This window comes from Portunus trituberculatus, chromosome 21 (assembly GCF_017591435.1).
Source record: "Portunus trituberculatus isolate SZX2019 chromosome 21, ASM1759143v1, whole genome shotgun sequence".
Classification (NCBI taxonomy): Eukaryota; Metazoa; Arthropoda; class Malacostraca; order Decapoda; family Portunidae; genus Portunus; species Portunus trituberculatus.
The window spans coordinates 13192034-13259533 of NC_059275.1; the positions used below are offsets into that span (position 1 = coordinate 13192034).

Here is a 67500-nt window from a genome sequence, read left to right on the forward strand (position 1 = left end):
TGAATTACGTAACATTGTCATTCCCTTCTTCTCTATTTCTCTCACAACGTGTCAACAGAGTTGTGTGTGACTAGAAAAAACATAAGACCTTGGCATACGTTCACACAATTTGTTGTATGCATCGTGAAAGGTCAGCCGGTGTGTACAGTGCATGATGAACAGTAGAGCAAGGCCAGGAAGATTGAGGAAGGACAGATAGAAGGAAGAGGAACAGTAATCTATATGTAGAAGAAAGAAGGAAAGACAAGAGAGGACAACGATAGGCGGGAGATGGAGAAAAGAGGGAAGAAAGGAAACCGTTTGGGTATATGAGCGAGAGGTAAGAAGGAAGGAAAGAAGGAAGGAGAACATGGTGGATGGAGAAAGTAAGGAAGAAGAGATAGAAGGGTGCAGTAGGGATAGACAGAGGAGGGGGACTTGAATGGGTGGAGCACAGAAAGGGGAGGGAACAGTAGGGATGAATGTAGCTCACACAATGCGCTTTGCCGTGTCAACAACTCAAGCCTTAAGGACAATGGACACTTTTTGACTGAACTGTTTACCCGGATGTCACAAGTATGTCCCTGTCCTGAGAATCTAAGACCACTTAATTCTTCTCATGCAAGGCCTCTAGACCACTAGCTACATTATTGCCACACTGCACCTCCATCACCACCACCACCACCACAAGTACATCACCATGTTAACAAACTTATGAATTTCTCACAAGCAACATTGTTGTTTTATCAGTATTATAGTAAGTGCAATGTAATTCAACAAAGAGATTAGTCAAGCATGTCCACTTTGATTTGCCTCTTCAAGGATTAAAAGTTAGAATACGATACATTATGATTATGTTACTGAATATAACTCAACCTAATAATCCAGCAATATTTCTCTCCTTTTTCTCCCCGCAAAACATGAGAGATGGGATGGTTAATCTTCACAACACTAACTTGGATCACCACATGGCTGTGAGCTGAAGGAACGAGAGGAGCAGAGTGCAAAGAGTATGTTAGCTCGGGTGGGGCTGAGTCACCTCCCTAACCTTGACTCCCCGCCAGCCTACATGGGAAGCCTCAGCACATTGGCAAGGGAAAGCGAGAGGGAAGCCAATACTAAGAATGCCAAAAACGGGCAGGCATTGACCACCACTGCCAACCTTCCTCACTTATGCGGCAAAAAACTCGTGCTAAGCTAGACGGTAATGGCTGGGTGGCTGCACGAGCATATTACTATTGCAGTAGTGACTAGAACCTGCTACTAGTGATGATGGGAATGCAGAGAATGTATATATAAATAGGGAAGCGAGTGTATCAAAGTGAAGGATTGCAAGCCAGGCATAACGAGCAAAATCAAATACCAAAACTGATATTGAAGAAGTTACAGTAGAAGGAGGGAACAAAGTGATTAAGATAAGAAGAAGAAGAAGAAGAAGAAGAAGAAGAAGAAGAAGAAGAAGAAGAAGAAGAAGAAGAACGTAAATAGAAATATCATGATTTTGAGTCTACGAAGAAATTTATATGATTTAATACTTTTCGGTTCCGTAAATATTTGTTCTCTCTCTCTCTCTCTCTCTTAGCACTGAATGGACTGCAGCAAACCAAGAGTCACGTTCCTGTCCCTGGCATGATATCGGGTTGATCCCCTCGCCTGGCTGCCACTCACGTCACGCAGACAAAGCTAGACGCACTTCTCCCGCCGCACAGCCCAGTCAATCCGTATTTCTTGGGTGTACGGCAATTGAGTCCCATTCTGCCGCGCTTAGCTGTTACGGTAATCTGACACAGGAGCAGATCGTGGATGTATCGAAAAAAGCCCCTCAAATTGAGATAGCACTCATTCAGTCTCGGGATGTTCAGTGCGCAGTTCAAGTTTTGTGCGCTCTCTCTCTCTCTCTCTCTCTCTCTCTCTCTCTCTCTCTGCATCACGATCACAGGGGCGTTGGGGGACAGTGTAAATAAAAGATACGAATAGGTTATTTTGAAACGCCTTTTGCCTCGTTAGGGCTAATTTCAAAGGTTATGGTTGGTTGGTCAGGTTCTCATGTGACCCTTTCCCCTAATTATTGTTACTGTATACGTAGCTACTATTGTTAAACCACCATTTGAATCATGAAAGCCCTACTGATATCCATTCATTAATCACCACTAGAGATGGTTAAAAGCAATCGAAGTAAGACGGATACTGTACAAAGAGGTAAAACTAAGAACAGTGATAGTGTTGAGTGAAGGAGATGAATAACATATGGACAGGAAGAAAAATAGACAATGGTATGTATGTAGGTACTTACATCCATTCATTCCCGACACTTCCTCTCGCCCCGCCACTTCAGCGCTGCAGCTGACTCATGCCTTGAATTTTATATAGTTACTCCGAACATTTTTGTCATTGATAAAACTTAGTCAGACTTACCAGGAAGACTTGTAAACTTATACTAAAGCACTTAGGGAAGATCTGATAGCCTTGACTATCTTTAGCGGGCCCTAATAGAAACTACATTTGGTTTTCAAATGCTTTCATGATTTTGATAATTTTGGCAAGTGCTTATCAACAGTGGAGAAAATACCCATTAGAACTCTAATACTCATCTCTGTCGTCTTGAAAAGATTAATCCTAATAGAATAAAAACGTTTATAAGTGAAGACCGAAGAATGTAAATCAAGCTTTTTTTTATTGTAACAATTGGTACTGAGTGAAATGGTAAATACGTAAGTACGTATACATATATACATACAAGGATACCTCATTTACGTATGTGTCCTCTCCTCACCGCCCAGCGTCCTCAGTGTCTTAAAAAGAATAATAATTATGAGAAAGACGGAAGAGTGTATATTGGACTATATCCATCGGTGTTGGTCTGGGTATATTGAAGGCTTGTGCGATCATGCAACTGGTGGCATGCAGGAAAAATCGAAATATTATGTTGGTCATGATCTTTTAAATTATACACACACACACACACACACACACACACACACACACACACACACACACACACACACACACACACACACACACACACACACACACACACACGCGGCCCGGTAGCTCATATCACAAGCAAGAGGATATTCCCCGGCCGGGTGGAGATATTTGGGTGTGTCTCCTTTCATAGCCCCTGTTCACCAAGCATATATATATATATATATATATATATATATATATATATATACACACACACACACACACACACACACACACACACGTTTTTGTAGCAAACTCAATCCTCAAATCATGGCACACGCAACCACCATCAGTGGCTGAAGTGTAGTAGTAGTGGTGGTAGTAGTAGTAGTAGTAGTAGTAGTAGTAGTAGTAGTAGTAGTGGCGGTTGTGGTGGTAGCAACAATAATATTATAGTGGTGGTGGTGGTGACATATTACACACACACACACACACACACACACACACACACACACACACACACACACACACACACACACACACACACATGAAAAACTTCCAAATTAACACACTCACACATACGCCACATTTACCAAACCTTCATCACACCTGCACACATTATGTAAATGCCTAAAGACCCTAAACATATTACTTATAATGCTGTTAGTTGTTGCATATCACAGAATTGAAGGGGACACTAAACTAGATATTTTTCTGTTCTGACGCCTGGTAAATATTGCATAACCACTCGTTCTTTGAAGTTTGTTGTATTTAAAAATGACAGCTAATTTTCGAAGTCTTAGGTACCGCCGTGGTACAGTGGAACCATGCGTACTTTGGGATCCGAGGGGTCTCCAAGCGCACGGGTTCGAATCCTGTCCACGGTCCGGGTGTAGGTTGGGCTTCCTCACTAGGAGCAACGGTTTCCTAACCGGTGAGCTTTGAAATAGAGGTACCCCAAAAAGTATCCCCTTTAGCCCAGAAATTCCCGTGAAAAGCCCACATGGTATAAATAAAAAAAAAAAAAAAAAAAAGTCTTGTGATGTCGTCAGTTGAATAAAAACAATTCTATAGGGCCGATTCGTTGCTTCTTATTTTTTTTCTGATGGAAGGAAAGATACAGGCATGGTGACACATTGATTACGTTTGCTTGTTTGTTGTTACATGAAGAAGAAACAAGCGTAGAGTAGCAAGCCATAGCCTGGTTAAGGTATTCCTGATCAAAATGTTATATTATAATAATGAGGAACCAGCAGGATTCACATTAATTAATTAATACCTAATTATATAATTCTTATTAGTATGGATATAAGTATAGGACAAGTTGTACTACCTATGCAGCCACTCTGATAGCAAACTTTCTTTTTCAAATAATATGCTTGTTAATACGACAACTGTGGCTACGCGGCGCCACGGTGCTACCCACCCTCCCACTTCCACTCCTACTCCTAGTGCTCATCAGTCTTTCGTGACGGCAATAGTTCTGCGATCTAGCAAGTAAATATACCACATTTGAAAAGCCTCTGGTTGATTTGACACGGAATTTTAAGAGTGTTTTTACGATTCTAGTGACATATTAACAAGATTTCTACACTCAAACGGTTCTGATTGAAGTGACTCATACGGGATTTCACAAATGTTTAAAAGGTTCTGTGACAATAACAAGACTGCGTTGGTGTTTCCACGTCCCCAATTCACCTTATTACTGGACTAAGCCAATCTCTTTAAACAAATGAAAATGAATATATTTATCTTATACTTTATTGAAATTAAACTTTATTTATTCTAATGAAACGTAATATTTAAGTCAATATCCATTTTTATCTTCTTGGTAGCTAGTGCCAGACCACTCAAGATGGAAACTTTGGAAGTCAACGTAGGTACGGGAATATTAGTGAAAGGGAGCAGGAACCACCCAGCGACCATTTACCGTAACTTCCCTCACATTCCCACGCACTCACCCTCGCCGCCCCATCATCTTCCCGAATTTTTCCTGGACTTCAAGCAACATCCACGCCCCCAATCAACGGCATTCAAATACCCCCTCCTACGATCTTTCAGTCCCTTTCTCCCCAACGATCTATTCCCTCCGCCGATCACGCTGATCTCTTTTAACGAAAGCTCTTCCAACTTCACAAACAGGGTTGCCAGATGTTTGATATGAGTTGATGGCCAAATCTCACCCAAATTCGGTGCCAGATCGGCCAAATTTTTGTCAATTTGGCCAAATTTCGAAAAAAACGGCCAAATGCAAAAATATTATATGAAGTAAAACGCTGCTTTGTAAAACGTGTAAAATAAAGCCATTTACCGAATATATGACTCAACATTGTTTTATATAAGTTACCTATAGCCCCAAAGACAACATTTGAATAAGAAAATAAATCGTAATGAATGACTTACTAAATGTAGTACTGAAGTTTTTAGTTACCTAAAGTATGCGAGTACATCATCCGTTTCTTCATGACGGTCTGTTTTAGAATAGTAGTAGTAGTAGTAGTAGTAGTAGTAGTAGTAGTAGTAGTAGTTTATTGACAAAATAAAGACATTACATAGTATCATTTTACAGTTATAAGTTTATATATTTTATCCAATAGTTTTACAGTATACGACCTTAGGTTTGTTGCTTGAGCTAAGCATAAACACATAGTACGTCACGCACATATTGACATAATTCTTGTATATGATTCTGTTCATTTAAAAGTTCGTTTATATTACTAAAATTAAGCATTGTGTACCTATTTCTACAATGTTCAGACAAGGGACGAGATCAGTACATGTTGTTCTGTCTGTATTGAGGTGTTATTGCAGGGACATGTTCTGAGGTCGGCTGGTGTTCGACTCCACCTGCCTGTCTCAACCCTTAAGTTGTGAGACATCAATCTCAGTCGTGTAAAACTAGTTCGGTGAAAATCTGGCACATACTTCTCACTGCAGTAAACCCCATGTACAGACAGAAACGGGTTAAGTATAGATAAGTATGTATTCAATTTTGTTGCATTATTAGATTTTTTTCGTATATAATTTGAGATAGTTTCCAAAGGATTTCGGTGCACATTCTATCGTAATACACTTGAAAGTATTTTATAGCCAGGGGTACTCTGATTCCTGCACATATTGTATACGTAATGAAAGGGTTGTTCAAGGTCTACATCTTCTAGCTTGGACTGTAAATATGATTTCCTTTGTTTATCTATTATATCTTTGACTGGAGGAATGCCTACTTCTACCATGCACAAGTTGATACTGGTATTTTTCCTCACACCCAATAGACACTTGATAAGTTTGTTATACTGCCTCTCAATTCCTTTAATGGTATTGGTAATCCATGATTCACAACTGTATAACAAAGCTGAAGTTACGGCCGCATCAAACACTTTCTTTTTTACACTGTAAGGCATTTGTGAATTAGCTGCACAAAATATGGAGAATTTATTCACAATAGTTTCACTATATGATTCATGTAGGGAAATCACACTGTCCATTTTACCAGTATCAGTAAACCAGGGCCCGAGGTACAAGTACTGTTACATCACCAACCTTCAGAGTTTCTTTATCATGTCTCTCCGTTAATTACAAAAAATTTGGTTTTCTTCTCATTAATTATCATTCCATACTCATCACAATACTTCACCAATACTCCAAATTTATGTATACACAACTCCCTGCTGGTTGCTAAAATTACTGCATCATCCATCAGTAGGAGTACATTTATACCACCTAAAAAAACATCTGTTACCACAGCATCACTAATCATTTTAACCAATCTGTTTATATACATAATAAAAAGAATACAACTAGATGGCGCACCTTGCCGAACACCTACTGAAACACAAACAGTAGCAGATTTTAATATATGTTTCGTTCCTTCATACATTGCTTGGATAGTTCTTAACATTCGTTTACCACAACCCATTGATTTTAACACCTCAATCATTTTCTTCCTTGGTAACATTCTTATAGATAAGCACTATATACGGTAGTATACTATTTGTGATTTAAAACGCATGCGTATCTACCATCTGTATTTATGTGGAACCATCAAAGCGGAATCGGTTCCAAGAATTGCGATCGGTTTCCAATGGTTCTTGGTGGAGCCGTTGGAACCGGTTCCGGAACTGGTTCCCGCCCAGCTCTACTATCCCGCCCTTCATATTTCTTTCCCTGGCACGTAAAGAGCCTTTGAATACAAACCTGATCGAAATGGATGGATTGCTGCCGAACCAAGTGGGAGCATTTTGATAAAACTCTGAAGGTGTTTTATCTCTCTCTCTCTCTCTCTCTCTCTCTCTCTCTCTCTCTCTCTCTCTCTCTCTCTCTCTCTCTCTCTCTCTCATTACACAGTCTAGTGGTGGGCAAGTACCGCTAATTTCAGTACCGGTACGTACCGGTACAAAAGACACCGTTACCGATACTACCGGTACTGTACCGGTACACACACACACACACGCACACCCGTCCCGGTGTGTGGTGTGTGCCTGGTCTCAGGTCTATCCCAAGATCGGAAATAATGAGCTCTGAGCTCGTTCCGTAGGGTAACGTCTGGCTGTCTCGTCAGAGACTGCAGCAGATCAAACAGTGAATTACACACACACACACACACACACACACACACACACACACACACACACACACACACACACATATATATATATATATATATATATATATATATATATATATATATATATATATATATATATATATATATATATATATATATATATATATATATATATATATATATATATATATATATATATATATATATATATATATATATACACACACACGCGAGTGTGTGTTTGTGTGTTGGAAATTGCCAATTTAAATATCTAGCATTTATCATTTCTATCTACATAAAGCAAATCACACAGCTCTTTCATAAATATTTTTGTAAAAAAAACATAAATAAAATTATAAATAAAAGACACACGGCCGTCTTCATAATATATTGTGGTTCCCTTTTAAAACTGATGGGAAATACCTAAATTATAGCAAACTAACATGAAAAAAATAATTCGTAATGGTATGAATTGAGTGGTATGCAGCAGCAGCAGCAGTAGTAGTAGAAGTAGAAATGCAATGGTAAAATGCCGGCCAACTGCAGTGTTACTGCACCACCAGACGCCAGTCCGCCAGACCGCCACCCGTCCCGGCCACCGATCCGCCGAGTGGTGCCGACACATTATTCATTCTTAGCGTTACGAAGCAGCAGAGTCCGAGCACAGAGGCTAGACGGTACAAGCGTCAAGCGGTACCGGAAATGATGCCGGCACATTCAGTCGTACCAGTACAGATGCGTCTCGCCGAGCTACCGCAGCTCGGCCAGCGGAATGAGGCAGCGGGTCAGTGGCAGGCGCTGCTGGTACCGCGGTACGGACTACCGAGTGCAATACTTGTACTGAGTGTGCCGCGCGGCCAGCGCGGCACACTCAGTACCAGTACCAGTAGGAGCGTACCTAGACTACCTAGACGTTAATGGTACTAACACCTTACCGGGACGGGAGTCCCTCGCGGGGCGTGAGCCACATGGCCGGAAACTGAAGAAAGAGTGGTATTACTGAGTCAGTTATCAATGAGTTTTGACCATTGACCACAATTATTTTGTTTTTATTATCATGAGTATATGCATGCATATACTCATGATAATACATACATACATACATACTACATACACAAGAAGATAATCAATATGATGAAAATTTGGTAATACATTATATATATCAGAGACAGACAGACATAAAATGATGCAGCACTATGCCACGGTTGATGAAAAATAACGGCACTAACTACCCCTAACGGCCTCAGCCGTCAAGGACGAATGACCAAATGTATAGGGATGCTGACAGTTGACTTGACACCATCCTCACACAACTGAGAGGCCCCTCGTTCGATTCGTATACTTAATCCTATGTGTAGTAGTAGTAGTAGTAGTAGTAGTAGTAGTAGTAGTAGTAGTAGTAGTAGTAGTAGTAGTAGTAGTAGTAGTAGTAGTAGTAGTAGTAGTAGTAGTAGTAGCAGTAGTAGTAGCAGTAGCAGCAGCAGCAGCAGCAGCAGCAGCAGCAGCAGCAGCAGCAGCAGCAGCAGTAGCAGCAGCAGCAGCAGTAGTAGTAACAGAAGTAGCAGTAATAGAAGTAGAAGTAGAAATGCAATGGTAAAATGCCGGCCAACTGCAGTGTTACTGCACCGCCAGACCCCAGTCCGCCAGACCGCCACCCGTCTCGGCCAACGATCCGCCGAGTGGTGCCGACACATTATTCATTCTTAGCGGTAGGAACAGCAGAGTCCCGGCACAGACGCTAGACGGTACAAGCGTCAAGCGGTAGCGGAAATAATGCCGGCACATTCAGACGTACCAATACAGATGCGTCTCGCCGAGCTACCAAGACCGCGCCGACGCGCCAGGGCAGCCAGTCGGTACCAGTGTGGAGCGGTACCGAGAGTGAGAATGACTCAATGTTACCGTCTTACCCATCACCGCTCGCCTTGAGCCACCTCCACGCTGTATACAATTTGCTCAGTACCGTTTCGGCTATTTACCGGTACGGAAAATTTTACCGGTACAGTACCGTTAAGGCTGGTACCGCTATTACCGGTACTGGTACCAGAACTTGCCCACCAGTCCGTGAGCCGCGCTGCACTTGGCAGGACAAGGCGCTGGCCGTGAGGGACAGTGAGTGGTGGAGATGAAGATACCGATAACAGTGATATCTATAGTAGCGAAGAGAATATTGTGTGTGTAGCCTCTCAGTAATCAGAGGTTAACTATTTAAACATGGTTGAGGACACAAAGTGGACTGTGGAGTGTGGGTGCCTGCTAGTGACACGGACAGCCTCCGCCGAGCAGTCTTTGGCTAACGTAAGTAATATATTTTTGTAACTCATCATTTCACGGTGGTGCCATTTTATAACCTAATGTTGGTAACCTCCAGGACAACATATCAGTGAACTAACACCTGCACATACTTATAAAACCAAATAATTCAAATCTTGAAAACGTAAACAAACCGATCCCCTGACCCGCCGCCTCTCTCTCAGCCATTATCTGCCTCATCTCTCACTCATTACAGGCCAGACAGGTCACAAAGTGGAGCCATAGGCCTAATCTTTCATGTCAGTTGTTGAGATATATCCGCAATTACCTGATTTGTGTGCTATGGAGGCTCAGTGAGAAGAAGCGGGCCTACCCATGACGTCACGAGCCCCAGGCTGTGACGTCATCACCAGCTCCCGCCCAAAATGCCGGTCCCAGATGCTCGACTTCCACTATTATTTATATTTGTCTCAGTTCATTTATTTCGAGTCACAAGTGCCTTTTAAGGGTTTCTAATGATAGTTCGCAGTGTTTTACGTGTCTTCCATGCTTGAGTTGAGTGAAGTACGGTGATGTAGAGGGTGTTTATGACTTGAATGGGAGGGCCAAAATACGCTAAAATTTTTACCTCCGCTATCTGTGATTTTTTATTTGAGGTTGTAGCGAAGTGTTTGTGTTTTCAAAAGATGGTTTATCATGAGAAAAGTGTGCAAGGCTCCTGAGAAGTTAAAGATGTGGACTTTAAGAATGATATGTAGTCCTGTTAATATTGTAAACAACGTCATTTTTAAATATTATTTTTTCTAATAGGGCGAGTTGCCAGGTTTTGATATATCGAAATGATAGTCATAATTTTTGAAAAACGTTATCGATTCAGTTGAATGAAATTGGTGGGCTTTGAAATTGTGTTTAAGCAAGTCGAAGTTCTAATACTTTATTTAGTATATTTTTGAGCTATTTTATTATTCCTTTTCTCGGCAATGTTTTTGTATTTTAGAAGTTAGTTTCGATTGATAACGAGTCAGAATTTTTATAACATTCGTGTCCAGCTGCCTTTTTGGGAATCCTCATTTTCAAAATGATTTGCGTAACGAATATATGTGACGTCATCAAGGAGGGTTGACCCCCACCCCGGCTGGACCCAGGCCGATACCTGGCTCCAGGCCCGAGGGGTGTGGGTGTGTGTGTGTGTGTGTGTGTGTGTGTGTGTGTGTGTGTGTGTGTGTGTGTGTGTGTGTGTGTGTGTGTGTGTGTTGCCTTATCTTTCGTTATGAGGAGCCCACCAGCTGGAACCACTGACACCCAGCTCCCAGCTGGAGGGTGTTGGAGGAAGTGGCTGTGTGTGTGTGTGTGTGTGTCATTTTCTTTCATGGTACTTAGCGTGTGTGTGTGTATGTGTGTAATTCACTATGGCCGCCCGGTAGTCATCCAGCCAGCCTTCCCCATTACGAAGCAAGCTCAGAGCTCAAAGAGCGAACTTCGGATAGGACTGAGACTGCCTTATCTTTCGTTATAGGGGAGCCCACCAGCAGGAACCACTGACACCCAGGGGGAGGTGGCTGTGTGTGTGTGTGTGTGTGTGTGTGTGTGTGTGTGTGTGTTTTCATCTGCTGCAGTCTCTGACGAGACAGCCAGACGTTACCCTACGGAACGAGCTCAGAGCTCATTATTTCCGATCTTCGGATAGGCCTGAGACCAGGCACACACCACACACCGGGACAACAAGGTCACAACTCCTCGATTTACATCCCGTACCTACTCACTGCTAGGTGAACAGGGGCTACACGTGAAAGGAGACACACCCAAATATCTCCACCCGGCCGGGGAATCAATCCCCGGTCCTCTGGCTTGTGATAATAAAGAGGGACGCCAGAGATGAAACGTATACAGACTGTGTGTGTGTGTGTGTGTGTGTGTGTGTGTGTGTGTGTGTGTGTGTGTGTGTCCTTTTCTTTCATGGTACTTAGTGTGTGTGTGTGTGTGTGATTCACTATGGTCGCCCGGTAGTCACCCAGCCAGCCTTCCCCATTACGGAACAAGCTCAGAGCACATAGACAGATCTTCGGATAGGACTCACTGTGTGTGTGTGTGTGTGTGTGTGTGTGTGTGTGTGTGTGTGTGTGTGTGTGTCGTTATTTGTGTGTGTGTGTGTGTGTCGTTATTTCACCGTTCTGTATACGTTTCATCTCTGGCGTCCCTCTTTATTATCCTAGTCTGTCAACACAAACTGCAAGTAATAGCGTATAGCGAAATGTGTCCTATTCTTAGCGCTTATTGAGCAAGGGGAAGCTATGATATGTAGGAAACACATAGCCCGGAGCAAAGCAAGGTGCCTCTATCGCCTCGCCTCGCCCCGCCGTGTTAACCCCTGCAGTAACATGACGTGTTTTCATATTTATTCTGGCTATTACTCAATGATTTTATACAGCTTCACAAACTTATGTGGGGATTAAAATAGTGAAAACTGGCCATTAATCTCTGACACCGTAGACCCTTCTTATTGTAAGCAAAATCATCTAATCACACACAAACTATCGTAAAATGCCACTTAAGGGATTAGACTCGACTCACTCAGACGCCCATAACTGAGTGCATGGCGGTAATTCAGTGCTGGAGATCTTAATGACAACAGTGCCCACAGAGATAGATTGAGAGTTTATGGACGACAACAGTAACAACACAGCGCCTTGTTTTCACCCGACATGTTTCCACTTTCCATCGTCGTTCGTGGAGTGGCTGGCGAGAACAAATCAAGGTTCCTCGCAATTCTTTTACCTTGATTTTTGGGTTTGATTAGGCGATTTTATTGACATTAGGAAGGGTCTATGGAGGTCAGAAGATTAATGGCTGGAGTCTTCACTATTTTAATCCCCCACATAAGTTTCTGAAGCTGTATAAAATCACCAAATAGCAGAATGCATAGGGAAACGCGTCCTGGTACTGAAGGGGTTACGGCAACGCACACCCTAAATAGCTTTGATACTAGTTAACCCCAATGAATAAGTGTATGCAAGTCACTGTGTGTGCTTGAGATCTTACTGAAAACAATGCCTACACATCAAATTGTTTTCACCTATTACATATTTCCACTTGTATCGCTGCACGTGAATGGAATAGCTCTCTCTCTCTCTCTCTCTCTCTCTCTCTCTCTCTCTCTCTCTCTCTCTCTCTCTCTCTCTCTCTCTCTCATAATCCTAATTCAACATTCCTCTTAGCTCTTCACAACAGACAGATGAGTAAGTCGGAGTAATGAGTGGAGAGATTTGGTAAAGCTTCCAGATAGTAAGTGTGTGTGTGTGTGTGTGTGTGTGTGTGTGTGTGTGTGTGTGTGTTGGTTACCTGGGCAACGCTCCCCAGGTGAACCAAGCTACAGTGGTCGCCTCACTACCCACTCCACTAGTTTAGCTCTCCCGTCTCGTCTCTACCTCACTCATAGTTCACTGGGGTCTCCGTGTCTCCCTGGCTGGCTGGCTGACGTGTTGCGTTCTTGCCTTGCCTCTCCTCCCTCGCTCCAAGTGCCAAGTGAAGGTAATGTAATATCCCAAACTGTCTTAATCCCTTCTGTACCATGACGCGTTTCCATATCCATTGTGCCTAACTATTTGACGACTTTATACAGCTTCAGAAACTCATGTGGGGGATTAAAATAGTGAAAACTGTGGCCATTAAAATTCTGAACGCCTTAGACCTTTCCTAATCTCTCTCTCTCTCTCTCTCTCTCTCTCTCTCTCTCTCTCTCTCTCTCTCCACACACACACACACACACACACACACACACACCACAGTTAACTATCGTTGTGTAATAATCAATATGATGAAAATTTGGTAATGCATTATATATATCAGAGACAGACAGACATAAAATGATGCAGCACTATGCCACGGTTGATGAAAAATAACGGCACTAACTACCCCTAACGGCCTCAGCCGTCAAGGACGAATGGCCAAATCTATAGGGGTGCTGACAGTTGACTTGACACCTTCCTCACACAACTGAGAGACCCCGCGTTCGATTCCTAAGCGGGATGAGATAATTTGGGCTTGTCTGTAACATTCGCACACTTAATCCTATGTGTAGTAGTAGTAGTAGTAGTAGTAGTAATAGCAGTAGTAGTAGTAGTAGCAGCAGTAGTAGTAGTAATAAGTAGTAATAGTAGTAGTAGTAGTAGTAGTAGTAGTAGTAGTAGTAGTAGTAGTAGTAGTAGCAGTAGTAGTAGTAGTAGTAGTAGTAGTAGTAGTAGTAGTAGTAGTAGTAGTAGTAGTAGTAGTAGTAGTAGTAGTAGTAGTAGCAGCAGCAGCAGCAGCAGCAGCAGCAGCAGCAGCAGCAGCAGCAGCAGCAGCAGCAGCAGCAGTAGTAGAAGTAGAAATGCAATGGTAAAATGCCGGCCAACTGCAGTGTTACTCGTACTGCACCGCCAGACGCCAGTCCGCCAGACCGCCACCCGTCCCGGCCACCGATCCGCCGAGTGGTGCCGACAGTCCCGACACATTATTCATTCTTAGCGGTAGGAAGCAGCAGAGTCCCGGCACAGACGCTAGACGGTACAAGCGTCAAGCGGTACCGGAAATGATGCCGGCACATTCAGTCGTACCAGTACAGACGCGTCTCGCCGAGCAACCGAGACCGTGCCGTCGCGCCAGGGCAGCCAGTCGGTACCAGTGTGGAGCGGTACTGAGAGTGAGAATGACTCAATGTTACCGTCTTACCCATCACCGCTCGCCTTGAGCCACCTCCACGCTGTATACAATGCGCTCAGTACCGTTTCGGCTATTTACCGGTACGGAAAATTTTACCGGTACAGTACCGTTAAGGCTGGTACCGGAACTTGCATACCACTATTACACACACACACACGCACGCACACACACACACACACACACACACACCGCGTAGTGTAGTGGTTAGCACGCTCGACTCACAATCGAGAGGCCCGGGTTCGAATCCCGGTAAGCGGCGAGGCAAATGGGCAAGCCTCTTAATGTGTGGAACCTGTTCACCTAGCAGTAAATAGGTATGGGATGTAACTCGAGGGGTTGTGGCCTCGCTTTCCCAGTGTGTGTTGTGTGTTGATGTGGTCTCAGTCCTACTCGAAGATCGGTCTATGAGCTCTGAGCTCGCTCCGTAATGGGGAAGACTGGCTGGGTGACCAGCAGACGACCGAGGTGAATTACACATGAGAACATAAAATTATGGTTAGTGATAGATCGATGCATGGATCTACAGCAAGATCAATAAATGAAAATTGATAAGTAGGTGGATAGATAACTTATCAAATCAAATCAAATTGTTTCTCTCTCTCTCTCTCTCTCTCTCTCTCTCTCTCAACTGTAGCGCCTCGCCGTCTTTCAATCGTTCTTTATGCGGGGATCCTTTAGGACCATGGGTGGATCAGTTATATTTTACCTGCAGATTAGAAATTGGTTTTTCCCTTACAAAGAAGACTTCAAAATTTTTCCCACGTTTATTTATTTATTCATCTATTTTTCGCATAAAATCTGTAGGTAGGTAGTCGCTATATATACGCTCTTTCTTCCATACCACCTTATCTCTTCGTTACTATTATGCCTATGAGAAGATCAAATATTATCACCAATACGCCTCCATAAAGCCCGTTTTTTTTTTTTTCTAATACACCTCTCCGAGGATCAGTTTTCCCTAATACAGGTAACTAATTTTACGCGAGTTTGTTTTACGCGTTTTTTTTTTTTTTTTTTAAATGTTATTACACAGGGTCCAATATCCAAAAAAATATTTGATTTATATTTTCTTTCTTTTTCTAGGTACACTTATACATGATACCTATATTATTAAGAGGCTGTGGCAGCCCGCGAGTTAAGCATTTGCTTCCCGCACTTCGCGCGCAAACAACAGTTTGTGAGTTATTCATACAGACGCAGTGTTTAGTCTACCTCACCCACGCTGGTCAGTTGTACAGTATCATAATTTATTTACATTTTTACCATGGCTCCCAAGCGTGTTCTACCATCTCTAGGTGTAAGAAGTGCTGCCAAGAAATCCAGGAAAACCTTAACTCTGGAAAAGAAGATGGAAGTGCTAGACATGTATAAAAAGGGCCTCAAGACGTCAGCGATTGTTAAAACTATGGGCTTAAATGAGAGCACCCTTCGTTGCATTCGGAATAATGAAACGAAGATTCGGGCCAGTGTGAAAGCAGGGTCCACACTAAGGTCTTCGCATTCAAGACCTCCAATTATGGGAAAAATGGAGAAATTGCTCTCGACTTGGATAGACCATCGAAATCGGTGTAATGTTCCGGTAAGCATGAAGCTCGTTCAAGCTAAGGCGAAGTGCATCTACGACGACCTTAAAAAGGATGACAAGAAACCCTTCACTGCAAGCTCAGGGTGGTTTGCCAACTTCCGAAAAAGATATGGCTATCACAACATCAACGGGACTCGTGAAGTAGCTGCTTCTGCCAAGAAACCTGGTAGTGAATACTCTGCCATCCTTAAAACCATCATTGAAGAAGGAGACTATTCATCTAAACAAGTGTTCAACATAGATGAGACTGGTTTATATTGGAAAAAACTACCAGAGACATACATGCCTGTAGAAGAAACCACAGCAGCAGGATTTAAATCCTCTAAGGACCGCTTGACTGTGATGTTTGGATGCAATGCAGAGGGTGACTGCAAGCTGAAACCAGTGCTCATCTACCATTCAGAGAATCCCAGAGCTCAAGGTAAGAAAAAATAAATGTCAAATTTGTACTGTAAAAGGGCATTGTCCTAATAAAGTCGTCCCTGTAGCTTTTCTTGTTTCCCAGCTCCCCTTCGCAGCTCTTTGATTTGGCAGACATGACATGGGAATTAGAATATGATACGAGGAGGCAGTGGACACCTGCCATAATGATAATTACGGTAAATTTGCAGTTTCAACCATCTTGTATTTCTTTTCCCCTATGTCTAACAAACTTGGGAGCCTCCTGGGAAAGTGGGATGTTAGGGTGGGAAACCAAATCTAACCTAACCTAAATTCTGTCCTGAAGTTATTATTAATTTCCGATAGGGTAAAATGGGGTTACAAATGCTTGTAGAAGTGTGATCTAGAGCGTGAGAATGTGTATAGTTATGTGTGGTGTATTGGTTGAAATTACAGTAATTACATAATTACTTCCAGTGAGATCTAATAACACTGGTTGAGGGGATGCTGTGAACTTAATAAAGCCAGCTGTGACCTCACTGAATGTTTCCCTTTGTGTCTCACAACACAAGGGGGCAGTCACAGCCTGTCCTCTAAAGACAACTCACTTCCTTCACACCAAACTACATTCACCAAGCTGCACGTACATTCTTCATTCAAGATTTAGAATTGGAAATGAAAATATGGTGACTTACACCAGCCAAGGAACTACATTCACCAAGCTTTTCACGGAATTTATGGGCTAAATTCTTCATTCAAAGCCCATTTAGAATTGGAAATGAAAATATGGTGACTTACACCAGCCAAGGAGTCCCTATTCTTTTTCACTTCTATGGGACTGGCACCTCAGTGGGCCTTTTTTTTTTTTTTTCATCACAGGTTTTGTTGCCCTTGGCTAGTTGTCTCTTACATAAAAAAAAAAAAAAAAAAAAAAAACTAACCTAACCTAACCATGCTATTGGTCAAAAGGGTTCTGAGGAAGACTTATCAGCAGTGCTTGTCATATCAACGAGGTTATGTTAGCTAGGTTAGGGTAGAATTAAGTTAGGGTCAGTTTAGGTTAAAGTTAAGTTTAGATTAGTTTTGGTTAGCATTTTCATTCCCAAATCATGTCACCCAAGTGAAAAAGCTGCAAAAGCGAGAGCCAGGAAATGAAGAGAGCTGGAGGGACAACCTTATCATGACAGTACCTGTAAAAGTAATATAGAATGGAAATAATAGAAGGGAGAGAGGTTCACACCCACCCACCCACCATGAGGAATCCACCATCTTCCTCCTCTAATCACTTATTCCACTCTTCTATAATTACTGTGGCATAGTGGATAAGGTGGTGAGCGTGGGATCGGGCAGGCGTCCACGCGTAGGTTCGAATCCCACCATGTGCAGCCTTAAAACACTTTGCCATTTGTCGAGTGGTTTAAAGTTACCTACATATCACCATGATACCCAGGTTCTAGGTGGTTACACTCAAGATGAGCTTGGGCGGTGATATGGGCCCTAATATGGGCACCACTATAAATAAAATTGCCTGCGCCACTAATGGGTGGAAGCTGAACAGCGCTTCCAATACACTCTTCAAGTATGCCTACAGGCGCTATAGGCCTTACCGTAAAAAAAAAAAAAAAAAAAAAAATAAAAAAAAATAAAAATAAAAAATAAATAAATCTCTCTCTTTTTCATATTTAACACACTTCACCAGGATATGCTCTACATTCTCCCTCTCCCCTCTGTAACTGTTATATCACTGGTTCAGCTCGTCCCTGTTCCTGGCTTTCATTTCTAGTTTCCCTGTTCTTACCTTCACTAACAGATTGCTATTCCAGTCTCCTACATGCCAATATGGTGCCTCAGGTCTTTCCTTCCTCTTGTACCACTTTAATGTGGACTTTGTTTCCATCCTTGCCTGCCATCTAACTAAACCACTCTTTTAAACCTTTTCTTCACCTGTCCTATCCTCCTCCATTCCTCAAGATTTTCCTCCTTTTCCATCTATCCATTTTTCTCATCCATGAAGATTTTTCCCTCATTACATGTTTTACCCTTCTATCTTCATCAAGTCCTTCTACCTTTTTCAGAAAGCTCAGCTTCCCTTTGATTATCCTATCTCTGAAGGTGCTCCAGCCCATCTCTACCTAATAGCTTCTGCTGTGCTGTGTGGAACACCTAACCTCCATCTACCTATTATGTTCTGTGTCTTTTCTAATCTTGCTAAATCTCCCTCCCAGTAATAAGTGCTTTCAAGCCCATACAGAAAGTATGGCACTGCCATACTTTCCATAGTTGTTGACTGTCCTGCTCCCTGCATTCATTATCATGATACCTGTCATCTTTCTGGCTTTCCGTTCATTTATTTTCATTTGTTTTTTCTCTTCCAATTCCTTACCTATATGCCTACCTCTAGCACCAGGTCAATGTATCTATCCTGTATATCTAGTATACTGTTCCCTAATACTCACTGTCCTTGTATTTCGCTGTTGAACTCCTTCACCTTGCATTTTCTGTCACTGTACCTAACACTCCACTCTCGTACATATATGCTGGCTACCTTCAACAACTCCATGTCCAGCTTCCTCTGTCATTAGTTCTATGTCATTAGCATAGAATAGACATCCTAATCTCCTATCCCCAGCTTTTACACCTTTCTTGACACTAATTCTTGTTAGTAACTCCTCTATGGACCTTTGGACTTAGAATATAGTTCGTTCCAGGAGGCTGTTAGTGTCCGAATTGTTCAAAGTTCAAAACCGTTAAGGATTGCAGCTTATTTTCCCATCCACTTCCAATCTTAACTCTGATGATTGCCTAAGCTTCTATCTTTGCATCAATACCATGTCTCTGCTCATTCTATTTTTACTTTCCTCCAAATCTCTTCATCAGTCTTGCTAAGTTTCTTCATTTTCTATTTTTGCTCTTCCTGTCTGATAGTGCCTTAGCTACCTCCTCATGACACCATACTTTAGTCTCGTTTTCCCTATTTTAAACTTCTTTGCACCCACAAACTTCTTTGCCTGGCACATTATGTTCTGCTTGATGTCACACTTCCATTTGCTTACTGTCTTTTCTACTCTCTCTCTCTCTCTCTCTCTCTCTCTCTCTCTCTCTCTCTCTCTCTCTCTCTCTCTCTCTCTCTCTCTCTCTCTCTCTCTCTCTCTCACTTTGCATGATTTCTTCCATATCTCTGCAGTACTTCACCCAGTCAGCTTTCTTAAAGTTCCACTTCTCTTTTCACACTTTCTTCCTGCCTTCTGTATTTCTCCTGGTCTTCCCCACAGGTAATGCCTATTAAGAAGTGGTCTGAAATATTTATTCCTTCACATTTCCTTCCTTCATATTTGGTTTCAGAAGTGCATGATCTTGTGTCACAAACTTATTGAGTTTCTACAGTAGAAGCAATAGATATAATTCAGGAGGGGGATGGATGGGCAGACTGCCTCTCTCTGGATCTAATAAAAGCTTTTAATGAAGTATCACATCAAGGATTGCTATGGAAAATTAGAAATATAGGTGGTTTACAAGGAAAAGTACTGGATTGGATAACAGACTTCTTAAAGGACAGAGAAAAGAGAACAGTGATGAAAGGTGAGGAATCAAAATAGTGCAGAGTTATAAGTGGAGTTCCACAGGGAATGGTTCTGGCCCCTGTAATGTTCATAGTGTATATCAATGATAATGGTTCATGAGGTGGACAGTAATATAAGCTTATTTGCAAATGATGTAAAGTTACTGAAACAAATGGAAAATGACATGGATTGTGAAACACTACAGAAAGACTTGAATAAGATCCATGAGTGGAGCAAGAAATGGGAAATGGAACTTAATGCAAGAAAGTGTAAAGTAATGGAACTAGGGAAAAAGCAATAGAAGACAGAAGAGATCTTACACCATGGGAGGGATAGAAATTCAGAAAACAAAAGAGGAGAAAGACCTGGGTATTACAATAAATGACAATTTATCACTGAAAAAACATGTAAACAACTTAGTTGGGGAAACATATGAGTTACTAAGAAAAATTAAATGGGCATTTACCTATATAGATGAAGAGATGATGGAAGAAATAAATAGAATACATGATTTGACCTAACCTAGAATATGCTGCACACATATGGTCACCACATGATAAGAAAGATGTAAGGAAGATAGAAAGGATTCAAAGAGCTGCAACCAAAATGGTTCCAAGTTTGAGAGACATAACAAGAAGGACAGATTTAAGATATTAAAATTTCCAGCATTATTATTATTATTATTATTATTAATTTTTTTAATGCAGGAGAGAAGCCAGTTAAGGGCAACAAAATCGTAAAAAAGAAAAAAAAAAAAGGCCTACTTGAGTGCTGGATTCATAAAAGAAAAGTAAAGAGTTAGCCAAAATTAAGGAACAATAGAGGAGAGAGAGGAGACCTAATTGTTAAGTACAGGGCATGGAAGGGGATAGACACAGTTGACAAAGGAGACCTATTACTGTGGGACTCAAGAAATACAAGGGGACACAGCATGAAATTGAAAGAAGACCGCTTTTAGAAGAGACATTAAGAAATGTAGCTTTCCAAACAGAAGCATATGGAACAAGTTGGATGAAACAGTAGTTTAAGAAAGAAATATTCGTGATTTTAAGGCTAAACTGGATAACTATACGTATGGAGAATGGGCAGCAAGAATATAGCTCTTTTCCTGTAAAGCACAACTAGGTAAACTAGATAAATACACACATACATGCATACATGCACAGTCCTTGAGATTCCCATTTCCTGTTTCTACAGTCTTTTCTTTTTACATTTCAGGGTTATGACAAGGCCTTCCTGCCAGTTCACTGGTATGCAAACAAGAACGGTTTGATGACGTCGTCTGTGTTCAGTGACTACTTCAAGAATAAACTGCATAGCGAATTGGAGGTCTACTGCAAACAAGAATGCATCCCTTTCAAGATTTTGTTATTGTTAGATAATGCTGCCAGCCACCCACATACACTTTGTGATCTCAGTGAGAACATCAAACTTGTATTTTTACCACCCAGTACAACATCCTTACATCAGCCTTTACACCAGGGTGTAATACAAACATTTCATTTGTATTATCTGCGATCAACCTTGGCTGACTTGGTGACAGTAATCAACGAGAAAGGCATCAGCGTGAGGGATTACTGGCGCAACTTTAACATAAAGAATGCTCTCAATTTCTTGAAGATGGCTTGGGACGAAGTGCCATCTAAGTGCATAAATGGTGTATGGAAACATCTCTGCCCACAGTTTGTCTACAATATCAAAGGATTCTCAATTGAGGGTAACATTACAACTGCTAAAGAAAAGACTGTGGTACTGGCCAAGAAGCTTGGATTTTATGATGTAGAGGAAGATGAAATTGAAGAGTTGCTACAGTCTCATCATGTTGAATTAAGCAATGAAGATCTACTGGAGTTGGAAAGAATACGAGTGAAGGAAGAAGAAACAGAAGCATCACAAACTCAACAACATGTTCTCTCACTCAAGGTGCTATCGGACGCTATGGGTAAATTAAGAAAGCTCTTGATATGATTGAGGAAAATGACCCAAATGTACAAAGAAGCTCCTCAGTCTCTTGCAAAGTGTTGGCAGATTTTAGGTGTTATCAAGAGATGTTGCTAGAAAAACAACAGAAGTCTGTCCAGATGACATTCTTGAAGAGGAAAGGAGAAGAGGAAGAAGAACAGTCAGAAGATGAACCACAAAGGGAAGGGCAGTCAGAAGAGGAATCACTAGAGGGAGAGGAGTTTGAATCAGAGTGACAAGCAATCAAGGTACAAACCAACATATGTCTTGTTTGATTTTATTGTTTTTGTTTTACACAACCTCGTCAAGGACACAATACTTGCTTAAATTGAGTTGCTTGTACACCTTCACAAAGGCCAATTTTCCCTAATATATCACCAAGGTCAGTTTTACCCACTACGTCTCCCCAAAGATTGATTTTCCTCTTGAGAGACCAGGATGCTTCCCCAACACTCCCCAAAGACTTGCTAGCTTCTCCATACCTCCAAATCAAGGCTCTGACTATATCCATCCTACAAGTTCTCAGGGTTTCCGATTCCTTCCTCCCCAACCACCCAGAAGCCGCGTGTGTAGCTACAGGAATCACACCACTAACATAAATCAGTCACACCAACTTTTCTACTTATGGCTTTCTTTTCACTGTCTCCTGTGCTATTCTTCCCCACCATTGCTCTGCTTTTCCCAGCTACTCCCTCCACAGCAGTTTCTTACACCTGCAGCTGAAGCCTTGTCTCCATGTCTCCATTTATCCAATTTTTCTTTAAAGTTATGCACATCATGTGCTGTAACAACATCACTCAGTGCATTCCACTTTTCCACCATTCTATGTGGAAAACTGTATTTATCCTTCACATGCTGCCTCATCCTGATCTTTACATGTCCTCTTGTCCTAGCTTCTGTCACCAGCACCAGGTCTTCCTTGTCTATTTTTTCTATGCCATTTATTATTTTATACATTGTTATTAGACCTCATTTTCTTCTATCTTGTAAGGTTGGCAGTCCCATTTCCTTCAGCCTTTCTTTATATGTTAGGCCCTTTAGTTCCGGCACCATCTTTGTAGCTTCTGGATCCATTCTAATCTTCTTGTATCTTTTTTTAGAGCTCAGTGACCACACCACTGCTGTATATTCCAGCTTAGTACGTATCATGCTCGTGATAATTTTTTTCATCATATCTTTGTCCATGAATTGAAATGCCGCTCCAATATTAGTCAGCATTTTATGTGCTAATCCAAATCTCATACTTATATGTTTTTCGTGGTTCAGATTTTCCTGTATAATCATTCCCAGATCTTTTTCCTCTTTAGTCTTCATTATTTGTTCTTCTATCAGATAGTTCCGTACTGATCTTCTCTTACTCTTTCCTAGTTCCATTACTTGACATTTCTTGGCAAAGAACACTAATTTCAACTTCTTACTCCACTCGTAGATTTTGTTTATATCTTCCTGCAGCAGCAAACAGTCCTCTCTCAGGTTTTGATTATTTTTAGCAGCTTTGCATCAGCAAACAAATTAATATAACTGTTTACTCCATTTTGTGCTTGCATGTGTGTGTGAGCATGTGTGTTAGGTTAGGTTAGCATGCCCATGTGCGTGTAGTTTGCTTGCTATTTTAGTGTTTGCGTGTCTGTGTATGGTTTAGTTTATTCAGGTCAAGTCAAGATATGATCAATTATATTAAATTAATTTACACTTCATATAACAAAGTTTACACATCAATTGACTTGTTACATCTCAAACTCTTAATATTTTTTCAGCTCATTTTTCATATTTCACTTCTTCCACACGACAAACAAAACTGGCATTTCTCCCACAGGAAAGGTGAACACATAGACACGACCAGTGAGTGTGTGCTCCACCAGCCCTTCCAAGCCCCATCAGTACTGCCTCTCCACTTGCTGTACTTCCATCTCAGCAGGGATGGGGTCAGCAGGAGAACTGTGGTGCCTGACTTGTCCCTGCTGCAGCTCCTCTTCACTGGCTGCCTGCTGCTGTGCTACTGGTCAGTGGGAATTGTCTGGAGAAGAGGTTGTTTACACTGGGTAAGAGGTTAGGGGTTAGTTATATTTGTCACTATTGTTGTAACTTTTTTCTCAATTTTTTCATCTTTTATTATATTTGTTATAATTTTTCATCTTTTAATATATGTTATAATTTTTCTAACTTTTATTAGACTATCATTTTTTGTCAGTCACCTTAGTTTTTATTCTTCTTCACTTTCTTTATCATTCTTTTCTCTCTGTCTTTGTTTTCTGTTTTTTTTTCATAACTTGTCTCACCTTTATCACATTTTTTAAATTTGATTATTATTACTTTTACTATCAACTTTACATTAATACCACAATTGTTATCACCATTTTCCTTTTACTTACTATGATGTTTTCACTCTCCATCACTTTTTTTTTTTTTTTTTTTTTTATTTATTTATTTTTTTTATTATTATCTATCACCTTATTTATCACTTGACACCACCACTACCCTTATAAACCATTTTGTCTGTAACCTCTGCTATAACCCTCAAATCACCTCAGTAATTAATAACACCTTCCATTCTACACCATATCATACACTAATACTCCTGCAGTTTCTTTCCAGAACAGGACAGTTTCTCTTGGAGCTGTAGGAGGCGATGCAGGAGGTGATAGAATACCTGAGGATATGGGATGGGGTCTGCATGCAACACCTCCGCAGGCTGACACCTGTGATGACCTTCTGATGTTTGTTAGCAAGCTTGTGGAGTATTGAAAGTATAAATGTGTATGTGTAATAAGTGGGAATTGTTGTGAAAATTAAGACTATTCATGCTTGTTTACCAATGAAAATATGTGGAGTAAGAGGTGGATGGTTAGAGAAATGTTGTTTGATGAAGGGCATTGAAAGTGTAAGTGTGTATGTAAGTGGGCATTATAGCAAAAATTAAGACCAAATGGTGTTTGTGAACTTAGAACAAATTTTTGGATTAAAAGGTGGATGGTTTGGGAAATGTATTATTGAAAGTATAAGTTTGTTTGTGTAGTAAATTGATATTGTTGTGAAAATTAAGTCCAGTTATGCTTGTGTACTTATGAAATTTTTTTGAGTAAGAGGTGGAAGGTTAGAGAAATGTAGTTTGATGAAGGACATTGAAAGTAAGTTTTTTTTTTTGTAGTAAGTGGGAATTATAGTGGAAATAAGACTTTTTATGCTTGTATATCTATAAAGGAAAATAAAAAGAAAAGGAGAAATAGGGGTCAGTTGTAAAGAAATAGAGATGAAAACAATGTAATCAACAAGTCTAGTATTAAAATCTAGGTGGAAAAGAAAGATAATATGAATGGGTTTTGCTAATCACATCAAACTGAATCATTATGTTATGTTTATGGTGAGAGGAATTATCTATTCATATATCAGCCTTGGAATTCCACACTGGTTGATATATAGATAGATCTAGATAGATGGTTTCTCCATATGAATAGGATATAATGATGACTGGATAAAAGGACTGAACAATGATGAATGTGTTAAGTAAATGTCATTATTATTGTCACAGGAAAATAAAGTAGTGAGACAGAAAGAGTTTATTAAGATACTCAAAGTTTATTCATATTAGGAATTGTGTTACTGTGATTTTTTTTTTTTTTTTTTTTTTTTTTTTTACGTAGGGAAGAGGGCCAGCCAAGGGCAAATAAAAGAAAGTTAGAAAAAGGCCCACTTGAGCACTGGCTCTCCAAAGAGTTCAAAAAGTGCCAAAACCGTCAGCCAGAATTAGAGGAGCAAATGCCTCGATACCTCCCTCTTAAAAGAAGACAAGTTGTAGGAATTTGGAAATACAGATGCAGGGAGGGAGTTCCAGAGTTTACCAGTGAAAGGGATGAATGATTGAGCGTACTGGTTAACTCTTGCATTAGAGAGTTGGACAGAATAGGGATGAGAGGAAGAAGAAAGCCTTGTGCAGCGTGGCCGCAGGAGGAGGGAGGGGAGGCATGCAGTTAGCAAGATCAGTAGAACAGTTACCATGAAAATAGCGATAAAATATAGAAAGGGATGCAACATTTCGGCGGTGAGAAAGAGACTGAAGACAGTTAGTCAGAGGAGGGAGTTGATGAGACGAAGAGCTTTCGATTCCACCCTATCAAGCAAAGCTGTGTGACTGGAACCCCCAAACATGCGAAGAGTACTCCATACAGGGACGGATAAGGCCCTTATACAGAGTAAGCAGTTGGAGGGCGAGAAAAACTGTCGGAGACGCCTCAGAACACCTAATTTCATAGAAGCTGTTTTAGCAAGAGATGAGATGTGAAGTTTCCAGTTAAGATTATGAGCAAAGGACAGACCGAGGATATTCATTGTGGAAGAGGGAGACAGTTGAGTGTCATTGAAGAAGAGGGATAGTTGTCTGGAAGGTTGTGTCGAGTTGATAGATGGAGGAATTGAGTTTTGAGGCATTGAAAACTACTAGATTTTCTCTGCCCCAATCGGAAATCTTAGAAAGATCGGAAGTCAGGCGTTCCGTGGCGTCCCGCGTGATCTGTTGATTTCCTGAAGGGTTGGACGTCTCTGAAAGAACGTGGAAAGATGTAGGGTGGTATCATCAGCGTAGGAGTGGATAGGGCAAGAAGTTTGGTTAAGAAGGTCATTAATGAATAATAGAAAGAGAGTGGGTGACAGGACAGAACCCTGAGGAACACCACTATTAATAGGTTTAGGAGAAGAACAGTAGCCGTCTACCACAGCAGCAATAGAGCGGTCGGAAAGGAAACTTGAGATAAAGTTGCAGAGAGAAGGATAGAAGCCGTAGGAGGCAGTTTTGAAATCAAAGCTTTATGCCAGACTCTATCAAAAGCTTTTGATATGTCTAACGCAACAGCAAAAGTTTCACCGAAATCTCTAAAAGAGGATGACCAAGACTCAGTAAGGAAAGCCAGAAGATCACCAGTAGAGCGACCTTGACGGAAGCCATACTGGCGATCAGACAGAAGATTGTGAAGTGACAGATGTTTGAGAATCTTCCTATTCAGGATAGATTCAAAAACTTTAGACAAGCAAGAGATTAAAGCTATAGGACGGTAGTTTGAGGGGTTAGAACGGTCACCCTTTTTAGGAACAGGCTGAATGTAGGCGAACTTCCAGCAGGAAGGAAAGGTAGAAGTCGATAGACAAAGTTGGAAGAGTTTGGCCAGGCAAGGTGCAAGCACAGAAGCACAGTTTTTGAGAACAATAGGAGGGACCCCATCAGGTCCATAAGCCTTCCGAGGGTTTAGGCCAGCAAGGGCATGGAAAACATCATTACGAAGAATTTTGATTGTAGACATGAAATAGTCAGAGGGAGGGACAAGCCCAGAATCGTCCAAGGTGGAGTTGTGAGCAAAGGTTTGAGAAAAGAGTTCAGCTTTAGAGACAGAAGAGATGGCAGTGGTGCCATCAGGATGAAATAAAGGAGGAAAGATGAAGAAGTGAAGTTATTTGAGATGTTTTGGCTAGATGCCAGAAGTCACGAGGAGAGTTTGAGTTTGAAAGATTTTGACATTTCCTATTTATGAAAGAGTGTTTGGCAAGTTGAAGAACAGACTTGGCATGATTCCGGGCAGAGATATAAAGTGCATGAGATTCAGGAGATGGAAGGCTCAAGTACCTTTTGTGGGCAACCTCTCTATCATGTATAGCACGAGAACAGGTTGAGTTAAACCAAGGTTTAGAAGGTTTAGGTTGAGAAAAGAATGAGGAATGTACGCCTCCATGCCAGATACTAACACCTCTGTTATGCGTTCAGCACAAAGAGATGGGTCTCTGACACGGAAGCAATAATCATTCCAGGGAAAATCAGCATAATACCTCCTCAGGTCCCCCCAACTGGCAGAGGCAAAACGCCAGAGGCACCTTCGCTTTGGGGGATCCTGCGGAGGGATTGGAAAAATAGGACAAGATACAGAAATGAGATTGTGATCGGAGGAGCCCAACGTAGATGAAAAGGTGACAGCATAAGCAGAAGGGTTAGAGTTGATGTATTAACATTGTTATGATGATTTATGCATTTATACAGTACATAATTCTTATTAATTATGATGTAATGTTCATTGATTTGTGTGTGTTTCTGTCTCCTGCTTAGTACCATTGTTTTTGTTACAGGAAGGTATTGCATGTTGTAGTGTCTTGCTGTGTAGAGAGGTGACTGTAAATACCTGTAAATATATGTGTACATGCATGTGTATCACATGTTTTATAATGAAGGTTTGCTCTGACAAGCTTCTTTTATTTACTGGAAGAAAGCTTTATCTATGTATATTTGAAACCAAGAAAGGAATACAGTTATGAAGTACAAGTATCATTCTCTCTCTCTCTCTCTCTCTCTCTCTCTCTCTCTCTCTCTCTCTCTCTCTCTCTCTCTCTCTCTCTCTCTCTCTCTCTCTCTTTCACACACACACACACACACACACATTGGGATAAACAGTTATATGAATTTATTCACTGATGATGCAAAGCTGCTAAGAGTTATCAAAACCAAAGAGGACTGTCTACTGTTGTAGGAAGATATAAACAAGATCTATGAGTGGAGCAGGAAGTGAAAATTGGAATTTAATGCCAAGAAATGTCACATAATGGAACTAGGAAAGAGTAAGAGAAGATCGGTATGGAACTATTTGACGGGAGAGGAACAAATAATGAATACTAAAGAGAAAAAAGATCTGGGAGTGATCATACAGGAAATCTGAGCCCCAAAAAACACATAAGCAAGATATTTGGACTATCATATAAAACGTTGACTAATATAAGAGTGGCATTTCATTACATGGACAAAGATATGATGAAAAAAATTATCACGAGCCTGATATGTCCAAGGCTGGAATATGCAGCAGTGGTATGGTCTCCATGCTCTAAAAATGATATAAGAAAATTGGAAAGGATACAAAAGATTGCTGCAAAGATGTAAAAATAGGATACAAAAGATTGCTACAAAGACGTAAAAAAATTCAGCTTTCCACAAAGAAGTATAGCGGCATGGAATAGCTTGAGTGAAGATGTATCAGCAAGGAGTGTGCATAGCTTTAAAGAAAAGTTGGTCAAATGTAATGCCCAGGCCCTGTAAAACTACAACTAGGTAAATACACACACACACACACCTGTGTACTTTTAGCCATCTTATCCTATCTTCCACCTTTTTTTATTACTATCTATCTCTACTTACTACTACTACTACTACTACTACTACTTAGCAACTACAGAACTATATTTTAACTTAGAAGTACATGATTATTTCCCTTCATATGAATGGTTTTAAGGTAATATTATGAGAGACTTGAAACTTCCATCATCCCCTTGAGTACCAATATGACGCGTTTCCATGTTCATTCTAGTTACTGCTTGTTGATTTAAAAAAAAAAAAATGACAGCTTCAGATATTTATGTGGGGGTTAATATAGTGAAAACTGTGGCCATTAATCATCTGATCTCCATAGACTCTTCTCAATTTTAAAAAAAAAAAAAAATTCTAATCGTATACAGATCTCAAGGTATAAATGTGTCCCAGTACTGAAGGGGTTAAAAAGTGTTTGTCCTCTCCATGATGCATAAATGTGGTTCTGTATGATAATTATAACCATAAAACACTATTAAAATATCTTTGTTACTTCAACTAGAACCTTTAATTTTTTTTCTCCTACCAGTGAAGCTAGAATGCTATCACTCTGTCACAAAAAATAAGAAAAAAAAAAACTAAAAACTCATTCTTAGCTATCTTTTAAAATGTATTATCTTGTATGCCATTCCGCCTTGTAAATACTGTAAAAAATACACCTTACAATGCTTAAATTGCTGTTAATTATTGCAAATCACAGTACTGAAAGGGAAACGAAATAATATTGTCCTCTGTTGTGCTGTAAAGCATGTACTGTACATAGAAAACAAGCATGTAAAGGGTAGACTAAACTAAATATTGTCTCTCATGTTAATCGGGAGAGACCATTATGTTGAAAGTTCTTATCCTTGTTGTAACATAAAGACTTGTTAACAATTGACAACTAGGAAGTGTACATAATTCTATTCACATTTCAGCAAGTTTAGCGCCGAACTTGCCCGTGTCGCCGAACACTCACAGAGCCATCCGGGGTTTGTTGGGTGGCGCTCAGCTGGCCGTCACCGAGCCACTGATTCTCTGAGGTCCTGCAGGCACTCATCACGCTGACATGGCACTCTCCGCGGCTTTCATCCTCCGCCAGGTATGCCTTTATTCAGTGGATGTGAGATATTGCAGACTCACCGTACATTTTGTTAAGGTAAAAATTGGTGTCATGAACTCAATCTGTTTCCAGAAGGACAGCGTCTGTTTTAGAGGGTTTATTTGTAGGGAATGATTAGATTACCGGTTATATTAGGTGTTCATATCATTGACTATTACGTCTCTCTCTCTCTCTCTCTCTCTCTCTCTCTCTCTCTCTCTCTCTCTCTCTCTCTCTCTCTCTCTGATAACTACAGCTTCATACATTTCTACTTTTTTTTTTTTTTAGTTTTCCCAGTGGGAAAGTGGGATTGTATGGTGAAGTATACAAATAAGGATGATATTGAAATAACATTACATGACTTGGTCAATACTGTGGATTATGGGCACTGTGTGGATGTAAATTACCTTAACTGTGAGAAAGTCTTTGATAGAGTTCCCCAGGAGAGATTACAAGTCAAACTGAGCACCTTAGAAGTGGAAGGAAACATTCTGGATTGGATTGGGAGATTTCTTGCAGACAGGTGTCACAGGATATGGATTGGGAAGGAATGCTCAGACTGGCTGTCATTGTTAAGTGGAGTGCCACAGGATTCAGTTGGACTGGTTTTTTTTCCTGGTGTACATCAATGACTTAGTTAATGACCTAGAGTCTACCTAGTTTGTTTGTGGATGATACAAAGATTTACAGAATCCTGGAGTCTGAAGAGGATTCAGAGGCCCTCCAATGTAACCTGGAATGCCTAGAAAAGTGGAACAGTAAGTGGTTGCTGATGTTTATCACAACTATATAAGTGCAAAACCATGATCATAGGTGACAGCTACCAGCAAACAGACTATCAGGTGAATGGCAATAGACTAGACAAGTCAACACAAGAAAAGGACCTTGGCATAATTGTTTCCTATGACCTCAAGTCCTCAGCCCATGTAACAGTGATAACAGCCAAGGTAAACAGCAGACTGGGCATTATCAAGAGGATATTTAGTGTGTTCACCAAGGACAAATTGTGTTACTACTTTACTTATCTCTGGTCTGGCCCATTGTAGACTATGGAGCCCAGTCATGTTTCCTTTACTTGCCACAAGACATCCTGGACCTAGAGAGAGTACAGGGAAGGGTAACAAAAGTGTTATGAGACCTTTGCCAACATTCCTATGACTCATGCTGTCACTCCCATGGTCTACTGTCACTGGAGGAGAGGAAAGTGAGAGGAGATATGATAGAGCCCTTCAAGATCTTACAAGGCTATGAGGATATCCTCCACACAAAGTTCTTCCAGTTGAACACATCTCAGAGGCCACTCCAAGAAGCTGAGCAAACCTGACCATTGGCGCACCACGATTAACGGGAAATGGTTTGCCCTTAGGGTTATTGACCCTTGGAATGCACTTCCAGAGAGTGTAGTAACTGCTCCATCAATAGCCACAGTCAAGGCTAGGTACAATTGGCACACCAGTCTGGGTATAGATGGGTGACAGGTTATAGAGGTGGGATCACCACAAGAAGAGCACTTCTTACCTCCCCACTGTCTTTTTGGTCTCATTCATAGTGTCAGTGTTCTTATTTGAGGGTTATGTTAGGTTATATTATATTAGGTTTACATTGAGTCTGTTTATTTCAGTGGTGATTCATTTACTGTGTAAATAACAAAATAAAAAAAACTATTTTGAACAAGTTGATAGTTGGATTAAATGCAGTCCTCAAAATCCACAGTAGAAGATTACATGCAGTAAAAGACTGGAATATATTAGATATGAAATACTGTACAGAGATATAGCTCCTCCTGCTTCTGCATTTCCATCTTTCTATGGCCTGAACTCATTTAAGAGGGAGGTTTCAAAACATTTATTCCATTATTTTGTCTATCTCTTTGACCTGCTCAAGAACTGGCATCTAAGTGGGCATTTTCGTTTGATAATTTTTGTTGCCCTCGACCAGATTTCCTTACATAGAAAAGTCCTCTCTCTCATGGCTTACAAGGCTGGGGGTGAGATCAGGTACAGTGAAGACTCAATACTCGAACTTAATTAGTTCCAAATGGCCGTTCGAGTATTAAAAAGTTCGACTATTGATACCTATAAATTAGGTAATTTGTTCCAGCCATTGCCAAACCCAAGTTTAGAAAAAAACAGTGGTTTAATTTTGTAGTTGCCAGTAGCACTGATGCACAGAAGCAGGGTTAGCCTGTCTTTGATGAGCTTGTGTCCTGGCAAATATTTCTCTTCCTTTGTTATATAGATCATGTTTGGTAGTTTTTTTTTCCAAAACAGGGCACTTTCATCATAATTAAAGATCTGTTGTGGACTTAAGTGCTCCTTATCCACAAATTTCTTAAATTCAGGCACAAATTACTCAGCGGCCACTTTGTTAGCACTTGCGCCCTTGCCGTACCTCACAACAGAGTGAATTCCAGTTCTTTTCTTGAAATTCACAAACCACCCTTTACTTGCTTTAAAATCATCATTGGAGTCAGATGTAGTATCAGAAATAAGATCACGATGCAGCAGCCTAGCTTTTGCACAAATTATGCTCTCTGACAAAGAATGGTTTATCCAATCAACAATTTTTCCATTTCTTCCATTGCTGCAGGTCGCTTAAATTGCCTTTTCACACCAATCGCCACATCAGCTCTTTTAATGAGCTCTGTCTTCTTCAGTATTGTCACTACTATAGATTTAGCCATACAGTACTCAGCTGCAAGATCGGTTATTCTTCCTCTTTTCTCGTATTTATCAATAATCTCCTTTTTCCTTTCGATGGTCATCACTACATTCTTTCTTGTAAGCTTATTCTCACCACTAACAAGCCTCTTCGGTGCCATTGTAAGCTTCTAAATGCAAAAGAAAAAACTCCGGAGAGAAAGCGCAGGGCAATGTTATTCTTACGACAGCGAAGGATCAACCAGCTGCAGTGGACTGGTGGGGCGCGTGGGGCGGCGGGAAGGGAGAGACCCTTTGTTTACAGCCATGTGGACAGATGTTTGACTAATAGGTATTTTTTCGAGTATTATGTCAAACTTTTGCGTTCAACTATTTAGACGCGTTGAGTATTAAGTCTCCACTGTATTAGATAATTAGATCACAGCAGTGTCAGATACTGAGCATGAGGTGAGAGTGGACACTACAGCTTTTGAACCACAGTAGTATTTAGCTGTGAAATAAATAGTCGGTCTATGGAAATCAGAAGGCTAAGATTATTTCTGTAATCCCTGCAAATAGTATTACTTTCCCCAATATTTCCAGTGTCATGTCAACTGCCTTGCATTAATGAAAAGCTTTTATGAACTCATCCTAACGTCATAAGCTCTTGCATATAGCTTAGGAGTGGTTTTGATCTTACTTAATCTTGCATGTTGTAACCTCTTGAATGTAGCTTAGGAGTAATTTTGGTTTTATAACTTAAGCCAAATGCTATAACATCTTAAATGTAACTTGGCAGTGGTTTTGCTTTTGGGTCCCATCAAATTGTGATGTAGTTCATTCATTCCTAGCCTGCAAGTGCATCTTAAGCTGCTTTATAACCATTGTCTCTAATAACATGTCTCGTTGGACACTGAGTTGTATAATTTTGTCTAATTGTTCCATGGGTGAGTAAAGAATTCTCCCAATTAGCTCAGATGTTGGCTCTTCCATGCTACAGAGTTTAACTTCTCTTGTTTTTTCTGTCTCCTTTATTTTTGTGTGACACATCATTCCTTTGTTAAGTAGAAATAGAAATTAAGGAAGATATAGTCACTGAGCTTCAGACCAATCATTTATGAGGTTACTTGACACACTGACCAATCAATGAAAAATTGCAAAGGTATGTAACTTCATGCTCCAGTTGCAAGTCAGAACTGAATGGACTATAACTGCCTTGTGTCATTACACAATTATGAAAATATTTGATGCTTCTCATTGTCTACTTCTTGTGTGCCAATTGACAAATTTGAACCAAGTGGACAAAAAGCAAATAAAATATTATCTTTCTTGACCATCCCTAAGGAGCAAGTAGTATAATAGATAAGATTAGATTATTTAGATTATGACTCAAGTCAGCTTACAGAGGTTGAAATGTCAGTCCACTATCAGTTTCTTATCTTTACAGAACTGTTACAGCCATCAGTCCATAATGGTTATGTAGTGTAAGAAGAGGAACTGTAAGTGGCTTATTTTTTCTCATTTCTTGAAGAGTGTGTATGTCAATGAAGGCTTCTAATGCTAGGGGGAATGGTAGGTAACATGGAAGATCTCACTTTGTGGTCAAAAGAATGTTGAATGTAAAGGAATGTAGATGATGATTGCAAAGCCTAAATTACTGGAGAAGAATATGCCTTCCATTGCCATGTTTGTTGAGTAGACAGCATAAACTTTTCTAATATTTTCTTTTCATTAAACTTTCTGAGCACCAGAAAACAAAATTCATGTAGGTAATAAATTTATATAGTTAATATAACACACACACACACACACACACACACACACACACACACACACACACACACACACACACACACACACACACACACACACACACACACACACACACACGAGAAACTATCAGGAAGTAATTATAGATAGAAACAACTAATTATTTCAGATAGCTACTTTCCATGTGGTATAAATATTGATGTAAGTGCAGCTATTCCAGATATCATTCTATGAATATTGATTTGTGTCACTGATGTTTCAGAGACTTTTTTTTTCTTTTATTATTGATTAAATAATCTCTTGGTTTATGAAAAACCAAATCCAGCCTCAGACATAGTCCTGTACGTGAAACTAGATCATGTTGAAAAGTTTTTAAATGTTGTGTGATTGACATCATTGTGTATTATGACACAAAGTTTCCTGTAGTTTTCTGTAGGGGCTAGACTTTATGCATATATCCAAGTATACCACTTGCATATTTCTTGTGGAACAAAGAAATTTTTTGGTGTTTGCGAGGGGAGTTCAGAGATTAAGAGATTAATATAGGCAGATACCAAGTTGAGAATGACAGGTGAAATTATTTTAAAAGACTAGATCAGGGATTCTCAACCTTTTTCTTGTTAAGATTCCCCTGAATTATAAGACTATCTACCCAACCCCCAGTAATCTGACATGGAACAGAATGTTAATTTAGTGATTGACACTAACTTAATATGCAATGGTACTGTAAAGGATATTATAAGATCAGGCATCTAATTACCCCTGAATATCTTCTTATGAACCCCTAGGGATTTGCAAACACCAGGTTGAGAACTCCTGAAAATTCTTGGGAAAATAATCAGATAGGGACTTTTGATTTTTTGTTACAAAAATTTTTATGTAAAACTATTAAGCCAGGTTTTTTACCATCCTTTCCTAACATTAGGGGCTGAGGTGCAGCAGGGTGGTGCGATCAGGGAGCATCTTCATCAGCCACACGATGCCTTCCCGGTTGCTGCACCAGGGTGACCCACCAGCCCTTCCCCAGCTGCCGGTGCCACACCTGCAGGACACACTCACAAAGTACCTCAAGTGCGTCACCACCACAGGGATTGTCTTCCTTCTTGTATTATTAGTATTATTTTGTGTTTTTATTCATGTCATATTTTGTATTGATTAGGAGCACAATGTATGACTTGTTAAGAGAGAGAGAGGGGGGAGAGAGGAGAATTATGCAAGGAAAAGGTTTGATACTAGACTGAAATGGAAAGTTTACTATATCATGCACATGTATTCATTTATTTATATGTTTCTAGAATTTGTGATTTTAAAAAAGGAATATGTATATTTCAGAACAGTTAAGCCACTTGTTACAGAGGAGGAATATATGGTTACAGAAGAAATTGTGAAAAAATTTGGAAATAGTACTGGAATTGGTACCAAGCTGCAACAAAAACTAGAGGAGAAAAAGAAGGCAACAGACAATTGGGTGAGCTTGGAATTTTATGGCTTAATAGTGCAAGATTCAATTGAATAATTTGGATGTTTCTGCATCTTGTTTCAACATTATAGTCCATTCATAGTGAAAGTAGTCCCAGTAAGAATCCAAAGCATTAAAGAAGTGAGACTAGTACTTACAGGTGGTACATTTCCCAGCTGGCTGACTGGTGGATCAATGCAGCATACCTGGACTGTCGAGGACCTCTGGTGGTGTGGTCTTCACCTGGACTTGTGTTCCCTCTTTTGGAATTCAAGACCCTAGATGACCAACTTAATTATGCTGCTAAAGTCATTGCAGGGACTCTTGACTACAAAATTATGGTTGATGAGTGAGTGGTGATAGTATAAATACTTGTCATCTTTATAGTTATAAATATGTGATCAAGTTTAGTACATTGTGTAAATGCTCATTATTAAAGCTGTCTGAAGTTTTAGGAATATATAGACATTCATAGAGAAGTTCCCTTTCTCATCTTTAGGGGAATCAAACTCATGGTGCTTTTTTGTCTTAAGTTTTTATTTCTTATTTATTTATTTATTTATTTTTATATAAATCAACTTCTTATCCTGAAACTTTTTAGAAAAGGTATATTGGTGATGTGTATTTTTATGTCTTCTTTAGGAAAACAGTTCCAGTGGACCGCATGGGAAAGGACGTTTTAGATATGTCTCAGTACTTCAAGATCTTGGGTACCTGTCGCATTCCTGGAGTAACGAGAGATACAATACGATTTTATGGACAAGAGCCAGACCCTCCAAAGCACATAGTGGTGGCACATAATAACCATGTGAGTTTGAAGTCACTATTACACATCACGTCAGGTGACATAACAGTGACACTGACTCAATTCTGTACAAAACAAGGGACTGGCTGACTTAATTTTTACTCATTTTTACGTTTTGATACTACATGTTGTGTCAAAATTCATGTTTGTGGGAAGCATGAAAATAAACTACATTGTAATTTGAAATTTATGTGATTTCTTACTAGAAAAGGAGTGACTTTGATTTCTGCAGTATTCTTCACATGTTCATGTTCTTTTATAGTTTTTCAAGATTGATGTTTATGGAAGCATGGCAAGCCACTGAATGTGCGGCAGTTGGTACATCAGTTACGCAATGTGGTAGAGCGTTCCACTCACCCCACAGTGCCTGTTGGTATCCTCACCACACAGAACAGAAATGTGTGGGGCAAGGCTTACAAGATGCTCAGGAAAGGTAGGCAATTTGATTGTTCTATTGTGGTCAGGAATCAAATGGCATTCTGTAAATGCTTCCATTATGTTTTGCATTGCCCTCTTTATGTTCTCTGATCTGCTGACAATCACCTTAGAGAATCTGACATTTGTTAGATTTTTTATTTAAAAATTTTTTTTATTTATTTATTTTTTTATATGGCCTATAGTGCCTGTAGGCATACTTGAAGAGTATATGTGGGAAGCACTGTTCCACCCATTAGTGGTGCAGGCAATTTTATTTATAGTGGTACCCATATTAGGGCCCATATCACCACCCAAGTGCATCTTTGGTGTAACCACCTAGAACCTGGGTATCATGGTGACATGTAGGTAACTTTAAACCACTTGACAAATGGCATAGCTTCAAAGCGGTATGTGGTGGGATTCGAACTTACGTGTGTACGTCTGCCTGATCCCACACTCACCATCTTATCCACTACGCCACCGCCTCCCCAAAGACTTCTCAGCAGATAAGAAGTGTTGAAGTTGAGGGAAAGCATTAATCACAGTAGAAGTGAATGCAGAGGGTTGCTGAATTGTTTTTCATTACAATTTGTCCAGGATCCCTTGAGGTGGCTGAGACAGAGGAAAATATATTAGTCTTATTCTCAATGCAAATATTATATTTGTGTCGATATTTCTTATAGTTCATAAATAAGATATGACAGATGTGCATAACTGAAGTTCATTCCTTCTTTGATGCTAAAACTTGAAGGATGTTGACTCCAATAATTTTTCCTTATATCTAAAGTTCTAAACAATACTGTTGTACAGGGGATCCTTGCAATTCGACCATTCGTAGTTCGAATTATCGCCAATTCAAACTCAGTTAATTAATACCCAATCCTCAAGGTTTGACCGACTGACTCGCCAATTCAACATTCATATCTCGTGCGCCACCCACCCGGTCAAATACGCCGCCACCCCAAATTCGCTGCAAACCTGCCAGGCGAAAGTATAAACCGATGCTACCCTGTGTGTTGTAGGTGGCGTCACACTAACACTTTTCCGTGAACTTTTTCTGTCAAACTTCTGAAGACTGTCAACTTTTGTGAACGCTGGTAGTCACACACAAGCTCGCTTCTGCCTTTGTCGCATTTGTCAACTATAAACAAACATGGCAGCCCCTTCACCCCCAGCAAACCATTGCTATTTTTTTTTGTTATTTTTGGCCTTTAATGCTCTTTAATACTCTTCAGACAGCTTTGTCCACTTATAAACAACAGAGCTGCTCATCTTGGCCAGTTGTTCCTTGGAAGAGAAGCCTTGGAATGTCGCAGTGCCAGAGAAATGTAAACAAACAACTGAACTACTTTTCACTGCTAGGCTAGGACAAAAATATATATACACAAATATATTTACATCTAATTATCAAGATTCTATTGATTTGAGATTATAGCATCATTCCAATTAACAAGAAAATTTATTTTATTATAAAAGTGTTAATTAGAATCCATTGATCTTAATTGGACTAAAATTTTTATTTCGTCTGACTCAAGACGACGGAAAGCCACTTCCAGCCCCATCCCTAAGAAGCACAATTTTCTGCCTTTCAAAGATAAGCTTGAGTTTATAAGAAAGTGTGAGGCAGGTATAACTCACAGTGTCGTTGCAACGCAAATACGTGTCCCTAGATCAACAGTATTAACAATTTGGAAGAACGGGGACAAGTACCGCGAGACCGCAGCAAGTGTTTTTATTTCCAAAAATGTACTGTACAGCACCCTAATGTGTCTAATAAAAAAAGTTAGATATAAATGAAGCCTTTAATAGTACTGATTTAGTCTAAGTTAGTGTTTTCTAGAGATTATAGTGATGTTTTCAGGGGTCTAGGCTGGAGGTTGGTCCCTATCCCCCCTAATTCTTAAGTATCTTATGGGAAAAATTGCTTCATGATTCGAATAAATGCTGATTCGACCGACATCGAATTGCGAGGATCTCCTGTATATTTATTCATGTACCCAAGTATATAATTGATATTGTCCTTTCTCACAGACAAGGTAAACAAAGCCTCTCTGGAAGAGATTCAGCGGTGTATATTTTTGGTGGCTCTGGATGGGCCTGTTGTCAATCCAACCAGCAACATTATGACAGATGCCGCCCTTGAGTGTGTCCATGGCAATGGTCCTCAGGGCTATGCTGGCAACAGGTGGTACGACAAGACCATCCAGGTGAGTCACATTGTAATAGTGTTCCTGTGGTCAATGAATAACGTATGATATATGCTGCTAATGTACAATATAGTGACACAAACTGAGATATACAAGTACCACTGTATGAGAGTGTATGGACAGCCAGAATATTAAAAAGTTGGTTGAATATGAAAATCATGTTTGTCGCTGTTTTATTGAAGAAAAGAAACATTTTTGGTGGATTTTAGAGATTTTTGTAGGATATAATGTTTTGGAAGATGAACAGATTGTTTATACCTGTAAAGGTATATTAGCATTCATATATACATTGTTTTTAAAGAAGGCTTTTCATTGATATAGTCGGTCTCTTAGCAGAGAAGTATTATTTTTGATACCAATGTATATGTATCTGTTCCACAAACATTTAGACTATGAACATGGGTTTAAGACCAAGGAAATATATTTAACACTATATTTACTGAACTGTGGTGGTTGTATTGCCTGCTAGTTCATCATTGGGAAGAAGGGCATTGTGGGCCTCACTTACGAACACACTCCTGCTGAGGGCCCTCCTATTGCCAACCTTATGGACCACATCATGGACTATATGTGAGTGGCCTATGCACTGCCTCTAGACTGTAACTATTCCTTACTTGTCTTTGATGTTATCATTCCTTCTTGGATGGATTTTCCTATTGCACTTTTTTCATAGTTACTGTTCATTGATTTCAAAGTTACAAAAATTTTGCAGCATTCATTTATTGTTGCATGATCCATAGTTTCCATTATCATTGTAGCACTGCATGTCTTCCTTTTGTGTATGCATCAATGTTGATATATGTAAGTAGTATTCAGGTATAACAACAGTATTGCTATTATATGGAGGAGTGAGAAACAAATGAACAAAACTTTTAACTTTTACCTTCCAGTTCTTACCTTCCAACTCTTAGCTTCACTTTCATCCCTAATTCCTACGTCTCATTTCTCACCTATTTCTTAATTCCTAAACTTTCACATAATTCTTAATGAACCCTCTACTACAGAAGCTGGGATGGGAGGTTTGTAGTGCTGCAGAATTTCTAGTATCATAAAAGTAGCACTTAGAAAATATTAAGTTGTGTGTTACTTTTTATTACTTACATGATTTGTTGCATAGCTTTTGTTAGCTGAGCTTTCCTTTCTGCTTTTTATTTACCTGATTTCTCTGTACTGTGATCCAGTTTTATTTATTTATTTTTTTTTGTTTTATATTTTTTATTTTGTTTTATTTCAGAAACAACTCACCAAAGGATGATGTACAGTAAGTCTGTAGTGAATCACCATCTTTGTATGTGTAGTGAGTAGTGATGTTGAATTTTACTTTTATTTATGGGAATATTACATTAATTAATTAAAGTTATTTTACTGATCTGTTTATCTTTCATTATAGTTTATATTCGGATTAATCAATTATTGTCCGTATCAAAGTTTGAAAGATTGTTAAGAAATTAAAACTAGATATCATACTTCCCACAGACTAGAGATCTCATTCAATATTTTCTTTCTGGCAGTTTGGTGTGAACCTGATGTCGAATGCTTAAAGTGTCCAATGTTTTGTTCTGGTCCTTAAACACAACCGTTTTGCAGGGCTGAGCACGCAGACCCTCGGCCGCCAGCAGTGGAGCTGACCAGACCACAGCGTCTCATGTTCAATGTGGGGCAGGAAGTCAAGCAGGAAATAGAAGATGCCAAGATTGCTTTGGAAAGGTAATGATTTAAAAAAAAAAAATCAAGCATTTTGACATATATTGCCATTATATGTCTGTGGACTTGTCTCATTTTGTATATTGTTACTCCTAGTTATTGTAGTTATGTGTGCTACTGTGTAGTGTATATAAACTTCTCTTCTATTTGTATTTAGGATTTTCATACCTTAAGAGCATGTACTGTACAGATGATTTTTCAAAAGTTAGACCTCATTATTTTTGTCATTCCAGCTTAGTTGGCGACTTGGAGATGACTTGTTTCAAGTTCACTGGTTTTGGTAAGAATTTTATCAAGTCTCAGAAAATGAGTCCTGACAGCTTCATCCAGATGGCCATTCAGCTTGCCTTTTACAGGTGGGGGTTCATTGTGCTACCAAGGTAGCAGGACATAGGTCATGTATGTTTCCTCATTATTGAGATTAGTTTGATCATTATTAAAAAAAGTGATCAGAAAGAAGATCCTTCTTTTTTTATTTTAACAATTATAATCATAAGAAAATGAAGGTTCCTTATATTCATGATGAAATCCCTGCATTTAGCATGCAAGCGTGAGCCTGCACACACACACACACACACACACACACACACACACACACACACACACACACACACACACACACACACACACACACACACACACACACACACACACACACACACACGGGACATCGTCGATGGCGGATGTGGTCGCTGAGCTCCAGAGCAATCATCTCTAATTCTACAGTTACCATTGCCTAAGAGTAACCAAGGTGGGAAAGGAGCTGGTAATGTTTGTCCCGTCTCCATATAGTCATGTTAACTGTTGATTAGCAAAATAATGTCCAGGAAGGTAAATATAAACTGTAGCCTGCGTTTGAGCCATCAGCTGGTTTGTTTACATCTGCGCAACATGGCGGCCGTGAACTCGAAAGATGAATCAGACTTCACAGGATTTCAAGGAATAATGGAGAAGAGCGCTTATGTGAAGAAAATTCTGGAGTTGGAAGGTAAAATTGAAAAACTGTTTGAAAAGTATGGGGGCCTGGAAACGAGTTATGACAATGTAATGAAAGAGTGTGCCGATATGAAGAAGGAAAATGAAGCACTGAAAGAGGAAGTTAAGCTAATTAAAGTGAATTGCGAAAAATGTGGAGAATCTCTAGGAAAAGTGATGGAGAAGCAGGCTGAATGGAAAAAAGTCAGGAAGTGGAAAGAAAGGAGGTAAATTACAAAGTTGCAAGTCTGGAAAAGGAAATCAAAGAGTCTGGGAGAAAACTTTGGGCCTTGCTGAAATTATAGATCAACAGATCATAGAAGAGAAGATTGCTGAGAAAGTGGTGAAGGTTATTAAGTCAAATGAGACATTGGTGAGGAAACTGTAGACAAAAAGAGATGTGTGGTGATATTTGGTGTGGAGGAGGATAAGACACCGAGTAAAATGGAGAGAGAAAAACATAAAAAGGTGATAAATAATATCATTAATGTGGTGCAGGAGGAGGAAAAGACCTAGTACAAGAAATAGAGGACTTCCATAGAATTGGAAAGTTCACAAGAGAAGGTATGAGGCCAATAAGAATCAAACTTAAGTCACAAAAGGATGTAGATGAATTGGTGGAGAAGTCATGGAGGCTAGCCCAGCAGGAAACAACAAGGAAGATTTGGTTGAGAAGAGATCTCGGTGAAAAGGAAAGAGAAATGTTAAATGAGTTGAGAAAGGAGGCTTTGAAAAAAATGAAGAGAGGACAGAAGAGGAGAAGAAAGAGTTTTCTGGAGAATCTTGGATATGAGACTGAGGAAGTGGTTCATAACCCAGAAAAGTACAGCAAGAAAGGACTAAAGAAACTTACATATGAGCGGAATGTAATGTATTCCAACATAAATGGAGTGATATCGGGATTTTAGAACTCAACGATTACTTGAGGGACAAGAACCCAGATATTGTGGGTCTTACTGAAACAAAACTGAGAGAGGAGAAGACCTGATGATGGTTGGAGAAGGAAATATAATGTTTGGAAAAGAAATAGAGTAGGTAAGATGGGAGGAGGAGTGATGTTGCTGGTTAAAAAGATATAAAGGTGGATCAAGTGAAAGAAGGTATGGGAAAGGCAGAAGTGCTAAAGATCAGAGCAGAAACTAATGAAGGAAAAAGAGGCACTACATAGTGGTGTACGTACCACCTAAGACAAATGCATGGTCAGTACAGGAATATGAAGAAATGATAAGTGATACAGGAACATGTCTGGAAGAAATGTTGGGTGGCTGTGAACGAACTATAATGATGGGAGATTTTAATTGTAAAGAGGTGTGTTGGGAGGACTGGTCAATGGAAGGATCAGAGACAACATGGGAAATACACTATTGACACTGGCAATGGAAAATGTGTTAACTCAGTGGGTCAAAGAAGATACTAGGTTTGGAGGAGAGGGAGCATCGTCAAGACTGGACTTGGTCTTTAGTACAGAGCCAATGGTCATTGAGGAGATGAGGGTGGAGTGCCCTTTAGCAAAGAGTGATCATGCAGTTTTGGAGTTCAAGGTGATAGATGAAGAGAAATCTAGAAGAAATGAAGAATATAAAGTGGGAAGATGGAATTATGCCAAGACAGATTTTGGAAACCTAAAGAAATTCTTTCAAGAGACAAATTGGATGAAATTCAAGAGTGCTAAGGAGCAAATGAAAAGTGGAAGGAATTTATAAAAATATACAAAGAAGGTGAGAAAAATTTGTACCAATAAGACAACATAGAGAAGTTGGAAAGCAGGACTGGTTTAACGATAGATGTGAAAAGGCTAGAACAAGAAAAGAGGATGCATGGAAGAGGTGGAGAAGGAAAAGACGGATTAAGCAGTGGGAAAGTTACAAAAGAGCAAGAAATGAATATGTGTTGATTAGAAGAGAAGAAAGAAAGAAACAAGAAAAGGATATAATTGATAAATGTAAAGACCAACCAAGGCTTTTTACAGACATGTGAACAACAACATCAAAAATAGAGAAAGTATTGAAAGTTTAGAAGTAAATGGAGTATGCAGTGAAGATCCCAGGAAATGGCAGAGGCTATGAATGGATGCTTTCGGAAGGTATTCACAAAGGAGACTGCTTTTGACAAACCACTGGTAATGGAACAGAAAGGGATTATGAAGGAGTTTCAAGTAACTGTGGAGGAGATCAAGAATATGATGGGGAGTTTAGAAGTGAGAAAAGCTGTGGGACCTGATGGGGTATCAGGATGGATTTTAAGAGAATGCAGGAGCAACTGGCAGAAAAAGTTTGTGAAGTAATTGATGCCTCATTAAGGGAAGGTGTAGTGCCCCAAGACTGGAAAAGAGCTAACATTGTCCCAATCTATAAATCAGGTAACAAGAGAGACCCATTGAACTATAGACCAGTGTCACTTACAAGTGTGGTAGCTAAGATGTGTGAGAGGGTGGTGAAGAATAGATGGACAGACTTCTTGGAGAAAAATGACATACTTTGTGAGTGTCAATTTGGTTTTAGAAAAGGGCGTTCATGCACGACAAACCTGATATGTTACTATTCGAGGGTGATAGATGTAATACAGGAAAGAGATGGTTGGGCTGATGGAATATATCTGGATTTAAAAAAGGCCTTTGATAAGGTACCACACCGGAGACTGATCTGGAAACTTGAAATGGTAGGAGGAGTGCATGGCAGTTTACTAAAATGGATGGAAGACTTTTGGTAGGAAGAGAAATGAGAACAATAATTAAGGACAGACCATCAGAATGGGGCTTGGTGGAGAGTGGAGTTCCACAGGGATCAGTGTTGGCACCAGTAATGTTCGCGGTCTACATAAATGACATGGTGGATGGGGTGTCCAGTTATGTGAGCCTATTTGCAGACGATGCAAAATTGTTAAGAAAAGTGAGATGTGACAAAGATTGCGAACTACTCCAGGAAGACTTGGACAGAATATGGAAATGGAGCTGTACATGGCAAATGGAGTTCAACACGACAAAATGCAAGAAAATAGAGTTTGGCAAGAGTGAAAGAAGAATCAGGAGTATGTACAAGATAGGAAATGAAGACATAAAACCAGTCATGAAGAAAAAGACCTTGGGGTGACAATTACCAATGACCTATCGCCAGAGAGACATATAAACAAAATAATTGGAGAAGTATTGAACTTATTGAGGAACATAAGAGTGGCGTTCGTATATTTAGATGAAGAAATGATGAAGAAAATAATTACTGCAATGATAAGACCGAGGCTTGAATATGCAACAATACAGTGGGCTCGAACTTAAAGAAACACATAAGGAAACTAGAGAAAGTACAGAGGGCTGCAACAAAATGGTGCCTGACTTAAGAGATTTGACTTATGAAGACAGACTGAAAAGAATGCAACTTCCGACCCTGGAAAACAGAAGAAAGGGAGACCTGATAGCAATATACAGAGTGATGATTGGCATGGAAAAATGGATAGGGAAGATCTGTGTATGTGGAATGAAAGAATGTCGAGAGGGCATGGGAAAAAACTAAAATGGCCACTTATAGGAGAGATGTGAAAAATATAGCTTCCCTCATAGAAGGGTGGAAGCATGGAATAGTTTAGACGTGGAAGTGGTCAACGCAAGGAATATTCATGATTTTAAGAAAAAGCTGGACATTAATAGATATGGAGACGGGACAACACGAGCATAGCTCTTTTCCCGTATGTTACAATTAGGTAAATACAATTAGGTAAAATACACACACACATACACGGCCCGATAGCTCAGTGGTTAGAGCGCTGGCTTCACAAGCCGGAAGACCGGGGTTCGATTCCCCGGCCGGGTGGAGATATTTGGGTGTGTCTCCTTTCACGTGTAGCCCGTTCACCTAGCAGTGAGTAGGTACAGGATGTAAATCGAAGAGTTGTGACGTTGTTGTCCCGGTGTGTGGTGTGTGCCTGGTCTCAGGCCTATCCGAAGATCGGAAACAATGAGCTCTGAGCTCGTTCCGTAGGGTAACGTCTGGCTGTCTCGTCAGAGACTGCAGCAGATCAAACAGTGAATTACACACACACACACACACACACACACACACACACACACACACACACACACACACACACACACACACACACACACACACACACGCGTAGTGTAGTGGTTAGCATGCTCGACTCACAATCGAGAGGCCTGGGTTCGAGTCCCGGTAAGCGGCGAGACAAATGGGCAAGCCTCTTAATGTGTGGCCCCTGTTCACCTAGCAGTAAATAGGTACAGGATGTAACTTTAGGGGTTGTGGCCTCGCTTTCCTGGTGTGTGTTGTGTGTTGATGTGGTCTCAGTCCTACCCGAAGATCGGTCTATGAGCTCTGAGCTCGCTCCGTAATGGGGAAGACTGGCTGGGTGACCAGCAGGCGTCTGAGGTGAGGTGAATTTTACACACACACACACACACACACACACACACACACACACACACACACACACACACACACACACACACACACACACACACACACACACACACACACACACACTTTAATTAAGAGACGTATTTTGTGTTCAGGATTCATGGGGAGCCTGGTGCCCACTATGAGTCTGCCTCCACAAGGAAGTTTGTCCAAGGCCGCACTGAGACGATACGTTCCTGCTCTGAGGAGTCAGTGGCTTTTGCCAAGGCCATGCTGAACCCTGAACTTGACAATGCTGAAAAGGCCCAGGCACTACGCAGTGCTATTGATGCACATAAAAACTATGCAAAAAATGTTAGTTTCATAAGTATATTTATTCTTCCAAATTGTTGCTCATAAGGAAATTTATTGCTCAGCTTTATTGATATATGAGGAGGGTCATTCAATCAATGCTAGTTTGTTGCTGTTATCTCAAAAAGTAAACAGCTTCTTGTTCATGACAAGTATCTTTCATGTTCATCACTTTGTAAATAGTAAATAGTAAACAGCTTCTTGTTCATGACAAGTATCTTTCATGTTCATCACTTTGTGAATATTTGAAGTGGAATTTTTTAAAATTACCAAGTTTGCTTTCTTGACTTGTACCCAAAAATCTACACAATTGTATATACCTTTCTGAGTTTTTGCATACTATTTCAAAATGTTTCACCATAATAAGGTGATATTCTCAAGAAGTGCAGTAAGGTCTCGCATCTGCATCACTACCATCAGGCTGTGAATGGTTTGGGGGTTGACCGCCACCTTCTTGGACTCAAATTGGCTGCTATTGAGGCTGGGATGGACGTACCAAAACTCTTCATGGACGTTGGATATCTGCGCAGCTCTCACATGCGTCTCTCCACCAGCCAGGTACTAACACTGAACATTTACCACAGATCAGGTGCAGCATTTCCCAATTTAGGTGTTAGAGTTCAGAGAAGAAAACTGGATGTATGTCATAGTAAGATTGCTGAGTGAAATGAGCCACACTGCCATTCTTATATCATGAATTACTATGACTTGTACCATTAAGGAAGTAATTTGGTAGTGGTCATTATATTTACTGTATAAATGTCTTGGTCATTGCAGTGGCTTTCATGTGTGAGAGGAGTGTTACCTTGATTTTTTTTTTCTTTTTTCACTTCTACATATTTCACATATAGTTTTATCATTCTTCATCATTTATTATCTTTTCCCATATACAGTTTTCATGTATAGATCATATCATGCAGCTTTCATGTATATATTATATCATGCATTACAAAATTGTTTATGTTTATCAGTCTTTTAGTGTAAGTAACAAAGGTGTACATAAATTTATATAGCTTTTTTTCTTTCTGCTGCAGGTTCCAGCCAGGTGTGAGGCCTTCATGTGTTTTGGTCCCCTGGTCCCAGATGGATATGGGTGCTGCTATAACCCTAGAGGAGATGCTGTGTTCTTTGGTTTATCTGCCTTTAACTCCTCCCCAGAGACAGACTCAGCCACTTTTCGAAATGCCCTAGAGGAAAGTTTAATGGATATGCATGATGTGGCACTGAAAGAAGGACTCAAGGCCAAACTATAAACTGTATATGAGTATGTTAATAGTTGTTTTATGATAACAGGTATGCATTTCAGATAATTAGGTTAAAATCTGGAGCCTTAAGGAGATACAGAGATAAACTTGTTGAAATAGATAGATTGTGTGAAATCTTCTCTTTATTGGTTTAACTACTTTTGTGTATCTCTGGATGGGATCTCATGTTTGCTGGAAGAGACAAGTGATGCACAAGAACCATATGAAAAGAGAATGTCTTAAGTTTATTGCATTAATTAACATAATTTGTAATTCTGACATATCTTGCCTTCCATTGCTCCTGTTTGCTTGCTTACCCAAGCTTGATATATTTCATAACTTTACTTGCTTAAGTAAGTTTATGAGGATATTTATAGATAATTAGAATTGTTTAAGAACCTCGTGAGCACTATCATAAACACATTAGAAGTCTTGTAATTAGTTAGATTCATATACATAATTCCAAAGGTTGTCTCCAAAAGAAGTGACAATGCTACTTGTGACCCAGACATGAATAAATGCTTCTTATGACTGTGATGTGTAGAAATGAACATTTTAAGGTTGCATTTACACAGGCAGAGTTAAAATTTTCCTTACCTAAGAAATGCTATGCTTTTGTGGGAATAACCTAGATTATTAATTTCTTGATGAGGAGGTGCTTTTGTTTCAGATATTAGATAGGTTCTTGTACAATAAATTTATGGTTCTTTTCTGCCAGTTACATAAGAGTTTGGTTTTTATTTTATTTCTATGATAGGAATCTACTAAATGTGTTTGATGTGAAATATAGAGACCACACATGATGAAAACTTGTTATTAGTGCAGAATGCCTTTGTCCCCACACTGGTTATGGTCTCAATGTGTAATCTTGCATGGACTGGTTGTGTGTGTGTAGTAACAATGGTGAATATTAGTCTTTTGTTCAGAAATTGAATATAAATTGTATGGAACCTGCTATTGAAGGTACAAAACTATCTTGGATTATTCAAGTTTCCTGTCATTAAGATGTGTGTAGGTACTGTTATGATATGCTAATAGGCCATGTTTTTCCATATGGTATTAGGATGTGTGAGATCACCAGTAAGTTTATAGACAAATGTATAATCTGTTGACCAGACTGAAATGTTTGTCTATATAATTATTTTTATGAAAAATGTAGTTTATCTTATTTTCCCCAACGTTTCATAAATGAATGAGATAAAGGACACAGGATGTCACTGTGAAGTAACAAATAATATGTATCAATTTAGATAGCAAAATGGTGCTGTTACATTAGAAAAGCAATAACCATGCATTTCTGTAAGGTTTGTTAGGTATAGAAAACTGATAAAGATAAGTTAGTGTGATGAAAGGGAAGTGCGTGGAGAACAGCCCAGTCTTCAAGGCAGTAGGTTGAGAAGTCAATAGGATTATTAGTATATTTATAGGAACTACACTTGTAGGGATACTTTAAACTCTGTAAGTACACTCACCAACCAAAGGAACATATTTTGACTGCTTATAAAAACTACTTATTTAGTGGATCAATCTCCAACGTAACTTGAATCCTCTGTTTACTCCCCCCTCCTCTCCCTTGGGTCTTTCTACATGGGTGCCACAAAACACTGCGGTTTTTAAAAAGTTCTCCAAACTTACTTTATTCCTCTCATCATTGTCTCTTGTACTCGCGACCTTCAAAACATCTCTTGTATATGCTCCCTTAAGTTCATCTTATTTATTATTAAGTTTACGATTTACCCCGTTCCTTGCAATACGTACGTATCATTTACTTCACTCATGACAGTGCAGTATCCTGTAGACCCGTTTGTCGATTATCAGTAACATATCTATTCCAGTCTTTGTATTTGAAAGCACCGAATTCATCAGTTATCCCATTAAAAAAAAAAAAAAAGATTATCAAGAGTAGCAAGCTTTGATGACTAAGTTTGAGGAAAGAAACCGGCTGGGTAGTAGGGACAAAACCATTTACTTCATTCCATCAGCCACACGGATATTGTACAAATTATATAACAGCTTTGCTAGAACTAAAATAGTGCTAGTCAATTAATACATCAGACCAGAGGACAAATTACGCTACAGTTTGACAAGAATGGTGATACCTTGGAATCGGTCACTGTCCGTGTAATGTGGAATTTTTTCAATTTATGGGTAAACGGTTGTTCTGTGTGCGGCCAAGAAGTTTAAACCAGTGGATGCGGGCAAACCTTGACCCCGCCCTCCTCTGCCCGCTCCCATGACTCTCTCGCCCAGTTTAGTGGCATATTAGCCTCGCGGCTCAGTGCCTCTCCCAACCCGCAGTCAGTGCCGGTCGGTGCCGCCCGACCATCCCGCTTCTTGGTAGAGGGCAGCTGCCTACACGGAGTGAGCCTGCCAGTTGTTTTCGTAAGGGGACACCTTGACACGAGCCTAAACCGTTATTACGAGTGTTTTATAATTACTAACTGAGGCATTGTCTCTTCTCCCTCTGGTTTAGTTTCACACAGAAGCGTGCGTGGGACGCGCCTTCAATTACGCCAGTGATCTGCACCCAGGATTATTGACAAGGAACTGCTGCATTAGCATTTGTCATAATTTATTCGTCAATCGATTCTTGAAAAGTGTTCGTTTACTTCGAAAAAAATGTAAGTAACAAAAAAAAAAAGTATAATAGTGAAGATGCGCGTGACGGGTAGTGTGGCGGGAGGCTCCGAGGCTGTGGCGGCGGCAGGCGTTGGGGAGCAGCAGTGATGTAAATGAGGCGGCCAACGGCAGGCCTATAGTGGGCACTTTGTTGCGGGGACTCATCAACATCACCTTGTGTTTAACGGCTGCTCCTTAAGGTAAGCTACTTGTTTGATTCATTCTCGATGCAATGTGCTAGGTAAGAAATTTCCTTGTGATTTACTTATTTGAAGGCTTCCCCGTTTAATACTTGACAGCTTGACTTGAGATGCATGTGTCAACACAGAACTGTATATTATTGTGATCAGCTAATCAGTTAACGCATCAGAAAGCAAACATTATGAGCCAGCGGAGCAGTGTGTGTGTGTGTCGCCTTGCGCAGGTCTTTGACACGGGTTCGACCGTTCGACATGGGTATCACTTCGCTATCACTTGTTAGCGAATCATGATCGCGGAAGTCAGCAGCAAATGTAGCTATAATGGGTGTTTGAACTTGAGCTCGCGTCGTGACCGCTGCAAGGCTTTTCCATTCCGGCTCCGCCCAGGGCCAGGCAGCGTAAGCCATATCACCATCAGTTGAAGAAAAACAAACAGAGCGGGATGCAGTTGGCCATTGGAAGCGGTGCTTGTTGATTTTTCAGTGAAGTGGGGAGAGCCTTGTTGATGTGCTGTCTGTCTTGCTCCTCGCCGTGGCTCCTGGCAACACCAGGCACGACTCGTCATCAGCTATATGACAAGTAACCCTACCATTATTATTATTATTATTATTTTTTTTTTTTTGGTTCCTGCAGGACTCCACAGCTGACTCGTATTCACTGTGTGCTCACCGTGAGTTCATGCTCCTCCTTAGGCACTCCATATGATTGATGGTGACTCCGTTCTTCGTTGGGGGAAGATGGGAGATCAGACACTTAAGTTTATTTACATTTTGGCTTTTCTCGCTGGAGTACAGACGAGTGATATGAAGCGTAGATGGTATATGATTAAAATAGAGTGCCATGCCTGTAATTCGCTATTTATCACTATAATTTTCTTGCAGTAAATTTAGAGATTAAAAAATAATACTAGAACACACCAGAATATTTTAGCTAGGCAAATATGAGGATGAATAGGCTAGGCAAGAAGTAGGATGCGGAGAGGATTTGAGATGGACATTGTAAAATAAGATGTAGAGGAGCAGCAATAGGTTCTATAGAGTATGGTTAGGGACGCATGTAAGGCTGGTAAAAGGATGAACTATACAGTACAAGAGTGGCAGATGAGTTAGGGTTAGTAAGGACGGCTGTCGGCCGAGTGTGGTGAGGGCGGAGTATGGATTTGGTGCTTAGTGTGTAGGACGCTGTGTAGGAATGTTGCGGCTTGATACTGCAGGGTACATCGTGATATGGTATCCTGTGCGTTGTTAAAATGTTACATAAGTAAGTACGACGTAAAATTCCTGCTGGGATGGTGGAGGCGAGGCAGGAAGCTCGAGTGACAGCAGGGCCGGGGCATCGTGTGTCTTAATGGAGAGTCTCACCATTATAACTTTCAACATGACACCGAATGAAGTTATCTGGGCCGAGTGCGCGACCGTCAAGCTGCGCGACCCATCATACCTTCCGTCACATGCAGGCGATCCTCACTAGAGCCTTGTCCCTAACCAAACATGCATCTGTTTACATTTAGACAAATAATGGAGAATGTAACGCTCGTAGTGTACGAATAAGTCAAGGTAATTTGATATCCACGCACGCTTCAGCGATGATACATTAATTAAACAAAAATGACTAGTTCTCAGTTGCAAGCTGCTGCCGCCAGCAATACGGGAGTGTGATAATGCTACAGCAGTACTTTGTGATTATTTACTCGGCCGCGCGCCATCTCATTATGCATCTTGTTTATTGAGATCACTGAGATGACTGGCGTATAATTTCCCAACAGCTATCACATATGCAAACATGGCAATTCTAGAGCTGCAAATCACACAAGCGTTTGAACACGATAATTTGTATGACATTTAACTATGAATACAGTACACTCACGCGATGTGTGTGTGTAGTGGTGGTGGTGGTGGTGATGGTAAAACCATTATGCTGGACAACACAGACCAGCAGTGATGATGTGGGCACTTGAGAGGCATCAGTGTCTATGGGGTAGAAGACTGTGACTGACAAGACCAACAAAAAACGCGGAGCTCGTCTACTTTTAGAAAACGACAAATTGTACTGCATAGGTAACAACAATATCCGAAATAATTGTCTTGTTATTACCTTTTTTTTTTTTTTTGAAAACACGCACACACACACACACACACACACACACACACACACACACACACACACACACACCCTAAGACGCACATTTTCATCGCGTTGAGTGGCTTTCAGCGCCTCCTAGTAGATCCTGCTGCTGTAGAATCCACTTGTGTTTATTTACTCATGGGCCGCGTGTGCCACAAGGCTTCCCAACCCGTACTCGGCACACAGAACATCAGTGAGTGTTTACGACAGTGATGCAGGCCCGACGCTTAGCTGGGTCAGGTTTGGGTCTTATTTCATACCTCATGATGATATTCTATGGCTCGTGTGGTCTACTGGATTGAGTCGAGCTTCTTTCAGCCTAGGAGTCAGTCACCTGCCGCGATGCCAAATAAGGTACCGCAAAGGTAAGTACGCCGCGGCAGCCACTGAACGGTAGGCAGTCTAGACATTCCGGAACACCGGAATGCATGTTGTACTGGAATCTGTCTGACGCGGGCGATGAGGCATGAACAGGGCGGTGCAAGGCGAGGCAAGGCGAGGCGGGAACAGCGAGGTGGTTGTCATGTAAGCGGTCAGCGGTGAGACCCTCGGTGAAATAACATAGCCGCCGCAGAAGGACTGTGCACGTGTCACTTGATACATCGGAATCTCGGCAGCGCTGAGTGATTGTAGTATTGTCATTAGTGCTGACGTATACTCTCTACGGATTGCTGCGACTGCTGTTGCTGCTTCCATCACTGGTGTTGCTGGTGGTGCTGCCTTAACCTCACTCACACCTGCCACGGGCCTCCACAGTGCTCCAGGTGCGTCTTACGTCTGCCGGTAATAGGATTAGGCAGGGAGGTGGGGTGGGACGGAACTGTCTCTGAGTGCCAGCACCCACGCCACGCTGACACTGGTGTATCCCGGCACCACACTCGCCACACACTCACACGCCCGTCCGGTGTACTGTACCAGTCTCAGAAGAAGGATTTCTGTATTAGTGACGCATATCAGTGTCGTGTTGTGTTCGGTGGTGACGTAAGAACAGAGGTTGGAGGAAAGAGGAGAAGGAGAACCAGTGAAAAGTTGATAGTGGAGTCGTGGCTAGAGGCAGTGAGCGAGTGGGACGGCTGTGAGTGCGGTGATGTAGGTAAGTCGTGCCCAAGGAAGCATAGTGCTTCTGTAACTTCCTTGGTCGTGCCGGACTGGTCTATGTGGGCGGTGGCCGCATCATTACAAGCAGCATCACAGCATACCGTGTGCCCAGCAGGCGGATAACCGCGCCATCTAGAGGTGACGTCAGTAGTTTTCTCCCTTACATCAGTAGTTTACCTCGTGTATTCCAATCCAATGTATAGTCATATGGCTTCTTTACGATTTCACTCCTAGGCGATGAACGTGGTACCACGATGGTGGTGGTGGTGGTGGTGGTGGTGGTGGTGGTGGTGGTGGTGAGGCAAACGAGAAGCGCAGATCAGTTCAAAAAACATTGTGTGACACTTGTATATAAAAAGTCCTCTTGGTAGGGTCATGAGGTGCCGCTCCCGCCAGCTGGGAACCTCCTGGCGACCACCCACCAGTTCCTGAGAGAGAGAGAGAGAGAGAGAGAGAGAGAGAGAGAGAGAGAGAGAGAGAGATTTAAAAAATAATATATACACGAGCTATGCAGCATAATTAAAGTAACACAATGTAAAGCTTGTTACAGGAAAGGGAGAAAGAGATGGGAACTGAAACTTGGGGGAGGAGAATTAGCATAACATAAACCACATTTGTCATGATAACAATATAAAACAAATATTGAAGACAGTAACTATGTTTAGAGTGAATAGCTTACAAAATTTTCTCTCTCTCTCTCTCTCTCTCTCTCTCTCTCTCTCTCTCTCTCTCTCTCTCTCTCTCTCTCCACGGACACTCAACTAGTGACGTGCGTGTGGTTCCCTGTTGCTCTTAATGGCGGCAATAACCCTCCTATTCTCCTCTCTCTCTCTCTCTCTCTCTCTCTCTCTCTCTCTCTCTCTCTCTCTCTCTCTCTCTCTCTCTCTCTCTCTGATTTTTCTAGGCTCTTATTCAAATTTCGTGTATGTTTAGTGTTGTTTTCCATTATGTTTATTATTCGCTGTTTTGCAATGGTTATCTTGTAATGATTTATGCGGGAGGAGGGGAAGGAGGAGGAGGAGGAGGAATCTCTCTCTCTCTCTCTCTCTCTCTCTCTCTCTCTCTCTCTCTCTCTCTCTCCACCTCAGTTATACCTAAAGAAAACACAAATACCAAAACAAATCAAGGAAATTAAACCATCCTTGCCTAGTATCCTCCTCGCGTTTGCTTGCACATGGGCTAGTGAAATAACTTGTAGCCTTGTAACTTGTAGTGGTGGCAGTGGTGGTGGTGGTGGCTGTGGTGAGCGAGCGAGTGGGAAAGATGATGGTAGGATGGCAACGTTTGGCGAACACATGTGAACTAAGCGAGGGAAGGAGTGGTAGGGGGTATCAGGGATCTCTTAGTGTTGTCAGGGAGTGTGGGGCAGTGTTAAGGGGTGTCAGGGAGTTTAGTATAGTGTTAATAGTGTGTTGAAGGGGTGAGAGGAGGATGTTAAGGGGATAGTTAGTGTTAAGGGGGTGTTTGGGAGTCTGTGGTAGTGTCAGAGGATGCAGGGCAATGTTAGGGGGTGTCAAGGTGTGTTGGGGTGTGTTAATGGTGTGTTGAAGGAATGAGAGGAGGATGTTAAGGGACCAGTTAATGTTAAGGTAGTAATGCTAAGGGGTGTCAGGATGTATGGGGGTGTGTTAATGGTATGTTGAAGGGATGAGAGGATGTTGTTAGGGGGCCAATTAGTGTTAATGGGTGTTATGGAGTATGTGGTAGTGTCAGAGTGTGTTCTGGAAGGGGTACAGTAGCATTCAGTTGATGGTTTAGTGGTTTAAGTGGTGGCCAGTAGTTCTAATCCTTGCCTTTGATTCATGGTGGTGATATTGGTGAGGGTACGATAGAGAGTGGATAAAGGATAGGCTTATTGGTGTGTCGTGTGGGTGTGGTGAGGTATTAGTTGTGGATGTGTGTGGGTGTAGGCCTACGGAGTGTAACGTGAGTCTGGTATCAGAGATGTGGATGCGAGAGCGTGGATGTGGTATTATGGATATGTGGGTATGGTATTAATGTGAATATTACCTTCAAAGTGTGGATATACAAGTATGTGGATGTATTACTTTCAATGTGGATGTGTAGAAGAGGTGTGGTTAATGTGGTAGAGAAGCTGATGTGGTAGTGATGCCCAAATGTGGTGAAGTGGTACTGTAGTAGGGAAATTGGTGTGGTGGGAGTGTTAATGGTTGGAATATTACTGATAGGAATGTATGTGACAGAAATACTGGAGTAGTAGGAATATTTATGACAGGAATACTGACTGATGTGGTTGAAATACATGTGGTAGGAATATACATGATAGAAACATAAGTGGCATTAGAACACTATAGGAGACACGCTACTGTGGTGAGAAAGTTTGCAGCGTGATAGTTAAATAGCTTAATGGCAGGAATGTTAATAGTGTGGTAGTAAGATTGCCACTCCTTTACTAAGCATGGCAGGGAGCATGGGAGTGTGGTTCAGTGCTGGGAAGGACTGTGAGTATTTGCCGTCATGCCATGGAAGGTTGGAGGGAGCAGGGAGAGCAGCAGGGAGGGAGGCAGGGAAGGAGGTGAGGGTGGTGGTGTGGCGTGGAGCGTTTAGGATAATATAGAGCGTTTGCAGTGTTGGAAAATGATACTATTACAGGGTACAGGGAGGGTAGGAGCTGGTTGAGAGAGGACTGAAGTGTGGCGGAGTGGTGGGTGGTGGTGATGGTCGTGATGGCCGAGGTGGTGTGGCTTAAACGAGTCTAAAGCCAGAAAGAAAAGCGTTAGAGTATAAAGAACCATAAAGAACTATAATTTATGATAGCATCTTCTTGTTAGTCTTTTATTGCAAATGTGGTAGGTGGTGGTGGTGGTGGTGGTGGTGGTGGTGGTGGTAGCGTCTGTATAGAGTAGAATGATCAGATAAGAACGCCAAACTATAACCACACCAATAACTAAACCATAACTTCACTTTTCTTCTCCTAGATTGTAACCACGGAGACCAAACCGTAATCGTAACAACACCTCACTAAACACTCACATTTTTCTCATTAATTATTACTAAGAAAGCCAAATATTACTAATGATAAATAACTGTAGCCCTATAATCTCTCTCTCTCTCTCTCTCTCTCTCTCTCTCTCTCTCTCTCTCTCTCTCTCTCTCTCTCTCTCTCTCTCTCTCTCTCTCTCTCTCTCACACAGTTTGGGCACAGTGTAGGGACGTTATGGAGGTGAAACTAACGCAGGGTGTGTGGTAACAATTACTGAAGGAGGAGGAGGAGGAGGAGGAGGAGGAGGACAGTAGGCAGAGCAGACAGAACTTGATCCGGGAGGTGGTGGCGTGCCGCAGAGGATTGGGGGAGGGGGTGATGGGGGGAGGGAGGACGCTACTCTCCCTCTGATGTGTTGCAACTCCTCCTCCTCCTCCTCCTCCTCCTCTTCCTCCTCTTCTTCTTCTTCCTCCTCCTTCGTCTGCCTCTGTTGCTTCATCATTCTTCATCCTCGTCACCGAAGTACTCCATTCTCGACTTCCACTCCTTCCTATTGTTGTTTTTCTTTTCTTTCTTTTTTTTCGTTTCTCCTTTCTTTTCCTGCGTTTTTTGTTTATTTTTTTCACTATTTCCTTCTTTTTTCTTTATTCTATTCTTTCTTGGATTCAGACGATCATTCACTTTCATACAAGTACAAACGCATAGAGAGAGAGAGAGAGAGAGAGAGAGAGAGAGAGAGAGAGCTCACTTGTAAGTCTGCATATGCATGATTGTTTTAATTTTCTTCACCAGTATGGGTTCTTGATGGTGATGATGATGAGGAGGAGGAGGAGGAGGAGGAGGAGGAGGAGGAGGAGGAGGAGGAGGAGGAAGAAGAAGAAGAAGAAGAAGAATATGAGGAGGAGAAGAATGATGGTGATGATAAGATATCCCACAACACACACACACACACACACACACACACACACACACACACACACACACACACACATGAATGAGTGTGATGAAGACAAGTGTTGGCTTAAAAAGAGATGATGAGGAAATGGGAAAGACGAGGAGGAGGAGGAGGAGGAGGAGGAGGAGGAGGAGGTCATAGAAGGTGATGGGGAGTGGAGAGGAGACAGGTAAAGACAGTTGGGTATTATTATCGTTCTTCATAGGTGTTGAGGACATTGTTAGGAAGGGGAGGAGGAGGAGGGGGGTCAACAGTAAACTAGAAGTGATAAGAATATGAGGAAGGAGGAGGAAGAGGAAGAGGAGGAGGAGGAGAAAGATCACCATCCAGCTTTCATTTATGTTATTACGTCGTGATTTGAAACGCTATTCTTCGTCGTAAATTCTTCTCTCATTCACAAATCTATTTATCTGTCTATCTATCTATCTATCTATCTATCTATCTATCTATCTATCTATTTCTCTATCTATCTATTTAGCTATTTATGTATGTATGTATGTATGTATGTATGTATGTATGTATCTATCTATCTATCTAGCTAGCTAGCTAGCTATTTATCTATCTATCTATCTATCTGTCTGTCTGTCTGTCTGTCTGTCTATTTACCTACGTATTTACCTACCTATCCTCCTACGTGCCCTCCTTCCTACCTTCCTATCTATCTTTCTCTCTGTCTATCTAACCCTATTTATCTATCTATTTATCAATCAAAATGACGAAGAAGAGGAGTGAGAGGACAGAGGCGTGACAAGGGCGTGAAAAGTGAGGAAGCTGTGGTTAAAAATGTAAGGGATGATTTAAAACAAGAAGAAAAAAGTGGCTGGATGAAAGGGGATGTGGTACAGGTGTGATAGTGTGCGAGCGTGAAATATGGTGTGAGAGGAGCCATGAAGTATTTGATTGATAATATAGATGTAATTGACTGATTGAGAGATGTAAGAAGGAAAAAAAATAGAGAAATAAGATGAAAGAGAGAGAAGTAAGTGGTGCTGGAGATGAAAGAGAGGAATAAGAAGAGGAGGAGGAGGAGATGTAATGTGGTGGGATGAAAAAGAAGACTGGCAGTGGTGGTGGTGGTAAGATGTAAGAAGCACAAAAAGTAGAGAAAAGATGAAAGAGAGAGAAAGAGAAGTGGCGTTGGAGATGAAAGAGAGGAAGAGGAAAAAAAAAAAGGAGTAGGAGGAAGAAGTGTGATGTGCTGGGATGAAAAAGAAGACGGGTAGTGGAGGTGGTGGTGGTGGTGGTGGTGGTGGTGGTAGTGGCGGAGGACAGGTGGCAGTAGTTGGAGTTGAGGTGAGGCAGGTGGTAGTGGTAAGATCGTCAGGTTGTATAGTCATGGCCAGCCCAGGTATATATTTTTCCAAGCTGAACGTCAAAGAAATGGAAGGAAAGCAGATGTGTGGGGTGTGTCCGTGTGTGTGTGTGTGTGTGAGAGAGAGAGAGAGAGAGAGAGGAGAGGGAGACAAAGAAAACAATAACTGCGAAAATGTTTGGTATGAAGAAGAGAGGAGAGAGTAACAATGACTAACAGGTTTGTCCATAAAAGGGGAAGAGGTAAGAGGATGAGGAGAGATGAGGAGCAAAACCAGCTCATAAACACAGTCTTCTGAAGTCAACTGTTTACCTGACCAAGCTTACCTCAGAACACTCCCCACTGCTTACCTGTCAACGAAGCTAAACACGCCTCCACCACCACCACCACCACCACCACCACCACCAGCTATCTTCATCTCTGTCTAATCTTAGTACTGATGCTAATAATTCTCTCTCTCTCTCTCTCTCTCTCTCTCTCTCTCTCTCTCTCTCTCTCTCTCTCTCTCTCTCTCTCTCCTATCCTTCAATTTTTTCCTTCTTTTTACAATATTCTCAAGTGCTTATTTTATTTTGGGTTGAGAGAGAGAGAGAGAGAGAGAGAGAGAGAGAGAGAGAGAGAGAGAGAGAGAGAGAGAGAGTGACGTAGTTGTATCCAAGATCGAAAGAAAGAATAATAGATAAAACAAACGAAATAAAACAACATAGAGATAAAAGATACAAAAAAAAATACAAAATAAAAAGATGTAGAGAAAAAAAAATGAAGGAATGGGGAGAAAGATGAAAGAGAGAGGAAGGGAGAGGAAGAGAGGGAGAGAAGCTTTTGTTTACCTGTAAGTTATTTATATATTGCTTATACAGGTGAGGTGAGGTGCGCAATAATAGATCACCTGTTACCTTACAACCACCACCACCACCACCACCACCACCACCACCACCGTCACTGAGAGAGAGAGAGAGAGAGAGAGAGAGAGAGAGAGAGAGAGAGAATTCAAATAGCTACATCAAACTTGGGTGTCATCTTTCTCCTCTCTTCCATCTCGTCATCCCTAATCGCTCTCTCTCTCTCTCTCTCTCTCTCTCTCTCTCTCTCTCTCTCTCTCTCTCTCTCTCTCTCTCTCTCTCTCTCTCTCTCTCTCTACCGCTCAAGGTTCACCTGATGATTAATTGATTGGTCAAAGGCTATAGAAGTGTGTGTGTGTGTGTGTGTGTGTGTGTGTGTGTGTGTGTGTGTGTGTGTTCATAATAATTTTTCAATTTCAATTCAATTTCAAGTTCTTCAGTTCTTTTTAATTTCTTGCTCTTGTTGTATTTGTGGTAAGTAGTAATGGTATTATTATTATTATTATTATTATTATTATTATTATTATTATTATTATTATTATTACTATTATTATTATTATTATTATTATAATTACTACTCTCATTATTATTATTAAGAGCATGAATGGTGTTGCTATGTGTTGTGGGAGTGTGTGGTGCTTTGTGTGGGCCGTCCCATGTGGTATATAGATAGATAGCTTACATTATTATTACTACCATCATTTTTTTCTAGGATAGTCGAGGTTTATGTTCTTATCTCTCTATTAACAAATGTACGATAATAACGTGTATGCAAAACTGACGTGGTGTTTACATTACAATAATCTCTTGGTCCTTCTCTGAGCGCTTTAGTCCTTTCAAACACACATTCTATACTTCATCTTATCACCACTTGCTCCAGTAAACAGTAAGACAGTCTGTTCGCAAATGCCACGCTTGTGAAGTTGTGACTCTCTTTATCTTTTCCTCGCCTCAGTCATTCACAAATTTTTATTCTCATTGACCTGAACTGTTTCAAGAAGGACGTTTCAAGATTCTTCTCAAATTTCGGATGCTCCATTTTACACTACTGTATAGGGACTAGCATCTTCTATGGGCCTCTTTTTCTGTAGGATGGTACCCGCGTTACAGAAAGGGGAAAAAAAAAATAATGAACTTTAATTGGCAGTATATTCAAAGAGATGGTTAGTTTAATTCTTAAGTGTGGTTGTATTGAAGGTTCAGTACCGAGTGTGAACTAACACTAGAATCAGAAAAGCACTCTTGAAAACCCAGATAGCATCCACTGGAACATGCTAAGATAAATCGGTATCAGAGGGCGAGAGGTGCAGGAATACGAACCCATGATGTATAGCAGGTGCAGGATCAAACATAAACTGCAACTCTGATCATGAAAACACCCCTCAAATCCCTGACACCTTCCACTGCACCCTGTTTACTCTCTAAGTGTGATATGCGACAAACCACCAAATTTTTTCAGGAGCTACAAGAGAGAGAGAGAGAGAGAGAGAGAGAGAGAGAGAGAGAGAGAGAGAGAGAAAGCGATTATAATAGATTTTCCCATTCCTTGCAAGTACAGCGTCTAAAAATAACTATAAAACGGAAGAAAAAAAAAGTGTCAGTACTCTGTAATAACGAAGCACTAGGTTCAATAAAAATCCCAAAATCAGATCGCGAAACTTTTAGGAACACGAAGCAAAATATTAAGAAAAAAAAAAAAAAAGGCAATAAGTCATGGGAATTTAACTTCACTAAACTTCACTATATAGAATTACGTGGCGCTTGTCATGCCTTCAGTGAGCGAGGCAGATGAAGCGCCCACCCCTCAGCGCCCTAAGTACCAGTGGGCGTAATGAGTAAGTAGCGTCGTTCATTAGCCCTCGAGTGCCTGTCTAGCCCACCTCCACCCAGACGCCCATCACAGAGGCTCCTCACAGTCTAGGAGCCTCGTCCGTGCCCCTTCCCTCGTCCCACTCCACCACCTACCCAGCCCCCTACCTGTCCCTGTCTACCTTCTCCTCCTGTTCCTTCTCTCAATTTCACTGTCTCTTTTCTCGTATGTCTCTTTTTACTATCAATTTGTCTTCATTTTCCTTGTGTCTTTTTTTTTTATGTCTCTTTTTACTCCTTTTCTTACTCTCAATTTTATCCTTGTCTTCCTCTTTCAATTTCATCTCTGTCTCGTCTCCTGTCTTTATCTCCATTGTCCCCTGTCTCTTTCGTTATCTCTCTACGACTGCCTTTTACTCTCAGTTTCATCCGTCTAGCCATCTACTCTCTTTTTTACCACGTTCCATCGCCTCCTCTTTACTCTTTATTTTTGTTTCCCTCTTCACTTATGCATTATTCCCCCATCCATACTTATTCACCTTTAATTCGGGTCTTTACTCCCAGTACCATAATTTTTAGCCTCTCTATTCTTTCCTCTATCCTTACTATCTTAATCTTATCTGCACCCTGTTATCCCTATCCGTCTTTTTACTTGTTTCTTTATTATTATTGCTGTTATCTTTTTATATTTTGGGGCACTAGTCTTTTCCCTTCCGTACCCTTCATCTCAAGTTGCCCTGCCATCACAGACCTTATTACATCTCCATTGCATTATATCCTTACACCTTCAAGATCCTTCCCATGGCATCCCAGAATCTCCCATCATACCCATAGTTCTCGTATTACAAACCCAAATACATTCTTACTATTTAATACATCAGTTCTTTATCTTCTCACATCCTTCCCAGTATCTATATCCTCAGCTCTTTCTGTCACCTGTTTCCCAGTATCACCAGTATCCGCGTCCCCAGTCCCCCACAGCAGCAGCCCGTGGGAGGAATTGATGGTGTCCCAGTTTAGAAGGCTTGTTTGGGATGCCTCGAGGTGCTCCGGCCGTGTCTGCGCCTCCGTCTCGGGTCACAATGCCTAGGACTTAATGATCCGTTCTATGGGAGGCGCCTGTGTGACTTAATGTGATCTTGAGTGGGCGTACGTGAGGTGTGTGTGTGTGTGTGTGTGTGTGTGTGTGTGTGTGTGTGTGTGTGAGGTGGGTATCGGTGAAGTGAGGATGGGAGGTACTATGGATGGGGTGGTTGCATGGGTGTTTTGATGGGGGTGGGAGGGTGTTGTGTGCGAGGGTGTTTAGTGAGGTATAGCTGTGAGTGTTCAGTGAGGATATGAAGTAGTAAGAAGAACAGATAACTAAGTATTAAGGTAGAAGACAGGGATGCTAGTGCGTGTTTAGAGTGTGTTTAGTGTGTGTTAGAGTATAGGCGAGGATAAAACGACTGGCATGTATTGAGGAATGACCAGCAGGAGCGGTATTCTTCGTCATGTCATACCATGTGTCACAGTTATGGCAGATGTGTGTCATAATTTAGAACGTCTACCTTAATTAAGTCGTATATGTCAAATGTTATGACGAGCGATGCTGTTTAATATAGCTGTCTGCTGCTGTATGTACCGCTTACTTGATTTCGAATAGTAAAGACAAACAAAAAATTATATGTTACTGATTTTGGAGGTTTTTATAAGCGTTTCCTTCGTTTTTATGTATTGGAAGAAGAGATACAATGGTTAAGAGAGTAATTAAATCTTTGAAATACAGTAAATATGATCTCGTAGGAGCGTCTCGGTGTAAAGAAACTGTTATCAAATAGTTTGGTGGCAAGGATGGTTCTCTCGACAATTCCCAAGGTCATCACTACTCCATAAGTGTATTTTCCCAGTAGGTTTTCCCAGCAGCGAGATAATCAATGGAGTAAGTGGATTTTTCCTTTCCCCGCCACTATGAGTATGGGTATAAGGGTATTTGATGAGTGACTGGTTGGGTGAGACGTGACTGGGAGGAAGGGGGCAGTTGTTAGGGGAATACTGGGGATGAGGGCTGTTTCTTGGCTGAGGTGAAGGCGTGCGTGGGCAAAAAGGTTGTTGTTGGTGGAATGTTTCTTTGCCAGGGTGTGGATGTGGGGGATGGGGTGTGGGATGGATAGGGAGGGGATATAGGGGTAGAAGGGGTGAGTGAGAGCGAAGGCATAGAAGAGAGGAAAGAGGAAGAAATCATGTGTTACAGAGATCGGGTTTTATGATTTAGGTCTAGTCTTTATATAAGCACAAAACTGAAAAATAAATAGAAATACATCTATACTAACCTGAGTAAGTAAATGAAGTAAAGAAATATACGAAAAGCTTCAGCACTTCATAACAAGTAAAAATTATACTTTGGCGGTAAATATGAAACACGTATAGCCAAGTTTCCTATCCCTCTAACTCAGACCTGCAGACCTAACCCTTAAAACCAAAGTAGCTCATTTTATAGAAGTGTGAAGGAAAGATTAATCCATTTAGTGCAGTACGAAACAATTAACACCGTCAGATATAATGTATGAAACTTTTATGAACATATACAAGAAAGAAGTGGGTTAAGATGATAGATTCAGCATTTTCTATTAATTTTAAAGATTAGAGGTGCATGCAGAACAAGTAGAGCTGTCTCAAAGGGATTAGTAATTAAGGAAAGGTGAACCACAAAACAGTTAAAGGGTTAATGGGGCTGTTTAGTAACTCTCTTAACTGTTGTGGTCACTGAAAAAAGCAGTTTGCATGGACGCAGAAAAAAGAAATAATAGGAAGTTATTTTATTGATTAATTTCTAGCAACTAAGGTGTAAATGTAAGAGGCGATGATTATGTAAAAAAAAATGCCTAACAGTGAAAGGATTCAGTATATTTTTACCAGTTAAGTCATTCACTCCTTGACATTATTCTCGTCATTCTTCCCTAGCTCATCACATCTCACTATCAGGTTGCCAAGTGTATCTGTTTCCTAGTGGACTATTATGACAACGATTAGAGTTAAAGACCTCTTCTATATTGAACATGGTCATTAAAGTCTTTCGCAGTATTTGTTGTAGCATTGCTTCATATTATAATTCATGTAGGTTGGCAAGTATACATGTTTCTGAATAACTAATAGTCCAACAATTAAACAATTACGTCTATAACATTTCGTCATTGACTTATCTGTTCCTCTGTTACAATATTCGTTATGGCGTTGTTTATTTGCTTTAGTGTTATGCGTTATAGTGGGTTTGTTTTTGTTATTGTTGATCTGGTGGTGAGTCATTGGTTTCAAGGATACGGTGGGTGTGAGTGTGGTGCTATGGAAGGTTAGACATCCGTGGCGTAGATGATCAAATTGGTTCTTTAATAGACTAGCAGATGAATGGAACAGATTCGGTAATCATAGAACACACACACACACACACACACACACACACACACACACACACACACACACACACACACACAGTAAAAAGCTGAGAAAAGGAAGATGTCTGAGAGATGTTAAAAAATATAGTTTCCCGCAAAGATGTATTGAGACGTGGAACAGTTTAAATGAAGAAGTAGTGTCTACAACGAGTGTGCTTACTTTTAAAGTAAGATTGGATAAGTGTAGATATGGAGACAGGGCCACACGAGCATAAAGCCCAGGTCCTGTAAAACTACAACTAGGTAAATACACACACACACACACACACACACACACACACACACACACACACACACACACACACACACACACACACACAAATGATGGATTATTTAAGTTTTCCCGATTTTCTGACGTTCTTATGTACACACACACACACACACACACACACACACACACACACACACACACACACACACACACACACACACACACACACACACACACACACACACACACACACACGTCCTCGAGAGGCGGATACAGTGATGGCGGCGCGAAGGCAACACCGGAAAGCCACAAACAAGCGAAGCGATCTCAAACACACCTGGCCAGCCTCCTCAAGGTGACCAACGCACGCACACACACACACCCACACAGAGAGAGAGAGAGAGAGAGAGAGAGAGAGAGAGAGAGAATTTCCTGACTTTCTTCCCCTCTCCTTCACGTCTTTATTCTTGCGTCTTTAATATGAACAGCTCTGAAAATCAACACACACACACACACACACACACACACACACACTCTCTCTCTCTCTCTCTCTCTCTCTCTCTCTCTCTCTCTCTCTCTCTCTCTGGCTCAAAATAGCACACCACCACACCTGACACGAAACTCATCATCACATGTCGCTTCACACCTGTCCTGTGGCGATACGTGGAGGACCAGCGGCCGAGGCGAGAATATAGTAAGAATGTAACCTAACCTAACCAAACCAAACATATTCTAGACCACTTCTGCGCTTCACCTCCACTATACGTACTAGTTGAAGGGACACTGTTTTCAGAGGGTGTTTTTAATGGTTCTAGTGACAGATACGTGACATTTCTACTTAATCAACGGGGGAGACACTTTAGAACTTAATCTAACCTAACCTAACCTAACATTCTAGACCACTTATGCGCTGCACCTCCACAACATACATTCAAGAGGTTTTGCTAGTTGAAGGGACACTGTTTTCCAAAGGTGATTTTAATGGTTCTAGTGACACATACGCCGTGTTTTTACTTTATCAACACGGGAGACACTGTTGACAATCTAACCTGCCCTAACTAAACAGATTCTAAACCACTTTTACGCCGCATCTCCATTACATTTAAAAGTCTTTACTGATTGAAGGGACACTGGTTTTTAAAGAGTGTTTTATACTTTATATCTTTACTTTATCAACAAGGGAAACACTCTTGATAACCTAACTGAACATATTCTTAGCAACGTCACCGCCGCGTCTCCACTACATTTAAAAGTCTTTACTACCTTTTTTTATGCAAGAAGGGAAAATGGCCAAGGGCAACAAAATAAAAAAAAGTCCCACAGATAAAAAAAAAAAAAAGAAGGCTGACTTGAAGGGACACTGGTTTTAAGTTTTTTTTTATTTTTATTTTTTTTTATTTTTATGCAACTCTAGTGACAAATACGCAATGTTTTTACTTTTACCAATTGGAAAAACACTCTTAAGAATCTGGCTAATCATGTTGGCTTTGAAAATAGTCATGGCGAGAGAAAAAGAGAAAGAAAGAAAGTAAAGCGTTTCTTTATTAATACTGAGGTTCGGAGCATATATGTGGGTGCAATGGTAGGATGTGAGGAGTATAGGAGGATGAGATGGAGCGGAGCATGGGAAACTGCGAGAGGATAGAAGACATAGAAGAGGAGACATGGAAGGGGAATGAAATAGAGTTAGAGACAGGACAAGACATAGAAGAGGAGACATGGAAGGGAATAAAGAAGAATTAGAGACAGGACAAGACATAGAAGAGGAGACATGGAAAGGAATAAAGAAGAGAGTTAATGACAGACAAGACATAGAAGAGGAGACATGAAAGGGAAATAAAGAAGAGTTAGAGACAGGACAAGACATAGAAGAGGAGACATGGAAAGGAATAAAGAAGAGAGAGACGGCAAGACAGACATAGACATAGAAATGGGA

The 67500-nt window shown here is 40.8% G+C and overlaps 3 protein-coding genes across 10 annotated transcripts in view; 2 read left to right on the top strand and 1 right to left on the bottom strand.

The window, feature by feature from the left end:
- Positions 1–957, bottom strand: part of LOC123506995 (E3 ubiquitin-protein ligase MIB2-like) — a 43205-nt gene extending 42248 nt beyond the window's left edge. Inside the window, exon 1 of the mRNA XM_045259488.1 lies at positions 936–957. The gene's annotated coding sequence lies outside the window, so the exon portion shown is untranslated. The remainder of the gene's footprint in view (positions 1–935) is intronic.
- Positions 958–15530: 14573 nt separating this feature from the next.
- LOC123507120 (tigger transposable element-derived protein 1-like) lies at positions 15531–25468 on the top strand. Of its 8 annotated transcripts, XM_045259707.1 has the most exons (5): positions 15537–16407; positions 21146–22137; positions 22990–23027; positions 23706–23931; positions 24485–25468. In XM_045259707.1, the coding sequence occupies exons 1-2, from the start codon at positions 15666–15668 to the stop codon at positions 21151–21153; spliced, it is 750 nt and encodes a 249-aa protein (XP_045115642.1). In that variant the 5' UTR covers positions 15537–15665; the 3' UTR covers positions 21154–22137; positions 22990–23027; positions 23706–23931; positions 24485–25468. The 8 variants fall into 8 exon arrangements, with proteins under 8 accessions (XP_045115641.1, XP_045115634.1, XP_045115635.1 ...); XM_045259706.1 differs by lacking the exon at positions 22990–23027 and having other exon boundaries at positions 15531–16407; XM_045259699.1 differs by lacking the exons at positions 21146–22137; positions 22990–23027 and having other exon boundaries at positions 15531–16407.
- Positions 25469–29926: 4458 nt separating this feature from the next.
- Positions 29927–49175, top strand: LOC123507072 (carnitine O-acetyltransferase-like). Its single transcript, XM_045259617.1, is given in 15 exon segments — positions 29927–30081; positions 35416–35561; positions 35823–35958; positions 36126–36298; positions 36592–36757; positions 37017–37038; positions 37041–37187; positions 39203–39378; positions 39848–39948; positions 40613–40639; positions 40966–41085; positions 41316–41438; positions 46580–46778; positions 47196–47333; positions 47810–49175. Coding segments are annotated over 15 exon segments (1926 nt in total). The 5' UTR covers positions 29927–30048; the 3' UTR covers positions 48029–49175.
- Positions 49176–67500: the final 18325 nt, after the last annotated feature.

What these genes read in the sequence shown, in the direction of transcription:
- LOC123507120 (XM_045259699.1), top strand. Translation starts at nt 15,666, where the DNA reads ATGGCTCCCAAGCGTGTTCTACCATCTCTAGGTGTAAGAAGTGCTGCC.